Raw genomic sequence first — 72,089 nt, 5'->3', positions numbered from 1 at the left:
CTGTCCAAAAAAGATATAAAAACTTAATAGTTGTATCTCCACGTAGGGAGTCTGTTATCAGCTATATTGTGACTATGCCTTCTCTCTAACAGATAGAGAGAAATAGTCCAAAATTGTAATGTCTCTGCGCAGAGAGAGAAAACTATATACCGAAAACCAAAACTGTACGTCCAAAGTCATATATATGAACCACTAAAGTAGATACAAGAACCATAATTTATGCAATATGAGCAGAAAGTATTAGGGCTTATAGCCCATTTTGACCAAGTTCCACAAAAGGTCTGTGATAGTATTGATGGAAGGACCCATCAATTTCCTCCTAAATCAACCAGTCATTGCTCTGTGTATGCGCTGCCTCTTTTGAAAGATGATCTGCCCCCGTGTTTTGCTCCCTGTAAATGTGGTGACAGACAAAGGAGTCAAATGAGGATATCAATCTTTGAGCTTCTCCTAGTATATGCCGCAAAGAAAATGCATTACAATGGGATGCATTATTAAGCCAATTACAAACGATTTTGGAGTCACCAAACAACTATAGATGACTGTAGTGCTGTTCCAAAGCAAAATGAATGAGATGTTTAGCAATACTGAGTTCAGCATAATTATTAGTTCCCCTGCCTAGATTAATTTGGATCTTAAAACAGTGAGAATCATTTAGGTAAAGAATGGCTCCTCCACCAAATCCTGCCTCCTGTGCGGATCCATCAAAATATGCCCACGGTTTTGATTTGTCTATGGTTTTAGGAATGATGGTGTAGGGAGGGGTATTGGTATCCTCCTCGGGAAGAAGATCAAAATCAGTGATAGTATGGAGCAGTATAGTTGGCCAATGAGGGGCTATGTGGTTGATTATAGAATGGTTTCTAGCAATCCATATAGACCAGCAGGCTCAAAGGGGCATGTTCCTGGCTTTTCCAATATGGTTTTGACACCAAGTACTCCAGGCATCTAGAATGTTATGCCCTTGCCAGGCTTTTAGGAATGGATAGTGTGCAATGATGCAATTCCAATATTCCTTTGAGGATGGGCAATTTCGGAAGAGATGTTCAATACTCTCTTCATCATTGTGACACAGATGACACCAAAAAGGGCCATGAAAGGACCTTTTCATTAGATTAGACCCTATAGGGATCTTATCAAACAGTATGTTCCACAGCAGTAGATGAGTACGGGGGGCTGCCTTAAGCTTCTAGAGTAATATCCAAGTTGGGTTGATGTTTTGAGGCTTGTAAGGTTCCATAAGTCTGATGTAGCCCTCTTTCAGAGAGTATGTTCCGTGTTTTGCAAAAGCCCAAATAACCTCGTCCGGTTCCTTCAGTCAGACGGATATGTGCTTGTGTGAGCGCTTCGGTGTATTCCTGCCAATCAAGTTGCCATTGTTCGGGGATGTCCAAGTCATGAGCCGATTTCCATGCCTGCTGAAGAAAGGTGGAATTATTTCTGTCACCAATGTGTTTAATGTGGGTGATACCCCTGCTGTTTAGGTACCTAATCAAGTCTGCTGGCAGTTTGTGTGCATTGCCACAGCCAACCCATGGATCTGTGCCAATACGAACAGCATTTCCTTCATTTATTCTCCATGTGATACCTTCTCGAAGAAGTGGTAATGCATTCATAACCGCCTTCCAAATATTGGAGATGTTATTACTTGTTTCATGTAGCTGTCTGAACCAGTCCATCAGGTTCATGGGCCAGATGTATTTCACTTGTGCAACCCGGGACCAGAGACTGTTGGAAGTGATAAGTTGCCAACCAAGCTTTGCTGCCAAGGCTTTCGAAAATAGATCAAGCCTTTTGATGCCCCATCCTCCCCATCTCTTTGGTATTGCAATTCTATCCCATTTGACCCAAGCGAAGATTCTACCCGATAGGTTGCCCTTCCATAAGAATCTGCAACATATACTTTGGAGCCTGTTCAAAATACCTTTCGGTATCCATGCTAGGGTCATCCAGAAAACAGGTGTGGCCTCGATCACAGCTTTAATAAGGACTAATCTACTAGCACGGGATAGGTATTTATGGTACCAAATCTGTAGGCGCTTTTCCACTTTAACAATGAGCCACGTCTAGTCTGCAATCCTATATCCTAGGGGCTTGAGCCTGAAGCCCAGATATTTTAGACCATCTTCCAGATTCAGAGAGGTGAAGGGGAAGCACTGTGTGGTGAATATGGTCTCATGTAGTGAGCATCCAAAAGTAGTAATTGTGGATTTCCCGTCATTAACTATCATCCCGGTTGCTTGTTGAAAGAGTTTGAATATATTTTGGAGGACCATGGTGTATCCAATACTGCCATTTAAGAAAATGAGAATGTCATCAACAAACAATAGATGGGTCAGATAAAAATTCTCTGAAATCTTGATGCCAACCAATTGATTTCTATTGCGAGCAGCGATGATTGATCTACTTAATCCTTCCATGATAAGTAAAAATAGGAGGGGGGAGAGAGGACATCCCTGCCTGAGTCCTCTCTCCGAAAGGAAGAAAGATGTGGCTTCCCCATTTAATAAAACACTGTAAGATACATCCTTGATGCAGCTCATGATCCACTAGATATATACATAAGGAAAACCCAGGTGGGTCAATAATAATCTAATGTAGAGCCAATTTTCTCTATCGAAGGCCTTCGAGAGGTCCACCTTCAAAATCATGCCTTTCTGCTTCTTCGTCTGCATAGTGTGTAGGATTTCCTGAGCAGTGGCAATCACCTCATGTATCTGTCTGTGTTGTAGAAAAGGAAACTGCTCTGAGGATATATGTCTAGACAAGATTGGCTTTAGGCGATTTGCGATGATCTTTGCGATAATCTTGTACAGACAGTTGCAAAGGGAGATGGGCCTGAAGTCATTGAAAGAGGAAGGGAAGTCAGATTTCGGGATAAGGGCAACGAAGGTGGATTTGATGGCCGGGGATATTTTGCCACTTCTTCTACAATCCTCCACAATCTTGAGTAAATCATCCCCCAGGATATCAAAGAAAGCAATATAAAATTCGATGGTCCACCCGTCAGGTCTAGGGCTCTTGTCTTTCTTGAACCATTTTATAGTTGCTTCAAGTTCTTCCTTCGTCACTTCCATCATCAGATTCTCTGAGTCTTCCTGCTACACAAACTTGGGAAAATGTTCAACAACCCGCCTGATTTCCAAAATATTCACATCTCTAGGCACCTTGTAGATGCTTTTAAAGTGCTCAATGGCTAATCTAGCCAAATCCTGCTGTGTTGTTACCGATTGACCCTGCTCATTGTGAAGTTCCCAAATAGTATTTATAGCTTTTCTTCCATTGGAAAATTTATGAAAGAACTTAGTATTGTTATCTCCTTCAGTGAGCCAAATTGCCTTGCTTCTGAGTCTCCAGCTCTCCTCCCTTTCTTTCAGGATTTGGAAACGCTTCGAGACAAGGGAGGTATAAAGGTCTTTGTTTTCCTGTGATAAGAAGGTGCCATTAGATGTGTCCTCATATGAGGCAATGGCCCATTCTGCCTCCCTCAAAATGTTGTCATCATTTTTTCGTTTCTGGTGTGCCCAATTTCTAGAGATCCTCTTAAGTTCTTTCAACTTTCTGATGAAGCCAATAGTATGATCCTCGCATTCCATAATAGGGTTTGTTTGCCAATAATTGGAAACTAGTTGAATATAAGAGGGATCCTTAAGCCAAGAGGCATTGAAATTGAAGGGGCTTTTAATCCTCTGGTTTGTATCTGCCAACTCCAAAAATATTGGCCGATGATCGGAAATACCTTCGGTACCAACCCCTATCTAATACGAGGATGAGAACTTAAGAAAGCTTCTTTGATGAGAAATCTGTCTAGTCTCCTTGCAAGGCTGTGGTCACCACTGTGGTTGTTAGACCAAGTATACTGTATCTTGGCAGATGGAATGTCTACCCACTGATGCTCCTTGAGTAAGGTAGAGATAGTGTCGGTGAGGCCATCAACTTGGGCTGAGTGACCCAAAGATTCACTGTATCCCAACGAGAAATTCAAATCCCCTCCTAGAATGATATTGTCAGCCTACAAGAGTTCAGAGTCGAGGAGGGACCTCCAAAATATCGCCCTGTCCACACATGGACCATATACATTCATAATACGGACTTCAGATTCAAGTGTGTGGGCATATATGTCCATGCCTATGAAGCCTTTACCTCCCCATAAGTTCCTGAGATCCATCGACTTATTGCAGAAGCCTATAGCAGTACCTCTAGATCTCCCAGATGCATCCATGGCGTGGAAGGTCCAGTTCGGCAGCCAAGAATTAAGAGTAGAAATAAGAGAAACAGCCGAGCATAGGGTTTCTTGTAAGAATATAATGTCCAACTGGGTCGATGTAAGCAGTCTTCTGAGAGCTAGTTTTTTGCGAGGGCTAGTGAACCCTCTGCAGTTGAAGGATAAGAATTTCATGGAGGGTGAGGTTGAGGGCCATTCCTAGCTCTAAGGGCCCTGACAATGGTTTGCTGTCACCCGAGGGCAACTTCTTCACCTGCAATGTGTCTGGCTTTAGTTAGCTATGATGGGCATCCCCTCGATGATTTAAGGGAGGTTGGGGGAATCACAGGGTCCAGACCAATCGCATCAAAACCCCTATCCTTCGATTTGGAGCGGAGTGGGTACCGGGGGGATATGGGGGGGAGAGGGAGGGGAGAGTAGGAAGGGAGGATGATGTCAGAGATGGGATGCTGGGGGCAGTGATGGGAGGGGGAAGGGGAAGGGAGCAATAGAGGGAGGAGTGGGGGATAAAACCCTGGGATCTCAAGAAAGACGAAGAGACCGAGGATGGAAAAATAGGGGGGAAGTACCCATACATGAATGAGATGCAATATTTTTTGAAAAGCCAGATACAGGAGAAGTGAGAGGGGAAGATGAAAATAACATACCTGATGTCGAGATGATCTCCTTCACTGGACTGGAGCATGTTGGAGGAGGAGGCGAGGGAGGGATTGTATCAACAGGACGCTTGTCAGATGCCTCTTTATCAGGTGTTCCCTGGGGGTCCCCTGCATCTTTATCAATATTATCTGGTTCAGTGTCTGCAACCCACCGAGTAGGGTTTCCACAGGTCTGCTCAGTCTCCAATCTCTGATCAGTACCCCTGTTCTTATGCAAGAGAGGGCAATCCTTGTACAAGTTCCCTACTTTGTGGCATCTGCGGCAGCGATACGGGATGCCTTCGTAGTCAATGATCTGCTTGCAGGATGTGTCCCTCCACTGTATAGTGATGTACTCCTGTAAGCCTCCTCGAGTGTCGAGGTTTATTAGGATACGAGCATATGCCATCATACCCGTGAGTAGATAGGACTTATCGTATTCCATGTAGGTGCCAATAGCGTTGCCAATCCGCCTGAAGATGTCTTCAGACCAGTACTGTAATGGGAGACCCAGGAGCCGAATCCACACTGGTCCTATGCCAATTTGCTCAGTCTCTGGATCAAAAAGAGGTGTCCAATGTTTCAGAAGAACCGGGGCGTGTTCGAAATGCCAGTAGGAGGATAAGACCCAATTTGTGTGATCGACACGAGCGAATCTCAATGCGAACCATCCCCTCACAAAAGTCTGCATGAAGGGGATGTCCACCAGATGGTGACCCCAAACCTCTGCTGCCCAGGTCTTCAAACGAGCGGCCGTGTAGTTTCAGCCCCTGATGCGACCGACCAAGACCATGTCAGCGAAATCCATAGTCTCTCCCCACTGAATGTACTCTTCTAATCTCAGGAAGATGTTGTCCACCTTTGATTTGTAGCACTTGTACTTCTTCTTAGTCCCCTGAGGAGGAGGCAGATGCTGTACCTGACCCAGAAGAGGGTCCAAAGAAATAGGGGGAGGGTTAGGGTTCGACGAGGAGGGGGTGAGGCTGTCAACAGAGGTAGGTAAAGTACCGGCGAGAGGCGAGACAATGGTAAAACTGCCAGAAGGAGAAGTAAAAGAGGCCTGAGGGTTTAAACCGGCAATACCCACGGTCACCGGTGGAGGAGTAATCAGTCGGGCCTGTGCTCCTGATACAAGGGGGTCTAACCCAGGGTTAGGGTTTAGGCAGTCAGAGACGAAACCAAGGGTAGCTGGGGAAGCCGGGGGGGTAGAAAGCAATGGCCAGGTAGGTGGGTCATCCGGCAGGACCACAGGATGCATCCGTGATGGTTCCGCCAAAGAGTAACCAGAGCTATACAGCCCAACCGACACGAGAAATGAGGAACGCCAGATGGATACCCCATCTAGCGGGTCTTCAGAATAGTCCACGGCATCAATGTCATCCATGTCGACAGTTGCTCCTTGGAACAGAGGACACCTCAAAACTGCAGGAAAAAAAACAGAGAAATTCCAAGACCCAGACCGGATTGCTAGGAAACAGGAGCAGACCATAGATAAAGACAGCCGATAATGGAATAGCAGTAACCCCCCAAAATCTCGGCAGGTCAAAACCCCAGGTAATAGAAGCACAGCAGAGAGTTGGTGGTAAACGAAGACACGACAGTAAAAACGTCAAGCAGGTTACTGGTGGCCTTCCATGGTTAACTTCTGTAGCCTGTAGTGACCAGAAACCCTAACCGTAACCCTCACGAGCCATCTCTCCTCACATGTCTCAAAATGGCAAGGAAATATCCTGTAACAACTTTTTCAAGATTCATTCCAATTTATATTTCACTACTTATCATTTTATGATATCATGATGCCTCCTGCTTTTTCTCTTAATGGAGTCTATGTCAATTTTGGTGTTTGTGTTTTAGCTTATTTGGATGATTGTCTAGCGTGGTATCCTAGTCCTATTGTTGGTGGGTTTGGTACTTTCTCTTGTTTCTTTGCAGGGAGGGGAATTCATAGTAGTTTCTCGAGGTGTGCCCCTGGGGTGTTAGCCACGTTGTCGAGGAAGATAATGAGATGCAGATGCAGGCAAGGTGGCACCACTCCTCATGGTCATCGAGGAGCTAGACTCTTTGCTAATGACTTGGCTACCACCTATTTTAATGCGGTTCTACCGGGGACTAGGAAAGAGATCTGAAATTTGGAGACTCAAGTAGGGATTGAATGTCAATCTCATTCAAATTCAGAGATTATGGAGGATATGTTGACATGGGTTCCTAATCCTGGTCTTACTAGGGGCAGGAAGAAGCAATACTCAAACTTGGTGGTTTTGCATTGGCAGATGAAGACCCTCTTGGGTCTGGCGTTGAAGGACAAGCAAGTAGAAATTTATAATGTATTCTCTTCCTTGGAAGACATTAAGAGGATTCTCAGGAATCAAATATTTTTCCTAAATAAATTTGATTCTCGTCTGGTGCATATAGAAAGCCATATCACCTGCGATTTAGATGGTGGAGACTTAATGGATCCCCTAGGTTCTAGTGCAAGGGTCCCTACTACAATCCCCTCATCAGATAATGATCAATGAGCATACAGGATGGTTTTTCAATGGATAATTTATTGGTTCGTATTTCTAGGCATGATGGTAAGATCTTAGATGTTTTCTTCTGCCTCATTAGAGCCTGTTTATGGCTTGCAACTATGAATATTGTTGTCTTGTCAGGGTCATTCCTGACATATGTTTGTAGGTTTGTCTACTATGGTTATTTTTTGGTTTGATGTGGTGCTTTCACTGGCATGTTCTTGATGTGCTAGAAGGCATCTTTATAAGGGAGGCCAAGGGTTTATATTGCTATGTAGGCATTTGTATTTTTTGTAACTGTATGGTGTCGACCCTGCTATCATATGAGCAATATGTATGTATTGTTCGGCTAATATGCATTATAATATGGAAAACATCTTATTATTGGCTTGGGTTCATAACTTAGTTGAGTTTATTCTTTGTTGGCTTTTCATGTTGGCGCTAGAGTCTAGTTTTCAAACTGTACATGTTGGAGAAGAAAAAATGAACTCTTGTGAGCTTTCTAGAAAATCAATGTAACAATGTTTTGTTGAGTAATACCAAAGCTTCAATTTACAAAAAAAATATCAATAATTATTATATGATGACAGGGATTTAATTTCTATAGAATGTTTTGGAATATTCATAGTAGTATACACAAATCAAAGGCTAGATTTATTTCCAAAGTAGTTAAGCCTTTTTTTCCTTTTTAATTAAATTCATTGATTAAAAAAATGTCATATGAATAAGTGCCATATGAAATGAGTTATGGTTGTTTGGGCATGTGGTATTGACAAGTCATAGTATTTGCCCATGGTTGTAACAAAGCTCATTTACAAGTTATGAATCTCTATAATGTGGGGATGAATCTCCATAGTTAAGAATATTGTTACATGTTTTTTACAATGTATATATGCTTAACTTATATATTAATTTTTTTATTATTAATAGTCATAGTAATAATAATTTTAAAGAAATTTATAATAGTGTTTATTATTATTATTATTATTATTTAAATTTTATCATCTTGACATATATGGTGAAGTAAGTGTTTTGATGCTTATTATGGATTGATCCCTCTCGACATTTACCAACCATTTAATTTATATACTTGTGCTAGTACTAATATTTGTAAATATAATATATCTCCATCACATTTATTCATAAGATACTTTAAAAAGCACATTAAATTATTATTCATCCAACTCTAATAGTTGGTGGTATCTCATATCATTGTTTTTATTGATTATTTTTTTGTGGTCTTTACAACCTTTAATACTACCTCAAGGGGAGTGCCTTTTGGAACATTTGTTCCTATATACTTAGATTTATTTCTTGATATTGATAACTTTCCCAATTACCAGATCCAACTCTCCTTGGAAGGGAGTCTATTCAACCATTATGTTGTTTTAAGAAGACATCATTTTCTATTTTGTTTGCTTTACACCTTGATAATAAATCTTATTCTTCAACCTAATAAGATATAATCTAAATTTTGGAAATTCCATTTGACACTTAGGTTGCAAAAATTGAATATTGAGATAAATATTACTACATTAGCATATCTCACACTTTATCTTTAGTTTTCTTTATGGAGTTCCACGTGGGATGTCCCTTACAAATTATGGTTTATGTATCTTTACTATATATTTGACACATAACTTTTCATCTATATTTACTATATAGATTTGACACATAACTTAATGTTCCATCTAGCCACTTGTACATGTGTTGTTTGATTGCCCTTTTATGCACAAGGTTTAGTGTTATCGTATTTCTATGTCTATACTTTCAAGTTCAATTTGAACTTCATTTTGGAGAAAATCATAGTGCCTTATGCCATGCCTTTAATACATATTCAAAGATTTATTTGAGGTTGGAATCTCTCTTTTTCAGCCATGCATCCTACCTAGATGTATCAAATTTATTACTCTACTCCAAGTCTCTCCCTCAAATAACCTTTAGCTATCACCCATTTGGCACCTCACCTAATCATCCAAGTGAGGGCTTTCACAAGTGTCACTCATTTGATTTTCTAGACTCTAAGGTTTGTTGAAATCACATGTTGTGGATAAATTTATGTCCTCAAGCTAATTTTGAGTGTATAGATGATTACGGTTCCATGTATCACAACTTTGATGGATTTTCCAAAAGTTTTCTACATACAAATCTAGAAACATCTTTGGTTTCATTCACATTGGAAGAATTTCCCATGGAGGTAATGAATCTCACCCACAACCTTATATATTTGTATAAAAAGGGTATCCAATGATGGCCTCTATCTATTTCTTGCATTCCCTACTTTTTACATTGGATTAATTCCATGTAGAGCCTACTAAAGTCTTTTATGTTACCCCTTCAATGGTTTCTCTAAGTTATTTTTAGATTGTAGTTATATGACCTATAATTAATAGATTTTATTGGGAGTTCATCTATTCACATGTTTTCTTGTTTTTGTTTTATAGAAAGCTATGTTGATGAATAGTATGTGATAACCATTGGAGATGTCATCAATGAGGGGAGAAAACCCAATTGTAGGCCCCAATTAGACCCACTTTCATTTGGAGTGGTAATCTTCGACTGGTAAGTGGGCTCAGTTGCCAGTTCCGCATAAGGAATTCTTTTGTAAGCTATAAACTATGTCTACTGTTAATGAGATTTTCTATCCTTGCCTCTCTAACTATTTTGATTTACAGGGAATAATAATTATTTTAGGATCAAAGAGGTTAATTGCTATACTGAATGGAACTAAAGAATGATAAGAAAGGTTCTTTTCCTAAATAGAAGTAAAAAGTTTAATGATTGCAAGCTTTCCAAGATGTTTATTCATTATATAACCATTAAAAGTGAAATTCACGTTAAGACCGGTCAATTAATTATAATTGAATCTTGACATTCTGATAAGTTTATGTAGATACACAAGATTCTCGCACTGTAAACATTAAAAATTTGCATATAGGAAAGATACCTCTATATTCTGGACAAGTCAATTGCATTAACCAGAAAATAAAGACTTTGTTACAAATTATTGCAAAATGAATTTTAGCGGGAAATTTCAACCTTCATTTTTTTACTCCCCCTTCCTCCCATTTCTTCAAAATGGGGAGACTTCCTACTTATACTTTGAATTACAGTTACAAAAATTGCAATATGTCGATAACTCCTTTGGAATTGATATAGCTTTAGGACTTCATTGGACTTAATTGTTGTCGATACTTCTTCGAGGTTACATGGATATTTAAAATTTCAGAGACTCTGGGAATGTCCATATTCTATACTTGTTTCTCCCTTTTCAATGTTTGGTTCATCAACCTTTTAATATATTTTTTCATACTAGTAGTGTAACAATTGAGTTGAGTTTCTTCTTTGGTGGAAGTGGTGATAAATGTTTCTATTGACTCATCATTCACCTTTGGAATCTGTTCAATTTCGGTGACCACATTGGCCCTGGATCTAGTTATTTCTTTGATATTCAATGTGATGGGGGTTGAGATGGGTATATATTCCATGGTTTCAAGCTCCTATTCCTCTATAATATCCATGGAGGTTCCCCACATTTTCTTGGCCATCTTGGTAGCTTCATTCACTATTGCTTTAACGTCTTCACACTCTGATTTCCAGACATCAATCAATGATCGATATTTTTATTTTTTCCTTTTGTCAAGTTGGGGTAGTGAGTCTTGAGCATTCCAATGCTTCTTTTTCCAGCCAATGATTTGGTTGAGAGATTTGCTAGATTATTTTGGTCTTCCAATTGGGTGTTACTTTCGCTAGCTATTCACTCCACTTGTACGAAGTATTCTTAGACTTCCCCCAACATTTCCATGAAAGAATGTTAGGTGTTTTGCAAATCATTATTGATTTTAATGGCTTGTGCTTTAAGTACTTGAAGGTAAGCTTGGTACTTCAGAAGTTGTCCCACTTTAACATTGACATCTTTTATGTGACTCTTTTTCAATTCCTTTAGCTCATTAATATGAGCTTCCTTCGGCTGCACTATTTACTGCTCATATTAAGCCCTAAAGGATTTTGACAGTCCTATACACTTTTCTTTTAGTCTATCATGTTATTCAATATCCATCCACTACTTCTAGTCTTTAAACTATTCATCTAGAAACACTACCACTTGAGTCAGCTACTTCACATCCATTGATAAACTTTGGGTGTTAGTTTTGTTTTCTATGACAAGGGATCCTAAAACAAAGGTTGTGTCCACTATGGCCTTTGTGGTTGCTCCTATATGGACATTGTGGATGATTTAATTTCTAGATTTTCGATAATAATATTATCCTAATTCACTGAATTCATTGTTGAGATTCTTGGGATGATCGATAATAGGCATAATACTTGTTTTCTTAATGACTGTTGGAACAAATGAAATCAAATTTTGGGGAATGATAGAGCTTTTTATAGTGGTAGTTGTCATATTTATTGTCTCTGATACTTCCCTTTTTTAGGAATATTTTGAGGGAAACTCTAACTCCTTCCCCTTGTTGGTATCCGTTTTCGATGCATCTACCTCCCTTTTTGGTTCCTCTTCATCAATAGTAATTTTTTCAATAGTTGGGACTCTAACCTGGGCCAACCTTTCCTATTCCTTTCTAATTTTGGCTTCAATCCATTTCTTTTCCAATGCATCATATTTCATTCTTTCCTCTTCATATTTGGCCCTTTAGATTTCTTCTATCTCCAAACACCCTTGTTCCCTTTGTCTTTATCTTTTCACTTCTTCGGGATATTGGATGGGCGGTATGTCTACTTGTTCCCTCCCTTCCATTCTCCACTTTGCCTCTTCATATGTGAGTATGTATTAGAACACCAAGTCAGCGAGGAGGAAATCATGTTCATATGCAAGCAAAAGCCTCACAGACCTCTAGTTTTCTTTAAATGTCTTTTGAAAACACTGATGGATCTCAGTATTGCAGCAAGATTGATGAAACCCCAATAACCTCCTTTAATTATCAACTTGGGTTTAATAAAAACTTAAGAGTGGTAAACACTATATGTGAAACAAACATCTTCCTCTTCCTAGTCTAACTCCCTGTTATGCAGGTGAAAGAAGTCAATGAGACAACTTCAAATGGGCAATGATCCTAGTAATCTGCGAGTCCTAAGTTTCAGAAGGTAAGTAGAAAGAAGAAAACCTGTCCTAATTTTTTGGAAAGTAAATGAAAGAAAGGAAATCTATTCTACTTTCAATAATATAAAGAACACATCTTATATTAATTTTGTAGAATAGAAACACTCCTATAATCTACTTTTGCAGGAAATAAATCACACATTGCTTAAAGTAAATTGTAGGAAAGGGAATCTAATCTAGTTGCAGAAATCAACATTTAAGAAACAATCATTGTGGAAGCTAAATGGCATATCTACCAAGACTCAACTCAACCAAAGGGGTCTCAAAGAAAGGGATAATATCGAAAATACACTGCTACAGGAAGCTCCATTTTGCTACAAGAAACTACTAGCAATCCTATATGTCAAGTTAACTTGCCAAATAATTAAGCTAATCAAATGTAAATGCTGTGGTTTTAACTTTTTAATTAAGTTGAATTTTTTAAGGCTTCAATCCATGTGGAATAAACTCAAAATAACTTCATTAACACATGCTAAAATTCAGTAGAAATTTACTACTAAAACTAGAAATTTCAAAACAATGAACTAGTAAGCTAATCCAAGTAACTCAGTGACGAAAATAAATTTGTAGTGCTATTTTAAGGATGCATCACACTTATAACTATATAAATGACATGATAACAATATAAATTCAATAATTTAACTAATCTAACCTACAACAAATGAAACATGAAAGATAAGGGCAAAAATGATAAATGTAACTAAGCAAAGAAAAGTTGGAAATAAGAGAAATAAAATACACAACAGGTCTCTGAGGCTATTAGGATGGACAAGCCCAAGGATACTCAAAGTCATATTAAGTAAACCAAGCCTTAGAAGCTAAAAATAAAGCCAAGCTTCATTACCGGAATCAAGTCAAGAGCATCCCTGATGGAAATGAAAGTATAACCACTAAATAACAAGTTTTCTTCACAAAAACACAAAAATTTCCTCACCCTATAGGCTAATTCTAATGAGTACTTATAAAAATTTATGAGGAGGAAATATAATTGAAAGGAGGTCTAATTTCCCCTACAAAAACCCTCAAAAAGTGGATCTGGTACCTAATAACTAGAATCTTCATTAAATGTTGAGTTCTAGCTTCTCCTGTAGCAAGGAACACATCCTTAGATTTTCTCAATTGGTGGATCTTCAAAATATGTTCATTAATTTCATAATATAGTATTCATTTATTATCCTATCATGATCCATACTATAGAAAAGAAAAAATCCCTAAATTCTCTCAATTTGCATATCTTCAAAATCTGCCCAATATTCTCACAATATTCTGTAAAAGAAATAATATTAGGCACATAATACGGAAGGATAAATCCAATTCCTAAGGACCCATTAAGACTATGATTTAGCTATAATGTGCAAGTAATGGGGGTAAACAAATGTTTCAAGTGCCTAGTAGTGATCAAATGGGCCTTAAAATATATACATTTTTAGGGCCCATCATCTCCACATATTGAAACTGTTGCTCACCCTTGAGCAACTCAATCTTCTTCATTTTCCTTGTTTTTTTCATTGTATTCCTTTGCCTCTTCATCATGTCCCAGGAAGTCGTATAGGTGGTTTCTTAAACTACATAAAAACCTACATGGCACTCAATCTTTTCCCATCTTGAACCTCCATCCTCCTCACTCAAGTGCTCATTAAAGCCAAATCGGAGAGGAGGTTCATACTACAATCCAATTCAATTAACCCCCAACTTCTTCATGATACTTTTGTACAAAGGATTCCTTTACTTCTCTGGTTCCTCCATTTTCCTCTATTGTTGAGGTGTCATTGGATGCCATGTTTCCAATTCTGTAGGTCGGCCTATATCATGCTATATTTGTTGGTCTATGTGTTCCTGTTATTGATGATATTCTTACTACTCTTCTATCTTCATTCCTTCCCCTATATAATTTTTCCAAGGAAATCCTAATGTAGGTTCAAGCTACCTCTTCCTCTTAGGTGATACTTCAACTGTAATGGGTTTAGTTTGTGAGGGAAACACCTTACTTTTAGTTTGTCTTCTTGGTCTTCCTTTGACACTTCACCTTGCAAAAAGAAGGATTTATTGGGATTCATTGCCTCATGTCTAGATTCCTTACCCTAATGCAATACCCATAGGTAAAGTGGCAATCCTACTAATGTTATTCTTATTGAAGTGGACCTCCAATCCTCTTACCATTGATAAAAATTCTTGGCCACTTGGATCTTGTAAATTGACTTCAAATTAAACTAAAATTCTTTATCATACCCCCTTATCCTTTCGAAGAATCCCATCTACTTGCAATTTTGGAAAATGGTAAGAACTTCAGGATGATGATGGATTCTTTCTATGCTGGTGGGTTCTCTCCTATTAAATCCTCCTCCCATAATTATACATTGTGAATTATGTGTGCAAGACTAGGGTTTTTCTTGTATCACTTAGTTTTTAATTCACAAGAGTTTACGTGTCATTGATACCTCCAAGAACACACACTGAGGGTTCCCCAAATGTGTTCTCTTTCCATCCTTTGTAAAAATCCTCTCAGAGGAAAAACAAACAGTCTGGTTTCAAATAGGGGCTGATACAAGAACAAAGTTTCTTATGGAAGCTCTAAAAAGAACAAAATTTGACAATAGTGCACTTAGATTTCAATTGCAGGAGTACTCTCTAAACTTTTACCCATAACTCATTGAACTAACCACTAGATCTTTATGAAAAATATTGATAATTGTTTAGGGTTCTAGTACTCTGTTCACCTCATTCATATATGGGAAATATTTGACACAAAACTCTTTTCCTTTATTTTAGAGAGAGAAATGATTATGAAAAAAATAAGGAGCTGGTGATACAATCAACCCAATGACTAAAGACCTTCATTCCTTGGATAATTTTATCATTGTGTAGCTCTGATGACCCCTATGAAAAACCCTTTGCAACTCTTTTGTGTTTCTTTGTACCTTGTAGCAATTAATTAATCACTGTCCAACACCCCTGCAACATATATTTTATATAATATCTCTCTTGTAGCAATTTTTTTATATAACAACTCCCTTGCAACATGAAAACTTCTTTCACTATTTCTCCTGAAGTTGACGTCGCAGATGGCATACTTGAGTTGTTGGTATGTGGTGGTGGGTGGGCTCAACACACAGGGGAAAATGTCCCATCTATCACTTGTACTTTAAAATTAAAATCATGAAAGGTCATGCCACCCCACCACATAAGTTAACAAACACCTTTTTGATTGAGATATTTTATCTCTTTTTGTCCCCACATGTGGAAGTTGAGGTAGGTAAAGATTGAGTTTTGCTGAGAATTTAGTCTTTGGTTGGCTACTTATAGTGACCCCCAATGCTTAGAAACACACATGAGAAATTGCATAGTGTTTCATGGAATCCAAAGGGTTCTATTTGCATACCTTGATTACTCGTGGAGTTGTTTGATTGAACTTTGGAGCCAAATATTTTGTTGCGGGTGTTGCATGGAGGCTTGCTTCTTCATTTATGACTACATGGAGATTTTCTTCTCATTTTTTGCTGCATGGAGATCTACTTCCCATTTTTTATTGCATGGATATTTTCTTCTTTTATTGTTGCCCAACCTTATTCTTCTCCCTTTGGGGGTCCTTTCATGATCAATTTGGTGATTCCAAGGCCCTTTTAGTCTCTATTCTTTAATCTGTTCTAATGAATGGTGGCTCTGTTGGGCCCTTGAAAATTGCTACCAGAGACAATGTTTCCTAGCAGTCATAAGGGCTCCATAAAATCACAATTTCGTGGAGAGGTAACCAATGTGAATACTTCATGGGGATCATGTAAGAATGTTTTTCATGTATACATGGTAAAAAATGAAAAATAGAAAGGTCAAATCATGGTTGTGGTGAGGAGGTAGGGAATTAACCCATGTAAAATTGTCAATTTTTGAAAGTGCTTGGATTCCAATTCTATTTGATTGGATAGATGAGAATGATAATTAGAGACATGGTGGTGGATTCATTTTCCTCAAAAAGTGAAAAAAAGTCATATCTAATTTTTTTTGAAACATGCTAAAACGCAGGAAACTAGCCCATATAGATATGTCAATTTTTGAAAATGTTGGGATTCATTTTCTTCTTGATTGGATCAATTAAGATGATAATGCATGATGGTGGCCTCCTTTCCCTCAGAAAGTGAAAAAAAATAAGATCTGATTTTTTTTTGTGAAATCGGCTTGATGTGCTTTCTTAGGCCATTTTTGGAAGTGTTCAAAACTTGGTTTTGACTTGGGGGATTAATAAGGTATTAAATGAGAATCCTAATGACACATTACCCAAGCCAAATAGGTGAGAAAAATATGTTGTTGTATCTTTTTCCTAAAACAAGCATGTAAATAAGACCATAGTAAACTTGTAGAGGTAATGCAAAGTGATGGGACCCACTTTTTGACACTTAGAGGTGGTGTAGGATTTTTTTTTAAATATGGGTGCCTTCATTCCCTTGAAAAGTTGAAAAAATTATGGGATGTATCTTTTTACCGAGACAGCTAGTTTCATGTAGCATTTCAGGAGTTTCCTGTAACATTTTAGGGAAAGGCTCCAAACGAACTGAAAATGTGTGATTTTGAATGGGAGAAGTTGTGGAAGTGTATTAGGAGGATAAAAATAGATGGATTAAATTTATCTTGTCCTGTTGGAGCATCTTGATTAAGGAGGTGAAAAATGTAGGTTTGACTACCCTTGACTAGATGCCTTTTTTTTATCAACTTCTTGTTATGGTACTAACTTGTTTCTATTGCTTGTGTAGGTTGGAGAGCACCTATATACATCAAAGAGGTATCCCTGGAGCAAAGGATCATTTTTTTCTTTTCATTTTTCTCATTTTTCATTTTCTTCTCTTTTTTCTAGGCCTACTGGCTACCTCAATGAGGTTTTCAAGCAACAGGTCTGCCTAGACACCTCAAACAAGGTTTTCACGTAGGATCTTATTTCCTTTTTTTTTTCAACTCACGGGTTTCCTCATAGAGGTTTTTCAAGCATTGAGTCAATCTCAGGCACCTCAAAAGAGGTTTTCACTTGACATTTTTTTTTTTCCCTTTTATCCTATCTTAACCTACTTGAAAAAGAGAGTCTCTCTCTTGAGCACAGGAATACTTCCAATGTATCCATGTACATAGCAAGGTGACAAATAAACTCATATGTAGATTTGAAAGATATGCTTTGATATATACCATAATATGAGATATCATATGCTTTGATTAAGATGCTATAAAAAACTATTGAATAGGAGCATGATGTCCTAACTTAATGATTGTATGGAAGAAATGTTCAATATAGTTGTGATGCCCTTGGTTCACTTTCTCATCTGGATCACTCTCTCTTTTGCCATGGCATTCATATCTTCTACTTTTTGCTGATTCGTCTCTTGAACACATAAATGATTTAATCATAAGCATAGTAGAAATTATTCAATCTCGGGCTCTAGTTGTTGATCTCCATAAAATGCAGTCCATGATTCTTTAGTCTATTTTGGGTGTTGTTCTTCAACGACAACAAGAGAAACTCTCTTTTGCAATACTCTTCCTAATATAAGATGCATTAGGGGAATTTTGAGGTCTGAAATGGGCCTCCTAAGAAAAATGTACAACCAAAATAAACTTTATAAGAACCAATAGGATTCAAGATGATGATGTCAAACATGGGGGATGATTCACCATTTTTGGAGTAAAAAAGTAAAAATATTAAAAATTAATAAAATAACAAAACTACTTTTTCAACTCGTATTTTAAGCTTATATCCCTGAGGTTTTACTCAAATTTCGAGTGGGAGTAGTCGTTGGATGCAAAATTTAATTCCTCATCCAAGGAGTACCCATGTTGCATGCTTTCGATGGACCCTGCTACATGCAAAATGAGAAATACATGAAAAAACATGATTGCAATCACATTTTTCATGTATTTCTCATTTGTCGTGTAGCAGGGTCCATAGAAAGTATGCAACATGGGTACTCCTTGGATGAGGAATCAAATTCTACATCCAAAAAGTGTTGCTGCTTGAAATTTGAGTAAACCCATAAGGATATAAGTTGAAAAAATAGTTTTTTATTTTTTCCCTCTAAAATTTGATGATGTAATCTAATCTTATTTTATTATTTCCACTATTATTTTATAAGTTCCTTAGGAGGCCCATTTTAGACCTCAAAATTCCCCTAATGAATATCATTTCAATTAATTGTTGCCTGGAAATTTTGTACCTCAACATTGTAAGTGAGCTAAGTTAATTTATTGTTTGGGTTCGAAAATGGTTGTATAGGTAGCTGAGTGGAAGTGGGGCTTTGAGATGGTTGTGGTTGACATTGTGGTTTCGGTGGAGGTGGATGGTATTGATATTCAAATTGAGGATATTGAGGATGTTGAGGGAAATATGGATCACCCCATTGACGAGTTTGGTATTGTTATGGTTGAAAACGAGGAATGATAGGTTGGGGAGGATAAGTCCGTGCATATTGAGGGAAATATGGATCACCCCATTGGGAAGGATAAGACCATGGAGTGGGGATAGAGCAAGGTGAGGTGCTCGGTGGATACCAAGGTTGAAGTTGTGCATTATAACCTGTATTGAAAGGGGAGGGGTAGTTTAGACCTTTCAAATATGGGTTGATAAAGTAGAGTTGCTCCATGCCTCCTTCAAACTTCTCTACCACCTCTTCTTCTTATACCTGCAAAAGTGGATGGTGATGTGGTTTTTACTGCACCACATGATCAAGTTGGGGGTAGGTGAGATTTCTTTTTTTTTTTGGTATTTTTCTAAAAACTAGGAAGAAAGTACTAATGAAAATTTGTTTTCTTTCATTTTTATGAATTTTTTTTTAAGGAATTAGTAAAATCAAAGACAGTGATTTCTTTAAAACCCTCCCTGACAATGATGACAAAAAGGTGATGGCTCTCAGTATTGTAGTAAGATTGTGACAACCACAAGAGTTTCCTTTAATTATCAACCCAGGGTTTTTACACACTTAATAGGGGTCGACACTGTATGTGAAAAATAGTGGCAACAAAAACCTTCCTGTTCTTAGTCTAACTCCCTTTTATGTAGGTGAAAGAAGGAAATGAGACAAATTCAGATGAACAAAGATCTAGGTAAGCCACCAATCCTAAGTTGTAGAAGGTAAACAATAATAAGCAAAGCTATTCTACTTTGCTGAAAAGTAAATGACCAAAAGGAAATCTATTATACTTGCATTAATGTAAAGCATACATCTTATATTAGTTTTGTAGAAGGGAAACACTCCTATAATCTACTTTTGTAGGAAAGAAATCACACCTTGCTGAAAGTAAGTTGCAAAAAATGGAATCAAATCTAGCTGCATAAATCAACATTCAAGAAACAAGCATTATAGAAGATAAATGACGACTCTATCGAGCCTCATCTCAACCAAAGTGGTCTCATATAATTCATAGGTTATTCTAAGAAATAAATCTACCTTCACCATGGATTTGGAGTGAATATAGGCAAGGGAGAAGCTAAAAAACATACTGCTACAAGAAACTATGTTTTGCTATAAGAAACTACGAACAAGCATGTCTGTCGAGTTAGCCTGCCAAATGCCTAAGTTAATCAAGTAAAAATTCTATGGGGTAATTTTTAAATTAAGTTGCATGTTTTCAAACTTCAATCCAAGTGGAATCAACTCAAAAGAGATTCATTAACATGTGCTAAAATTTAGTAGAAATTTACTACTAAAACCGGAAATTTCATAATAGTGAACTAGTAAGCTAATCCAAGAAACTCATTGATGAAAAGGACTTTACAGTGCTATTATAAGGATTCATCACACTTGTAAATGTATAAATGAATTTAGAACAAGCTTGCTTCAATCATTTAAATAATCTAAACTACAACAAATGAAGCATGAATTATAAGTGCATAAAAGATAAATGTAACTAAGCAAAGAAATGTTGGAAAAAAGAGAAATAAAATACACAACAGGGCTTTGAGGTTCCTAGGATGGCCAAGACCAAGGATACTCAGAGTCCTATGAAGTAAACCAAGCCTTAAAAGCTAAAAATGAAACCAAATTTCATTACTGGAATCAAGTCAAGTACATCCTTTCTAGAAATGAAAGTAGAACTACTATACAATAATTTTTCTTCACAAAAACACCAAAATTTCTTCATCCTAAAGGCTAATTAAAATTATTACTTATACAAAATTATGGAGAAGAAACCTCCTTGAAAGGAGGGCTGATTTCCCCTCCAAAATCCCTCAAAATGTGTATTTGGTCCCCAACAACAGGAATCTTCATTAAATGTTGAGTTATGTCTTCTCTTGAAGTAGGGAACACATCCCTAGTTTTTCTCAATTAGTGGATCTTTAGAACCTATTCAATAATTTCATAATATCCTATTCGTTTATTATCCAATCCTGGTCCATCCTATACCAGGGAGAAAGTACCTAAATTCTGTCATTCTGTAGATCTTGAAATATGCTTAATATTCTCACAATATTCTACAAAAAAAAAAAATTATTAGGCACATAATAAGAAATGATAAATCAAATTCATAAGGACCCATTAATACTATTAATTAACTCTATAATGTGCAAGTAAGGGGGTAAATAAATGTTTTAAGTTCCTAGTAGTGATCAAATGGGCATTAAAATATATATATTTTTGGGGCCATAAAACATTTGTGAGGAGATTGAGCTCCTTAATACTGTCTTCTTCTTTCGTAGCTTGGGGAGATTTAGTCAATGTACAATGCTTGATTCTTATAGGAAAACTTGGCCACAACTTCTTATATTTTTTAGCTAAAACCAATGTTATTCCAACTCCAATGGTTTGATAGGAAATTTCTATTATCATTATTCGATCGGGAACAAACTAAGGCATCAAGTGAGGGGCTATTGAACAACCATATATTTGGATGTATGTGTAATGCTTTTCACATTACCACTTCACTAATGCTTTAAGAGCCTCTCTATATTCTTTGAATTATTGGGGGCTACAAAATCAAACAATATTTGGTGCATTTGGTACAAGAAATGGTCACAAATTTCATAGAAAAACTTAGGGTAATAGTATAGCCACAACCCTTGAAAGCAGATGTGGATGGGTGGGAACTTGGGTGTCCAATTCTAGTTCATACCGGGAAACTCATTGGCAACATAGAAATAATATACTAGGTGGGATGACATATGAAAAGAGATGCCCTGATTTGTTGGGGCTCGCTTTCTTTTCAAGAGGGATTTCAACAAGTTGGTTGAAAAAATGCTTGAAATAATTGAATATATGACCAATGGAAACTATTTCTATCACTAGAGGAAACCATTCAATTTTAAAGTGAGAGGCATTGAACTCACTGTATAACCTACTGATAATCACTGTGAAATGACATAATAGTGCTTGCAGGTGCTAAGTGGGGTACTTATTATTTGTGCACTCTTTGAATTAGTCACTATCCCGCCACCATCCCTTCATAATCTTAATGAATTTATGGTGAGTGGAAAAAAATTGTCAAGGAACTATTTGTTTAGCTTAATTTCAAGAGGCTTGTCATGATATATATGACAAAAGATTCAACCTTCAGGGAGGCCATGACTTTACTTGTGGTACTAACAATGGCTTCCTACTGTAATTCAACCTATGCCACAGACCATATGGTCATGTCATTATATGGAATTATGGATGGTCTCATGGATATGAGATATATCTTGGATTTCGAAAGTCCTTGATATCCACTCTTCTGTATTTTGGTGTCTAGTACTAATCACCTAGTGTGGAAATATTGGAGAGTTGTTTTCTTGTCTATTTCACTAGGATTTTTCAGTTGAGTGCTCTATGATCCTTGATTTCCTTAGGGCATTTTGGGTCATTTTTATTTTATGATTTCAAGGTGGCTAATAGATCAACTAGCCAATCAAGAAGGATTCACAAAATTTCTCCCAAGAGTGTGGATCCTTGACCTCAAAGGCATAGGTTGGGTGATACTTATTCACTAGAGATAATTAAGAGACAGAGGAAGTGAACCCTCCCCTTGAAGGATCACCAATAGAGAAGGAACTCAACACTTGGGGGTTTCTTTGGATCTTATAAATTGTGTCCATGTTGGAACTAAGTTTCAATCAGGCTCACAAGGTAGTTTAGATTATGTTGAGGTCAAATATATCCTAGATAATTCTCATCTTAAAATTAATCCCCTACCATGGGATGGTCCATTGGTTATATCCTTTGTAGGATATCTAGTTCATGATACTCCTTTGTCTTGTCCTCTTTTCATGATGCACAACATAAGTAGCACTAGCACTGCTATTAGAACTAGGGGTGTCCACAACCCATCTTCTGTCGTTGGTGGAGGAGGATTCGCATGACCTTTATCCATTTTCTCTATGTTTATTATATTTTTTATAATTGTTGGACCTTCCTCCACTCCAAACCTAAGTGGGGACACCCATCCTTCTGCTTCTTATGGTGGTGCATTCACTTTTGGGATGTCATTGGTTGGGGTTCCTACAATCTCATTCTAATATAGGTGAATATTCATGGCCACCCACCTATTCCACATCTACCTCTAGTAATTTCCATCAATTTCCTTGATTATAGCATAATTTACTATTTTTATCAGTTTTTCAAGTCCTAAACTTCCGAAGACGACATTTTTTTGAGGTTTGTAGTAGGCCCATCCCATCCTACCGAAAATTTTGTAATACTCGGAGAGACCTTTCTAACAAGGTATCATACACACCAAACAGATATCATATGATCAATTTATGACCCGTGGAAGTTGGCTACCCAACTAACCCTCACGAGGCCCACAAACTCTTAGTGTTCCATCTCCTAGGGTTAGTGTTTTTATTGTTTAGGGTTTCTCTTTATTGTTTAATAAAAAGGCCCTTTAGCCTCATTGTAACACAGTTCAGAGGGAGGTAGTTGCCACATCTCTTCTCATAGATAAGCTACCATCACCCAAGCTAGTTTATTTCCATTCTCTATGTAATCATATTTTAGTTCTTTGATATTAATGAAATGAAGATTTATTTCTAATGCATCTCTGTGTTTATGTTTATATATGTCTTTTGTTTTGTTCCTCCATAAGTTCAGATCAGTGGTATCAGAGTGGTCTTCTCTTTCTCTTTTTTTCTTTGGATGTCCCCAACGAGGTTGGGGTATAATGAGTTAGGGATTGAACTGGTTTAAGCTTTACAAGATTGATCTCACAAACCCTGATGACCTCCCATGGCAGAAGAAAAGAAAGACGAGGGAGTAAGAGATTTTTTCAAAATATTGCTTGAAGAAGCCCTTGAACGACAAAGGAATGCGACGATGGACAACTTTTCCCAGATCTTCATCTGGCAGCCACTCTAGAGGTGCCACTTCCTTCAAGGTACAAGTCAATTTTTACATTCCCATATTTGAAGTCCAGATAGATGCAGACGTCGTAGATAGATGGATAAATCTATTGGAAGGATATTTTTCGGTTCATTGTTTTTCGAATAGGGAAAATATTAATTTTGAACTCCTCAAAGACGCCCCCCATGTCAATGACCAGTGGGAAACCTACTATGAGCAAAGGGACGAGAGAGAATCCTCACTATTTTTAGCCACACCCACTTGGAATTCTTTCCAAGATGCCATTAAGGAATAATATTACCCCATGGGGAGCTATGAGGACAAGTAAATACAATGGATTATGTTGCGATAACAAGGGGATCAATATGTGCATGAGTTGATGAATATTTTCCATACCCTACACATAAAGTTAGGTATCAAATATTCTAAGAAACATCTAGTGCTCAAGTACCATAGTTTTTTGCACAAATATATTCAGGACAAAATGGAGAACTGGACATCTCACTTCGTGCAACATATCGATATGCTCCCAAGTTTGAGCATAAATTCAAGCAGAAGAAGTGAGACTTTGGATCTACGAACCAAGTAGAGAAAAGGCACCCCCAAGAAAAAGAGAAAAGGGAAGAGTCAGGCCGCGACCCCCTAGGACAACTCCTCAAAGCCAAAATCCAAGAATAATGGGAAGATGAAGAAAGACACTCACAAGTGGTGGGAGTTCCATAAAACTCCCACTCACAACATGGACGAATGTTGTGTGAAGCAAGCGCTAGTGGCTGAGCTAAAAGACTCAAAGACGGGTGCATGCTCTGATTCTGAGCCAGAGCCTGACAAGGGAAAGCATATCAATGACACTAAACCAACTGCAATGGTAGCCACCACCAAGCTCCAAAAGGTGGAACCTGAGGATCCAGAGGAGGGGAAGCACCTCTTCTACTCGCAAATGTGGGTAAAGTGTTCATCGGTGTAGTTCATCATTAACAGAGGCAGCCAAAAGAACTTGATCTCAACTGAGGTCGTTAATAGATTGAAGTTACTAATGATGATGCACCCACAACCGTATACCATCGGGTGGATCAACCAAAGGCGAGATCTCTGTGTCAACCAATAGTGTTGCCTACCTTATAGCATTAAGCCCTTTCCATATGAGGTATTGTGCGATGTTGCCCCTCTGGAAGTCCGTGATGTTTTATTAGGTCAGCCATACCTATGGAAGCGTAATGATGTATATGGATCTAAATCTTGTTTTGTTATTATTACGTTGGGTGATAAATTGTATAGTATACTAGAGTTAGCATTGCCTATCACCTTTTCTTTTATCTCTGCTAAACAATGTTGTAAGATCATTTCCTAGACCGAGAAATTTGTCTTCCTTATGATTTGCCCTCAAAGAAAGAGTAATATTGTGGCCACATCCACATGTTCTAGACATGACCCTTCCACACGATGTTAGGAAACTAGCTGACAAAAAGATAAAAAGATAGATCAACGCCTTAGAATTCAACCTCTTCGAGGGGGCAACCTCCTTTACATTACACAAATGAAAAATTCTTGGATGATTCAAATGAAAAAACCTCCTTTCTATATATAGGAGTCTAAGGGGACACAATATAACCAAGCCACCCTAACAATAATAATATAAAGGCACAAAAATAACAATAGTGGGATTCTATGGGGACAATAGGAGCACAACAATAACAATAAGGGATACAATGACAATAGTAATGGGGGAATCACTAGTATTATAGGGACCTAACATGCCCCTCTCCTTCAAAAAACTGTTGTCCTCAACACTTGAGTAGTTCTGAGTGCTTTTGTATAAAATTCTCATCCTCCCATGAGGAATCTTCAACGGGTAAGTTCTTCCACTTGATGAGATACTCTGAAATTGATCGATTTTGTAGTTGTCGAGTTCTTGTTTCTTTGACTGCTTCAGGTTCCAATATGATTTTTCCTTCCTCATCAAGTTCTAACAATATTGTTTGAACTAGAATTTTGTCACCTATAACCTTCTTTAAGCATGAAACATGGAAAACTAGGTGCACTCGGGAAGCTGCAAGAAGTTCCAATTTGTATGCCATAGTACCTATCTTTTGCAACACCTTGTATGGACCATAATACTTTGGTGATAATTTATTATCCTTCTTAGCTTGCTTGAGGGACATTTATTTATATGGTTGTAGCTGTAGGAATACCCAATCACCTACATCAAAACTTCTTTCGCTACGATGTTGATCTACCTGCTATTTCATTTTATTTTGCGCCAAGGTAAGGTTATCCTTTAAGAGTTGGAGAACTTGTTGTTGATGCTCGATGTGATCTTCCACTGCTTGAACCTTAGAATTGTCTCTTAAATATGATGTGATGGATGGTGGATGATATCCATAAAGTGCCATAAATGGGGTCATTTTTGTTGCAGTATAGAAGGAAGTGTTATACCACCATTCAGCTAGAGGCAACCATTTGACCCATTCTGTCTGTTTGTCATATACAAAGCAACGAAGATATCCTTCCAAACATTTGTTTACTATCTCATTTTTCCCATCAGATTGAGGATGATAAGATGAGCTACGAGCTAACTGAGTCCCAAGACAAGAAAATAATTCTGTCTAAAAATTTCCAGTGAAAATGGGATCTTTGTCACTTACAATAATCTTTGGGTTTCCATGTAGCTTTTGAATAGTTTCCATAAATGCAGTAGAAACTGTACTTGCTTTAAATGGATGCGATAATGCACAAAAGTGTGCATACTTGGTAAGTCTGTCAACTACCACCATGATAACACTCTTTCCTTCGGACTTGGGTAAATCTGTGATAAAATCCATTGAAACCTCCTCCCAATGTTGGTTTGGAATGGATAAGGGTTGTAATAGTCCTGGGGTCTTAATTGTTTCAACTTTATTTTGTTGGAAAACCAAACATTCTGCTACAAACTTTTGAATATCCGAATTAAGGCCATCCCAAAAAAAAATCCTTCTTAACCCTGTGGTAGACTTTTAGAAATCCTGAGTGCCCTCCTAAGGGAGAGGTGTGCAATTCCCTAAGAATATTTTGTTTGAGTTGGGAATTCTTACATAGGTATAACCGATCCTTGTACCATAACGAATCATTTTTCCAGCTAAATTTATCAGATGTACTGGGATCTTGTTGTATCTTTTGAATGAGTGCCCACACATCCTCATCATTCTTCCATTCATCCTTTACTTCATTTATCCAATCTGGCTAGATAATAGAAATGGCGCAAAGAAATTCTTCCACATCCTCATCCTTTCTTGAGAGTGCATCTGCCACAACATTTTGCTTCCCTTTCTTGTAGATGATTTCAAAGTCATAGCCCAACATCTTTGTGACCCATTTTTGCTGCTCTTCTGAAGATAATCTTTTTTCCAAAAAGTATTATTTCTATCATGATCTATTTTTACCTTGAAGTGTCTTCCCATTAGGTAGGGTCGCCATTTCTTAAGTGCATGTAGTATTGCCAGCATTTCCTTCTCATAAATAGCTTTGTGTAAATACTTTCCTTTGATTGGACGACTTTTGAAAGCAATGGGTCTTTGTTCTTGCATTAAAACAACACCAATTCCATTTCCTGAGGCATCACATTCCATAATAAAGGTTTTTGTGAAGTCTGGTGTAGCTAAGACTGGTGCTTGGCACATTACCTCTTTAAGATGTTCAAAGGCCTTCGTTGCTTCTGGAGTCCATGAGAATGCATCTTTCTTCAATAATGTTGTTAGAGGTGCTACTATTCTCCCATAATTCTTAACAAACTTGTGATAATACCCTGTCAACCCGAGAAATCCTTGTAGATGCTTTATGGATGTGGGGATTTTCCATTCCTTAATGGTTTTAATTTTGCTAGGGTCTACCTTAACACCTTCATGAGATACAATATGACCCAGATATTCCACCTCTTGTACTCTAAAGAAACATTTGGACATTTTTTCATATAATTGTTTCTCCTCCAATAGTTTGAGCACCACGTCAACATGTTGGACATGATCCTTCCAAGACTTGCTGTAGATTAGTATATCATCAAAAAATACTAACACAAATTTTCTAAGGAAGGGTTTGAAAATGGAATTCATCAAACCTTGGAATGTAGAAGGTGCATTAGTAAGGACAAAAGGCATGACCAAAAATTCATAATGACCCTCATGAGTTCTAAATGCTATTTTTGGAATGTCTTCATTCTTCATTCTGATTTGATGATATCCTGAATGAAGATCTAACTTGGTGAAGTAAATTGATCCATGAAATTCATCCAATAATTCATCAATGACAGGAATGGGAAATTTATCTTTAATAGTGAGCTTGTTGAGCTCCCTATAATCTGGACACATGCACCATGATCCATCCTTCTTGTGAACCAAAACTACTGGAGCAGAGAAAGAACTTTGACTAGGTTGAATTATACCAGCCTCTAGCATTTCTGCAACCATATGTTCAATTTCAATCTTTTGGACATAGGGATATATGTAAGGCCTGATGTTTGGAGGAACACTTCTTGGAATAAAATTGATAGCATGATCATGATCACGAATAGGTAGGAGGCCTTTGGGAGTCTCAAATACCTTGGAATGATTGTCCAAGACTTTTTGGAGATCTAGAGAAATGGATGGTTCTGATGTGGGAACCTCTAGTGCACATAATTGTGCAATTATGCCTCATTGTTCTTTCTTTAGAAGCTTTGTCATTCCATTAGAGTTGATTATCTTTCTAGGTTTCCCTGAGATACCCCTTAATTCAACTTCCTTTCCTTCTGAAGAGAATTTCATGAAACATTCTTGAAAATTAAAAGCTATTGTACCCAAGGATTGTAGCCATCGGACTCCTAGTACAACATCAGCACCACCAATTGGAATGGAAAGCATTATGCTATTCAATACATATTCTCCCATGGATAGCTTGATATTATGGCACTTTCCTGAGCAATTTATGGTTCCTCCACTTGCAACCATCACTTGACACTCTGGTGTTGGATATAGGAAGCAATTCAATTCTTTGGCTATCTTATAATGAATAAAATTATGGGTACTTCCCAAATCAATCAACACTATTACCTTTTTCTTCTTGATATGCCCTTCTATCTTGATAGTTTGAGGAGTGGTAATTCCAGCCAATGCATTACAAGATATGGTCGGATTCATTTCTTCTTTTTCTAGGGTTTGTTCCTGGTGTATATCCTCTTCCTTTTACATTTCTTATTCCTTTTCTTCCTCCTCTTCACAATCTATGTAAAATAATTTCTTCTCGATACACTTATGACCTTTAGTGTATTTTCTATCACAACTGTAACAAAACCCTTTTGCTCTTTTTTCTTCCAATTTTTGTGGTGTCAACCTTGTAGGTTGTGGATGGCTAGGGGCAACAACACTTCCATCTCTATGATTATGAGTGGTAGGCTTCCTTGTTGCCATAATTTTTATTTCCATTTTTCTTGCCAACCTGATTGCCTTCTCCAATGAATCTAGTTCCCAAAGGTGAACCTCATGTTGGATGTTATCTTTTAAAGTCCCTATGAACATATCAATCCTATGCTCCTCTGAAATATCTTTTACCCTTATCTTCAATTTTAGAAGTCCTCAATGTGCTCCATCATTGAACCCTTTTGTTTGAGATTTATCAATTGGCTAAAAAAAGTGTTTCTTTTTGTATCCTCATAATGTGCTATCATTTCATTCGTAAAAATAGCCCAAGTGACAATTTGTTTATGAGAGCAAAGCCATCGATACCATACAAACTGATTTGGTTCCAAATATAAAATTGCAATGCGTACCTTTTGTGTGTTTTGCACATTATGGAGATCGAAAAATTGCTCCATCTGTAGTATCCATGTTTCGGATCCTTGCCATCAAACTTCCTCATATCTATCTTTGGAGCATGGTGGTTCTTTGATCCAATGTTAGAGTCTATGAAATCATGATTAACGTTTATTTTGTTCTCATCATGAGTTTCCTTTACTACACTTTCGCTATTAGTAAGCATTTCTTGTAGAAACTTTGTCAAATCTATCTTCAAATCTTCCATGCCTATCTTCAAATTTGTCTTCAAATTGTCCATCTTAGTTTCCATGCCATCCATCTTAACTTCCACGCCGTCCATCTTAGCTTCCACTCCATTCATCTTCGCTTCTACGTCTTTCTTTAAACCATCCATCTTAGCTTCCACGCCATTCATCTTAGCTTCTACGCCTTTCTTTAAACCATCCACCTTAGCTTCCATGCCTTTCTTTAAACCATCCATCTTAGCTTCTATGTCTTTATTTAAATCATCCATCTTAGCTTTTGTTACTTTTTGTGCGAGTGACATTTGTTGTACTTGGTCTTGTAATTTTGATATATCATGTTGCATTTTTTCCTCTTCTTCATGAGTCATGCTAGAGCTTTCAGGTTGCTTACTAGGTGTTTCCATTTTCTTTCTTCGAGGCATAAATTACCAATAATAATGCTTCACTATGCCCTTTGAATTCCTTCAAACTAGTTTTTCAAACCAAGCTTATGCAAAAATTGAAACAAAAAAACTACACACCTTTTTTTTCACTTTGTAGGAGCCTGATATTGAATTTGATGTATTTATGTAATTTCAGCTCTTCCAGTTCTGAAATCGCGACTTGCCATAGCCCTTTATGTCCTATTTCCAATGCCTCCAGTCTAATCAAAATTAGATTCTCTAAGAAAGATTTATGCACAATCTCCCAAGATGTCCTCATTATATACCTTTTCAGAAGAGCGAACTTGTCTGAAGTTCCACGTGTCACTTTTTTGACCTTTGGATCTGAAAAATATATATAAGAAACTACAGTCCATCCTCTTTCTGTAAAGTCTTATGAAATTTCAATCTGATGCTCAAAGAGACAGTTATGACGATTTTCCCACGGTGACCTGTTTGGAATGTAATTCGGGGGTCTGCAAAAACCCTAACTTCCTCAGACTATATCTCCACCAATATAGTTAAACAAGATATGGAATTTGGAGCCAAGGTTCAGACCGATTTCTTCTCAAATGGGTTTTTGTTTTAGCTTATAAAACTTCGTAGTGAAAGAGTTATAGTGAAAATCCCATGATGGCCTGTTTCCTCAGATCATATCTCCGAAAATGTAGTGAGACAAGCTCTAAATTCGGACCCAAGGTTCATCGTGATTTCTTCTCAGATGGGTTTTTTTTTTCACTTCTGAAATGTCGCAGAAAAAAATTTATATAGAAAATTCCATGATGACTTATTTGGAGCAGCAAAACCCTAGAATCCAAAGCTCTCATACCAAATGTTAGGAAACCAACTCACAAAAAGATAAAAAGATAGATCAACGCCTTAGAATTCAGCCTCTTCAAGGGGCCAACCTCCTTTACATTACATAAATGAAAAATTCTTGGATGATTCAAATGACAAAATCACCTTTCTATATATAGGAGTGTAAGGGGACACAATATAACTAAGTCGCCCTAACAATAATAATATAAAGGCACAAAAATAACAATAATGGGATTCTATGGGGCACAATAATAACAATATGGGGACAATAGGGGCACAACAATAACAATAAGGGATACAATGACAATAGTAATGGGGGAATCACTAGTATTATAGGGACCTAACACACGAAAACAACAGAAGGACAAGGTTATGGTGGAGTACAGTGACATCTTCACCTCACCCACAGGAGTACCCATACACTATCAGGTCAAGCACTCCATCGATCTGACCCTAGGTGTGTCGCTACCCAATGGACCAATATATTGTCGCTCTGTTCTAGAGAACGATGAAATAAAGAGGCAGATTTAGGAAATGTTGTAAAAAGGGCACATTAGGCTAATTTCATCACCATGTGGGAGCCTGATCATGTTGGTACAGAAGAAGGACGAAACCTAGAGGCTTTATATTGACTACCGGGTGATAAATAAGATCATTGTTCAGAATAGGTATCCAATCCCACAGATTGATGACCTTCTAGACCAAGCCAATCGGGGAAATATTTCAGCAAGATTGACTTAAGGTCCGGTTATCACCAGGTACCAATCAACCCTCTGGTGTGTGAAAGACTACCTTCAAATCAAGGGAGGGGCTTTTCAAATGGTTGGTCATGACTTTTGAGTTGATGAATTCCCTCAGAACATTCATGCAGCTGATGGACAACATCTTGCAGCCCTTCACCAACTCATTCATGGTAGTATATCTGGATGACATCCTAAAATTTAGCCAGAGTTGGGAAGAGCACATACACCATATTTGTTAGGTCCTCCAAACCCTACGACAACATAAATTGTGTGCCAATTTGGAGAAATACACTTTTGGCATGACGCAGGTTCAATATCTGGGGTACATGATTCATGAGGGGGGTGTGCATGTGGACCCAACCAATATACAAGTTATTTGGGATTGGCCAAGCCTAACCACTCTAATAGAGCTCTGCAAATTTTTGGGTCTTGCTAATTTCTTTCGCAGGTTCGTCTTGGGATTCTCTCATATCACTTAGCCTTTGAGTTATGTCACCAAGAGAGGAGTGAAATAAAATTTCTTTTGTTCTGAATCCTAACATAAGGCATTTGTTGAGTTGAATAATTTCCTATTCTCTACACTAGTGTGATTACCATACATGTAGCAACCATTTGAAATTCAGACAGATGCCTCTGACTATGTTGTTGCAGTTCTTACCAAACAAGGGCATCCGATGGAATATCATAGTGAGACACTTTAAGATACAATATGAAAGTATCCCACCTATGATAAAGAGATGTATTCCATTATGCATGTCTTCTGAAAATGGAAGCATTACATTTTAGGGAAGGAATCAATCGTCCACACAGACCACCAACCCTTGCAGTTCATACAGACACAAGCAAAGTTGTAGAAAAATCACCATCGTAAATGATCAACATATCTGCAACATTTCCATTTGAACATTAATTATAGGAAGGGAAACACTAATAATGTTACATATTGCCTCAACCAATTGTTAGTTATGCCGCTAACCACTATGCTCGACTCTTGCTAACATGAGACTTCGGGATGGCAAAATCTTTACAAGAGTGATCTAGAATTCAGCACCACAGACTAGATGATCGTGGAAGGTAAGCAAGTTCTAGACTTTCACCTCCATGATGCAATGTTATGCCACCTGGGACACCTATGTGTTCCTTCAAGCGAGGGTGCCAAGATGATTTGGGAGGCACACTACATTCGAATCATTGGACATTTTGGTTTAGAAATAATAGTGGTTGTGTTGCAAAAGTATTTTTATTGGTCGAACCTTCAATAGGATGTTTGGAAGTACATCAGATCCTACACTTCTTGTGCCATTTCCAAACCTATAATCAATAATCAAGGCTTGTATACTCCTTTTCCTACTCCTAGTCGACCCTAGGATTCCATCTCCATTGATTACATGTCGAGCCTCCCTCCTACCTAGCATGGAAATGACTATGTTTTTGTGGTCGTCAATAGGTTCTCTAATATGGCCATTATGGTGGCCTGTAAGAAGAGGATCATAGCATAATCCACTGCCAAAATCTTCTTTGAATGAGTATGGGTACACTTTGGGATCCCACATTCCACTATCTTAGATCAGGACATCAGGTTCCTAAGTACATTTTGTTCAGGCCTTTGGTCATTGATAAATACCAAGCTCACTAAGTCCATGACCTTCCACCCCCAAACTGATGTCCAGAAAGAGGTCATCAACATGATGATCGTTCACATCTTGCACATATACATCTCGAAGAATCCACGCACATGGGATGAAATCCTTCCCTATGTATAACACCACTCTAATAAATCTCTCCATAGTGCAACTAGCCACAACCCCTTTCAGGTGGGATTGAGATTCTAGCCACTATGTCCCATTGATGTTCCCATACCATTTGAAGCTACTCAGGAAACTTTGTCTCATGTCTAGTCTGAAGCTAACATCGTTACAACTTCATTGAGTGCATTCATCATCCTCTAGCAGGTCCATGACATATTGGACCGAATAAATTCTAAGTGCAAAAAATGTCATGATCAACATCGAGCACCACACAAATTCTTGGTGGGTGAAAAAGTTTGGTTACATTTGCAGAAAGAGCACCTCATTGGTGCCCACCGCAAGATTTTCCTACTTTGATATGGGCCTTACACCATCACTAAGCCTATAGGGGACAATGATTTTGAGCCCATTCACTCCACCATTCCTTCGCTTTCACCCAATATTCAATGTGGACTGATTGTGGCTATACTTTCCCCTATTGCTAGACACATTCGATGTTTCTAAGAAGCTGACACCAATAGATCTCAATCCAAGATATATCGAACATGCCACAACTAATAAAATCATGGACACACAAATAAAGAACAATTTCCAGCAAAGGATCCAACTATATCAAGTTTTCATAGCAGGCCAACTCCTTCACCATGACAAGTGGCTTACTAGAGACGAGGTTCAACAAAAATTCCCTCACCTCATGGAGGCTCTGCACACAATGGGGGACATTTATTCCTAAGGGGGGAGGACTGATCCAAGTGGATATTGTTGTCCACCCACTTATTTCATCTAGACCTATAGTTAGTTTAATCATTTTCCTTGATTATATCACAATTTATTAGTTTTAGTAGTTTTTCGGGTCCTGAACTTTCAGAGCTATTTTGACCTCCTTAATGGATTTTTTTTAGGTCTATAGTAGGCCCATGGCCATAAGAAAGGCAGGGTCCTACCACATATCTTGTATTACTTGAATATACCTTTCTAACAAGGTATTATGTGCCGAACGAAGATCGCATGACCAAGTTATGATCCTAGGAAATTGGCTTCACAATTAACCCGAACAGGGCCCACAAACTCTTGACATTCCATATCCTAGGGTTACGGATTTGGTTGTTTAGGGTTTCCCTTTGTCTTTCAATAATAAAAGTTCCCTTGAGCCTCATTATATCATAGTTCAAAGTCAGGTAGCCGCCACATCTCTTCTCAGAGATAAGCTACCATCGCCCAAGCTAGTTTATTTCCATTATGTATGTAAGAATCTTTCAGTTCTTTGATATTAATGAGATGAATATTTATTTATGCTACATATCTATGTTTATGTTTATATGTGTATTATGTATCATTCCTGCATAAGTCTAGATCACATCCATATTTTCCATTATCTTCCCCTATTCCATGTCTAGCATGGTAAGCACCTAAAATCCTTTACAAGATTTCCTATTTAATGGAAAACATGTTCCTCCTTTACGTCCTTTGCTATGAAGTATAATTTTCCCATTTTTTGGTTTCACCATGGGTTCAAATCCTTTTTCCTTCATTCCTATGCTCAAAGTATCCCTACAAGTGAATACTAGGAGTCCTACCTTGTGGTGAAATTCCACTAAAGAGTGTAGGAGAATTGTTGAGGTGACAATGGAAATATCTCCTCATTGTTGTTACAAGGTATATCTCTCGCTTTGTGAACTTCATCACAAGGCCTACTATATTTTGTGGCAACACACCCTTAATCACAACTTCTTGAAATCCTAAGATATATTGAAGTTTAGAAAATTTCACTACTAGAAGAGATATTGTGAAAATGTCAGGAAGTTGATCATATTTTGGGTAAATTAGCACTTCAAGAATATGATCATGAATGATCTTTTGGTAAAATGAATTAGTAGTTCAATGTTTTTGATGCATTTATGTTTAAATATATCTTTGGATAGCTTAATGGAACTATGATTGTCACCCTAGAGTGTGATTGGATGTTGTTGGAATCCAAACTCTAAAAGGTTCAATTGAAGCCACAAGGCTTATTATCTTGCATTAACTACTACTTGATACTTTACTTCTATTCAAGCAAGAGGAATATCATGTGCTTCCTACAATCCCAAGTGACATTTCTTGAACCAAGAATGAAAACATAAAATGTAGTAGACTTCCAATCATTAGGGTCACTAGCCCAACAGAAATTAGTGAAACCAACCAATAAAGCAGTCCCCTCAGAACTATAATGTATCCCAAACTGAACTATAGCTTGGATATATTGAAGTATCCTTTTTTACTACTTTCTAATGACTTTCATGTGGTGTTTTCATATATCATGAAACAAGACTAACAACAAAGGAAATATTAGGATGTGTATGAGTCAAATGTAAAAGGCTACCAACTAATTGATGGCACGAAGTGGCATCTACTTAGGGTATGGTGCAGGGGGTAGAAAATATTGGGTATGGTGCAGGGGGTAGAAAATTTGACTCTATCATAGAAGGGATAATGGGTTGGTTTATAATATTACATTTGAAAGTAGTGAAGAAGGTCTCATGCATACTTAGATTGGGAAATATAAATTCCATTGTAATACTTGGAGGCCACAAAAATAATGCAAATATCCTATGTATGTGATTTCAAACTTTTTCTTAAGGCTAAATTTTGTTGGAATTCACAATTATTTGGAGAGGAGGAGTGAATCAATATAATGAAAATTTTACTTATTTAAATCCAAAAAAACATCAGAAAACATTAATACCATAAATTGAACAATTAACAGAAGATATATGTGGTAACCATTACAGTAGAAAACCACAAAATTATTTATATGAAAGATCTTGTGGCACTAGCCTACATAACACACTAATCCCCTATGTTGTTTTGTAGGAAACAACTTACAAAAGACACCGATCCCCCCTTCTAATTTGTATGCTCCAACATACAGGAGAAACCAAACATATAGGAGACACCAAACCCCTCAACCGCTTTATAACAACCAACCTATAGAAGACACCAATCTCCCCTGCTACGTTTTAGGCACCAACCTACAAGAGACGCTAATCCCCTCTTCTACTTTGTTGGCACCAAACTACAGGAGTCATTGATCCCCTCTGTTATTTTGTACGAACCAACCTACTTGAGACACCAAACCCCTTTGTTTTTTGTAGGCACCAACCTATAGGAGACACCAATCCCCTCTACTATTTTGAAGGCACTAACCTACAGGAGACACCAATCCATTTTGTTGTCTTGCAGGAATCAAATTACAGGAGATACCAATCCCCTCTACTATTTTGTAGGAACTAACCTATAGGAGGCATCAATCCCCTTTGTTTTTTTGTAGGAACCAAACTATCGGAGACAACATACCAATCCCATTTGCTTCTTCTTAGGCACCAACTTGCAAGAGACACCAATCCCATTTGCTGCAAATATTTGTAGGCACCAACCTACTCCACTGAGTCTACTTGCTTCTTCACAATGTTTATTATTTTCTTCTTCTTTCACCATGTCCATTCGTTGCTTCTACCTTCATCAATATTATTAATTGTTTATGCCGTCACTACTTGTTGCTTCTTCTCTTACCACATCTACTTCTCCCAAAACTTGTTTCTTTTGTTTTCTTCCTAAGAATGAACTTTCACAACATGCCACATATCCAATTATGTAAATCTAGTGTTAAAATTTTTACCACAAATACATGGAAAATTTTAAGGATGGTGTTATAGCACTATTTACCACCCTTGGTAGATTTGATGCTCTATGGTATGGCCTAGGGAAACCCTTTCCTACCAGACTTGGTCCATTTTCTAAAAAACAATGTTTTAAATCCCATACACGATTTTTCCCTATCTAAAGTACATGTACGCACGGGCCAATCTATACCCAACCCACGTATATGTGTTAAAACATTAAAAAAATATAATCTCCCTTAATTCAAGCAGGGTTTACAGTTTTGACCTGATACCCACCTACTATAGCTCATGGCCCAACTGTTTCCCAACTGAAAAAACTAATTTGGAGAAGTATAAATTCATCTCCATGGGAAGGCCTACAGGAGGAGAAAAGATTAGACATTGGTATTATAGTTGATTACATCCCTGATCAAGTCTGAAGATATCCATGTGCCTTTTGCACTCCCAAGTCATAGGAAACCCCTGTTTCCTTCTTGAGATGTTCATCATCCCTTCATGACATCCTTGTGTATACTTATGGAGGAGGATTGTTGAGGCCTGGGCAGGACAGATCTGGAGGACAGTTTCACTTGGATCTGGTGGATGACTCAGGTTGTAGTTCTTCCATATTTTCTTTAGCTTACATTAATAAAGAGGTGATGTCTTGTTCTTGATGATTATGGTCTTTATGCATTAATTTATGTCATGATTTGCTTATAAAATCTCACGTTAATGCTTATTTTCTTACATGCTTATATGATCTAACCTTGATATCATGAACATGCTTTCAGTTATTTTTGGTGTATATGCTTTGCCTTGAATGAATTGCAGGTCTTAAAGCACAAGGAAGAAGCAGAGGGTTTGAACCCTATGGGAACAACCTCAAACGTAGGACCTATGGTAAGACCTTCTGTACCAAGTTTAATTGTTTAAGTATTAGGACTGCTTGTTTGTGTGTCTCTTTATGTTGTATGCCCTCCGCTCTATTGGGGTTCCCAACCCAAGACCATAGGGTGATTCTACCCATAACAAATGGAAAATTCTCTTGAAGTTTAAAAACATTAGCCAATCTCACTAGTCCATAAGGTGCAAACTATAAAAAATTTATTGATGTATTTGTAAAATTATTCAAATTTATAATTATTTTATATATACTCTCTATAGAATGTTGACTATTTTTAAGGTAAAATAATTTTGTAATGTAAAATTTGGGTGAATCATTTTTGTAAAAATGGAAATTGGCGATTTTTTTTGGGAAATCATAGAAAATTAGCCCATGTCTGTGAATATTAGCCCCTAAAATTTTCCATGCATAAATATCTAGGGATATCTTCTCTTCCTCCTTTATATTTCACAGCCTAAAACATCTCAAAAAGAATGTTATAGAAAAATTCCCAAGCTAACATGTTCGAAGCATATTTCAAGAGCATTCAGGAACACTAAATCCCTCATATCATGTCTTTGAAATTATAGTGAAACAAGGTCTAAATTTTCTAACATATGTACATTGATATCTATTCTCTATATCCTCCATATTTCATAGTTTGAAACATCTCAAAAAGAAAGTTATATCAAAATTTCCAAGCTGACTTCTTTGAACCATGCTTCAGGAGCATTCATGAACAAAAATATCTTCAAGCCATAAATATGAAATTATAGTGAAATGAGGTCTGAAATTTCTATCAAAATTATCTTGATATATTTTATGGTTCCTTTATATTTAGAGTTGGAAACATAATATAAAGAAAGATACAATGAAAATACCAAGCTGAATTGTTTGAAGTAGATTTTAGGAGTATTCAAGAAGCACAACTTTCTCTCACCATATCTCTAAAATTATAGTGAACCTAGGTATAAAATTTTAATCACATGTACATGAAAATATCTATCTTTACCCTCCAAGTTTCACATTTTGAAACATCCCAAAAGAAAAATTATAGATAAAATACTAGGCTGGCCTGCTTGAAGAAGTTTTAAGGAGAATTCAAGAGGCATAACTTCCTTAGAGCATACTTCCAAAATTATAGCAATCCACATTTTGAAATTTTAACCACAAGTATATGACTATATTCTATTTGTATCCTCCAATTCTCACATTCTGAGACATCCCAAAACAAAATTTATAGTGATAATTCCAAGATGACTTGTTCATCCCATAAATCACATTTCTACTTCCACCTTTAGACTCCAAGAATCAACCCAAAAATTATTCTTTAGCTCCTCTTGAGACCTAAAATATATTTTTCCTTAGATTATATATAAATTAACTTATATTCCCTTTATTTATAATGTTTGTACATTCACTTATAGGGCTAACTTGTAAAGTTGATTGGGTTTCCTGCGTGTATTTTGGATGGGTCATCCTAATGAAATATTTTATATATCCTCATTTCTATGGAGTTAGAGTGATTGACATATACCATTGGAAAGGTATATGAATAAGATTTCTAACCATGTATGGAATGAGAGTAAAAATTCCTTCAAATATAGGGTATCGAATTTGGGCATTAAAAGTCCAAAAACAATATTTCCAACAACCTTCATTTTCCAATATTTATATTGTACATATGTAGTCTCCCCATGTTATGTACATCAATGAAAAAAATATTTCCAACAATTCCCCCCATTGTCATTGATGGAAACCCTTAGTCAATTATATAATAATATTGAAGAACCTCCCTTGTCTTCAATGTTCCTTGTGCTTGCAACTTCCTCCCCTTTGGCATCAATGGAAAAGGGATACTCTCCCTAAACCTATGCTTATCCTTATTTGTAACTCTTCTTCTATCTACAACTTTTCTTAGTGTTTGCAACTCTTCCTCTATTTTTAACTTCTCTTAGTGACTATAACTCTTCCTCTATCCACAACTTCTCTTAGTAACTGCAACTACTCCCCTTGCCTTTTCTCTCTCCTTATGTCTGCATATTCTCCCCCTATGAGATCAATTCCAATGGGTTATTTTTACTTATGGCTACAATTTCTCCCCCTAATATCTTAACACAAAACAATTACTTTTTATGATTGCTTACTTCTCCTTTCTTTGCAACTAGGATCCCCTATCAATACAATGTCTATCTATCCCTGCATGCCACATTTCCTCTTATGTATCTCTACTCTTGATATTTCTCCCCCAGTGATTGAACTTTCTTTTAATTATTCTTTTTGGGACTACTCCCCTTAGGGTTATGCTTCCTTTTGTATACAACTTAACTCTTTTAACATCAAAGCGCTTCTCCCCTTGAACTGATGCTTCTCCTTATTTCATTCTCTCCCCATTTTTCTTTTCTTTCCAATTGAATTTCACCATTCATTTCACTTTCAACTACTAATTCATATCCTACAAACTTTCCATTTCATCATTCTTCTCTTGTGGCTCAATCTAAAAAGTTCGAATCTTCTTCATCTGACTTAAGGTGTTGTAGTCTCTCACTTATCTTATTTTTTTTATTTTAATGATGAGTTGTTAGGGGCATTACTTTTTCTTTCTTTTAATTTCATTGGAGACATATACATTGTTTGGAAACCAGATTACATTTTCTACCAATCTCCATGAACCTACTTTTATTATTTCACATCCTTTAGAATGGAAGGTGATATTAGACCCTTGATCAACCATTTGAATTACACTCATTATATTGTGCTTTAGGAATTCAACCAACCAAATATTCTAAGTTTTTGTACTTCCATCATCAAGACTTATGCCTTTTCCAGTTAATCATTATTTCCAAGGGTGATGCTACCTCCTTTGGCCCTTTTTAGAGAGAGAAATTTACTTTTCTCTCTAATCACATGCCTTGAACATCCACTCACTATATACCACTTGCTATCTTTGTTTTGAACACATATATCTAGAGCACATAATCTTCCTTCTTCTCTTGCTTCCTTATCCATACCTTTATCCTTTTATTTCCATTTCTGACGACATCTTCTTCTCTACTTTGATTTAGATGCCTCAATATATTGCATCTATAATCATTTTATTTGTGCCAAAAAATTGTGCATTTGAAACATTCAACATAACCTAATAAAGGGGGAAATGAATTGTAATTTCGTACATCATTCTCATTAAAGCTTATAAGATTGTTTCTCACATGACCATTCCTTCAGATCTTATACGATACCCTACTCGTATTATTCATAAATTAATTCCTTACATATTCTTTGAAATATATTTCCTTATGACCAAAATTATTACATGAGAAGAAATAGCCATATAAAAGAAATTTTGATACTGGAAGTAATTGGCCTTATTAGGGAAATTGTTCTTCTGAATCAATTCTTAGGTCTTGGCTGGTCTTCATTTCCTTGCTTGGTGTTTCTTTATTCCATTTATGGATTTGATCTCTGTTGGTCCTCTCCTTCTTTCCTACTGATGTTTTCAATAATAGATCTTTTGAGAAAATTATCACATCTTTCAGGTTCCTTTTTGCTCTACTCTTCTGATGAATTTGAGCTTGATTCTCCATTCACACTTTCATGATATCCAAGACTTGTTGTAATAAGATGATATTTATGGAAATGTTAGCTAATAATTCAGTCCCTTTTACAAAACTTAATTTTATATTCAACTGAGCATTTTCCTTCTATTGATCCTTTCTCAAGGATACAAATTATGCATCTAGATTTTCACAATTTTTTTCGTTTTCTTTCAGTTTAATTATTAGTGTATCCTCTATTTCCTTAGCCTATTTTATTTATATATTTATGATGTTACTTGATGCTTCATGAGAATGATCATATTTCTTTCATAATTCTGTAATAGATCCTTAATGTTTTTATTCTTTCTTCTGAGTCTTTTTGTTTCTTTTAAGGCACTAATAAGTTCTCCCTCAAAATCTACCTTCCCATCAACGTTTTCTTCATCTGAATGCAATTTTTATTACTCAATGTATTAAGCCTCCATGGTCATGAGTAGGAATTCCTTTTTTTATTATCAGATTCATATCTATTACTTTCTTTAGTATGGGCCACATATTTTCTTTTCACACATAATATTTTCTCTTATCTTCATGCTCTTATTTATCACTAATATTTTCCAAAATTACATGTGGACATGTAAAAGAAATATCAGCTATTCTTACAAAATTATGTTGGAATAGTAGCTTACCTATATATTTCACTTTTTTTGCGTCTTCTCACATTAAAATTCTTCGCCTGAGTATGAATCTTCATTTTAATGATCTACAACTTGAACATTCATGGCTAGGAGATATTTTTCATTATCACAATATTCCAATTTTGTATATGGACATTTAGAAGCATAATAACATATTCTACCATACTTAAGACGTTTTTATAATAACATATCTTTGAATTTTCTAGATCCTCTTGAGATATATTGCACTTCTCATGCATCTAATGCATCGCTGGAACAATCACAAGATTTGATTTTTTTTTTTCTTTCTTTGAATATTTTAGAGACTCTTCCTTCTAAGTTGATTTCTCTGCTCTTATTTCATATGTAGTATCCAACTTCAGATTCTTCTCATCTTTCATTTCTTCAATGTCACCTTCGTTATAGGTTTTTTGTAACTCATCCAAAATTTACTTTGTTATTTCACAATGAATCACTTTATCAAACTTTGATTTTGATAAGACAATCAAGATGGCACTCATGAATTATGCATTATGTTTATAGTGTTTCCTTCCATCTATTACAGAATTCCAAGCTTCAACAACAAGAGACATTAGATATTCCCTCATTTTTTCTTCCAGAAAGCATAGTTTGATCCACAAACATAGGAGATTTAAGAAAACATTCATGTAGCCATGGTCCCATTGAGATATTCCTTCCAATGGTTAGATTGCTTTTGAATGAACCTGCTCAGATCCCAATTGTTGGAATTCATAATTATGTTGAGAGGGGGGGGTATGAATTATTATAATGACAATTTCACTTATTTAAAGCTAATAAAACATCATAGAGCATCAATCTCATAAATTAAACAAGCAACAAAATATATACATGGAAACCCTTATAGGAGAAAACCACAAAAATTATTTATATGAAATATCTTGTAGGCACCAACCTATTATTACATCAATTAGACATCAGCGTACAAGAGAAATCGGTCCACTTTTCTTTTGTATGCGCCAAACTACAAGAGACACAAATCCTCATTATTGCTTTGTAGGAGCCAACCTACAGGAGACACCAATCCCCTCTACTGCTTTGTAAGCACCAACCTATATGAGACACTAATCACCTTTGTTACTTTGTACGCACCAACCTACACGGGACACCAATCCCCTCTATTGTTTTGTAGGCACCGACCTATAGGTGACACCAATGCCCTTTTTTGTTTTGTAGGCACCAACCTACAAGAGACACCAATCCCCTTTGTTTTTTTGTAGGAACCAACACACAGGAGACACCTATCACCTTTGTTGCTTTTTAGGCACCAACCTACAGGAGACACAAATCCCCTTCACTGTAAATATTTGTAGGCATCAACCTACTTCACTAAGTCTACTTGCTTCTTCACATTGTCTATTAGCTACTTTTCTTTCACCAAGTTTACTTGCTTCTTATTCCTTCGCTAGGTTTATTAATTTCTTATGCCTTCAACAAGTCTACTTGCTATTTCTTCCTTCACCATGTCTACTTGTTATTTCTTCCTTCACCAATTCTACTTCTCCTAAAGATTATTTCTTTTGGATTCTTCCCAATAACGAACTTTCACAACATGTCACATATCCAATTATGAAAATCTAGTCCTGAAACTTCTACAATGAATACTTAGATATATCTTCTCCATCTCTTCTAGATTTCATAGTCTAAAACATCTTATAAATAATGTTATAGAAAAATTTCCAAGCTAACCTATTGAAGCATGTTTCAAGAGAATTCAAGAACATTAAATATCTCAGATCATATCTCCAAAATTATAGTGAAACAAGGTATTGAAATCTCTCATTTGTCTCCTCTATATTTCGAAGTATGAAACCATATAAAAAATCCAAGATGACCCGTTTGATGGCATGTTTTTAGGAGCCGGGAACACACACCTCCTTAGATCATATCTTCGAAATTATAGTGAAATAAATTATGAAATTTATATCAAAATTTCCTTGATATATCTTCTTTGTCTTCACCATATTTCAAAGTCCAAGATATAATAGAAAGGGAGATATAACAAAAATAGGAGCATTCAAGAATCATAACTTCCTCTGACCATATCTCTAAAATTATAGTGAACAAAGGTATGAAATTTTATCTAGAGGTACATTAAGAGATTCTATCTATTTCCTCCAACTTTCACATTCATAAACATCCTAGAATAGTGAAAATGCCAAGCTAACTTGTTTGAAGAAGATTTTAGGAGCATCAGGAGGCCTAACTTCTTTATAGCATATTTATGAAATTATATCAAACCAAGGTATCAAATTTTAACAATAGGTACATGAATATCTTTTATACATCTTCCAAGATTCAGATTCCAAATAATCAATTACATTTTTTCTTCCACCTTTACACTCTAAGAATCACCCCTGTTAGGTTCCTATACCAATAGGAAACAATGTAAACTTTGAAACGGGAACCCATATTGTTACCCATTTTGTAGAGATAGCAAAAAAGTGACCCGATTTCGAAAAGGGGTTATGCAGAACACACGTGTTTTTTAAAGCTTAGTTTTGGGCACTATAATTTTATAATGTACATTGCGTTTTATAATGGTAGTGTTTTTTATGCTGATTTAAAAATGTGGTAATTCTACACGAGACCCTTTTTTTAAAAGGTTTTTTTTATAACTTTTTTAATTTTCTAATGTATGAAATGTAAATAATTATCTTGTAAACTTAATAATTTTTGAAGTGGTCTTTTTCTTCATATTTTCTTGTTTTTATTTTAATTTTTTTTTTTTTTGTAGTGAGGTTTTTATTGTTTCGCATATTTAAAGAAGAAGGTTGATATTTTGAATTTTCGATATTCTACATATTTATACAATTAATTTTTCAATCCACAAGAAATAATTGTTTCTAAAAAACAATATTTTCTAACAATTGACATAAAAATAGCCATTTTTAACATAAATATAATTAAAAAACTACACGTTTTGATAATTTTTTGCTACAATTGACATGCGAAAATCACAATTTTTATACGAAAATTTTAACTAAAAATAGTTAAATAATAGTTTTTTTAATGAATTTCATGTCAAAAAAATAATAATAATCACTTTTTTTTTCAAAAAATAATGGTTAACTTAAAAATTAATGTGAAAATCACATATTACAAATATTGAACACATAACAACTTTAATTGAGTGTATATTCTTCTCATAAAATGTCAAAGTCAAAACATTGCAAGTATAACTACTTAATAGTTACAAAAAATGAGCTTGATTTCCAAGCATAACTTAAATTTAATCAACAATGTCACGTAATCCAAACTCTTCGTCCTCTAGAGTTTTATCATTGTTTTCTTCCTCAATATTTTCTGCTTCCTTTTGCTCATTTTCTTCTTCTAATGGATCTTTCATGTCTACCAATCTCCCAATGTATGTCTTTCCAAACATTCCATGTAATAGTGGTTGAGGTTCCTTTGCCTTTTTTGCCACATGTGATTCACTAAAGTCCCCTTTCTTCAACCCAATTTCTTGCATTGCATCTGGAAGAAATTGAAGAGCATTAATTCTTTGCTGAATGAAATTGCATTATAATGGATCTTTTTCAATTGCAATGCAATTTCTTCCTTTTTGAAGGCAACATGCTAGTGTTGTACCTAATTATCAATCACAAAAGAAATAATGAAGTAAATTAGTACAATGACATATTAATTAAAAAAATAACATATTAAAATTCAATTCTATATAATAAAACTTACCTGAGCTAGAAAGTAAATCCAGAACCCAATCTCCTTCATTTGAACATATGTCTATAAGATAGTTAATCAATAATTGTGGTTTTTGATAAATGTTAAGTATCTCTACTTTTGCTTCTTTGTCTTCATATGTTAGTTCTCTCACAATAGCCTCATAACTCAGTATTTGGCTATGACTCTTTCCGTCCACCCGATTAAAAATCATAGACATATAGCTATCATCTTTTGCCCAACTATCAATATGAATGAACTCACAATCATTTATAAATACTTGATCGTCATGGTTAAGAAGATTTGACTTTTGCCTGTAACATGAAATAGTAAAAGTTCAATCAACTTGTACATAAATGAATTTTTCAACATTAATCAAATATACATTTTAAACGTCTTACCATGTAAGCTGCATCCTTGAATTTGTTTTCCCTTTGAAGCTTGACAATATCATTGCCAATTGTGTGTCTGAATGAAATGTCACAAATCTCCATAATGGTGATGACGTGACTTCTACAAATCCCGCAACCAATTTACTAAAAGCTTGATAAGTATAAGGGTCACTATCATAGTCAATATTTGGAATATTGAAACCATGGGGAATATCTGCAATAACTAGGGCATACTCCCTTTTAGGTATGAGTTTAGCAATGTCTTCACAGTCGCCTTGTATTACTTGATATTGAACAGTGTCTAGCCCATTCCAAATGAAATGAGTAAGAGTTGGATCAAGTTAACCATTCTTAACACGTTGCTTCCTCAGTCTTTCGGTCTTTATTTTTTCAATAAAGGTTCTGAAGCTAGTTGGCACTCCATTATCATCCTTCTTCATCTTTTATAAAATAAACAAATATATATGTAAGTTTTAAATTAAAAATAGTACACAGATGAATAAAAACGAATGTGTAAATCAAGATACCTTTTTAAATGCAAGATAAAAAGATTTTAATGTTGATGTAGAACTTGAATCTTGATAGTTGTGTACGACATCATCCCAACTATCTTCATTCAACAATCTAACCATTTTTTCTTGAATTTTCATGTAAACTTTGTGACTACATAGATAAAGTAACAAAAAGTCAATATAATGATATGTATAACAAATACTACCAAGAACAACATATTTTATTTAAAAGAAAATTATAATCTAGCAATAAATAAAAATAATTCAACAAACTTACTTTTGAAATTCCTCAGACATTTTCTCCAATGATAATTCCCCTGACTTCACACGAGATAATATTATTTTGACAATTTTTTCATCTTTCACTCTTTGCATTGCTCTCCAAGATGTGATAGTCATATCTTCTGGAAGATGCTTCAAGTTAGGACCTAATTTACTGCTGCCACATATCAATGGCTTAGACTTTTTAACCTTCTGGTTTTTAATGCCAATGTTTTCCCACATGCTAAAAATCTCATCAATCAAGTTCCAAACATCTCTAGTTCTAAATACCAATTGGAAAATGCTATCAACACCTCTAAATATATCACTAGGAAGGTTGTGTTTTCCACCTTTTGAATTGGGTTTCTCTTCAATTTGATAGCCTATTTCCATACAACATTCCCTTCAGAAATCTGCAGTCACATTTATCCTATCCCCACCACATTTTTCTTGAAATTCGCTATGAATAAATCTAACCCTTTGGATGAAAGTCATAGACATCCTATATTCATTATCTGAATTATGATCCCATGCCACTAACTTTGCTTCTATATCCGATAAACCAGCATAAATGATACATTTCATTGTTTCAAAACGTGGGTTATTGGGATATTCCTCCATCAATTGTCTTTGAGCTTCTACAGAATGGTTCCCCCCAAGCACATAATAATTGTATTCAAAACATTTTGACTTATCAAATGCTTCTTTGTTGGGAACTTGAACTGGATCAACAAGAAGCACATAATTAGCCACATGAGCATATGGATTATACCTCATCAATGTCTTCAAGTTGTGAACATGCAGATGGTGTGGCTTTCTGACTTGATATTGACATTGTCCTTCACTTGCCTTATAGGTTTGTCTGACATTAAGCTGAAATGTATGACCACCATCAATTAAGTTTTTCTTTGTCAAATTCTATTGAATGGCATTTTGTTTTGTTTTGATAATGCCATCCTCTAAATTAGCTCCTGGTGTAATGATTTCTCTACTTTCTTTTGAAGTTTCACTAGGTTCTTGACTACTGGTAATGACTACTTCAAAATCTTCAACTTTACTTTTCTTCGTCATAACATTCTCAACAGATTTATTTTTGGTTGTTGTTACTTTTGGTCTTTTACGGCTCTTCTCAGTTCCAATGTCATCTTCAATAGCGGCAACATATGCTTCACTGTCAGTTTCAACTTCATTGCCCTCAAAAGTAACTTGTTTACCCTTGCTAGATTTATCCACTAGAGGCCTTTTTTTCTGATCCTTTGGATGTAGTTTTGTAGCATCATCAATTACTACATTTTGCTTGTTTTCCATATCTTCTTCTGACACTAAGTAAAAACTGCTAACGACTTTCATGATATCATGTTCTATGAAATGAATGCCTCCCAACCTAATTGAACAACTTTCAACAAAATTCTACCAAACAAAATATCATATGTCAATAAAAACAAAATTAAAAAAATATAGCGAGACACTTTCAAGAAAACAAAATACAAATATAAATAACAATACTTACGATGTTTTGTTTCATCTCATTTACGATTTGTTTACACAACTTTGTAGATACCTCTCTCGTGTCATACAATGAATATGTTAGTTGATATTTAATCCTTTCATGTGAGTTGAGAGCTTTTGTAAGTATGTAAACAACTTCAGTGTCCGGTACCGAACACATATCTATGACTCTTCCCATCAGCTCAAAAATTCCATTTTCATTCGGTATATCAATATATAGATATATGTTCACATTTTGGCTTTCTCTTTCTTTCACATACCAGATTCTTGATGGGAATTTCACCTTTTTTGAATTCTTCCAATCTGAAATCATCTTCTTATCATTTGAGGCACTTGAAAGATTTGTAGCCATGAGCTCAGGTGGAGTTCGTTCACCAATGTTTTTTGAAGATGCACCTTTAAGTGTCTTTGGTCCAGACATATTCACAGAAATCTTCTTTGACGCCATTTTCATAAAAAATAGAAACACATAAATTAGTAAACAACGAAAACATATTAACTTAAATCTACAACGAAAATATATCCTAAATTTTTAATTTGTATAATCAGATAATTGAAATTAAAAAAATATTAACACTAAGAAATGGCAGAAGCCCACTGACACCACCCCGTCCATCCACAGAGTGGCGGGTGATTTCCCCACCCCTTACCTCGCATGCCCCCCTACCCCTCTTCCCCCTCAACCGACCCACGCCACCCCACCCCGCAATCGGACGACCATCCAACCGCACCCTTACCCCCCTTCCACACCTCCCTCCTACCCCCAACCACTTCCCCTCCACCCCCTAGCCCCCCTACCGGCCCACAACCCCCACGCCACTTCCCTTCCCCCTCTCCCCAACCCCCAACAGCCTACCCCCTCCCCCACCCCCCCAATTGAGCCACCCCACCCTGCAATCAGACGGCCACCCCAGCCCACCCTTACCCACCTTCCACCTATTCCCCCTACCCCCCTCGCCCCCAACTAAACCACCCCTCCCCGCAATCGGACGGCCACCCCAGCCCACCCTTACCCCCCTTCCCTCTACCCCTTAACCCCCCCTCTCCCCTACCCCCTACCTCATCCCCCTCGGATCCACCCCTCATCCACCCCCCCACCGCCCCTCTCACCTCACCACTCATCACCCCCCCTCTTCCTATCCCTCCTCCTCACTCCCCTTTCCCCCCCTCTACCCAGCCCCCCCTCACCCCTCGTTCCCCCTCACTCTACCCCCCCCCCCCCACCCCTCATCCCTCCCCCCCTCACCTCACCCCTCATCCCCCTCACTCCCCTACCCCCCCCCCCCCCCCTCACCCCTCGTTCCCCCTCACTCTACCCCCCCGACCCCTCATCCCCCTCACTCCCTCCCCCAACCCCCCGCCCGCACCCCTCATCCCCCCCTCTTCCTACCCCTCCCCCTCACTCCCCTTCCCCCCCTCTCCCCGGCCTCCCCTCTCACCCCTCGTCCCCCCTCACACTACCCCCAGCCCCACCCCTCATCCCCCCCCTCACCTCACCCCTCATCCCTCCCCCGTCACTCCCCTTTCCCCCCCTCTACCCAGCCCACCCCCCTCACCCCTCGTTCCCCCTCACTCTACCCCCTCCTCACCCCTCATCCCTCCCCCTCACTCCCCTTTCCCCCTCTCTACCTGGCCCCCCCACTCACCCCTCGTTCCCCCTCACTCCTCCCCCCTCACTCCCCTTTCCCCCCCTCTACCCACCCCTCATTCCCCCTCACTCTACCCCCCCCCACCCCTCATCTCCCCCCCTCACCTCACCCATCATCCCCCTCACGCCCCTTCCCCCTCCCCCCCACGTCACCCCTCATCCCCCCCTCTTCCTACCCTCCCCCTCACTCCCCTTCCCCCCCTCTACCTGGCCTCCCCTCTCACCCCTCATTCCCCTCACTCTACCCCCACCGCCACCCCTCATCCCCCCCCCCTCACTCCCCTTTCCCCCCCTCTACCCAACCCCCCCCCTCCTCCACCCCTCATCCCCCTCACTCCCCTTTCCCCCACTCTACTCGCTTCCCCCCTCCCCCTCACCCCTTGTTCCCCCTCACTTTACCCCCCCCCCCCTCACCCCTTGTTCCCCCTCACTTTACCCCCCCCCCCCACTTCACCCCTCATCCCCCTCGTTCCCCCCCCTCCCCCACCCCTCGTTCCCCCCCCCCCCTCACCCCTCATCCCCCCTACCCCCTCGTATCCCACCCTACCCGTGCCCCCCTCCGCCCCTCACCTCACCCCTCATCCGCCCCCTCACCTCATCGTTCCCTCAACCCCTCCCCCCCCTCACCTCACCCCTCATACCCCCCCTCTCCCTACCCCTCCCCCTCACTCCCCTTCCCCCCCTCTACCCGACCCCACCCCTGACCCCTCGTTCCCCCTCACTCCACACCCCCCCCCCCCCCCCGCGTCATCCCTCATCCCCCCCCCTCATATCCCACCCTACACTCCCTCCCCCTCTCCCTCCCCCCTCGTCTCCCTCCCCCCTCGTCTCCCCCCTCCCTCCCCTTCCCTTCCCCACCCGTCCCTACCCCCTCCCCCCCCTCCTCCCTCCCCCACCGCTCGGCCTCCCCCTCCCCCTCCCCTGCCCCTCAACCTCCCCCACCTCCCACTCCCTCCCCCTCCCCCGCCTCCCACCTCCCGACCTCTGCACCCTCGGACGGCCACCCAAGCGCACCGGCAGGGGGCTGGGGTGGCACGAGGTGGGTGGTCGAGGCCCACCCCATGCCACCCTGGTGGCCATCCGATTCCGGGAATCAGACGGCCACCCTGGGCGGGCCGCCAGAGTGGCGCGGGGTGGCCGAGCCGGTGGACCGCCGGGGTGGCGTGGGGTGGGGAGCGGCCACCCACCCTGCACCACCCCGGTGGCCTGCCGGCGCGCCCGGGTGGGCGTCCGAGGGGGTGGAGGTCGGGAGGCGAGAGGCGGGGGAGGGAGGGAGTGGGAGGTGGAGGGGGAGGTGGAGGGGCCGGGGAGGGAGGGGCGGGGGAGGAAGGCAGAGGGGCAGGGAAGGGAGGGAGCGGGAGGCAGGGGAGGGGGAGGGGCAGTGGAGGGAGGGAGCGGGAGGTGAAGGGGGTGGGGGAGGGGAGGTGGAGGGGGAGGGCGGGGGGCCGAGGGGTGAAGATGGGGGGAGAAGGGGGGGACGGGGGAGGGTAGGGTGAGGGGTGAGGGGGGGGGGGGGGGTGTGCAGGGGAGGGTAGGGTGAGGGGTGAGGGGGAGTGAGGGGGGCGAGGGGTGAGGTGGGGGCGGACGAGGGAGGGTAGGCTGAGGGGTGAGGGGGGGGGGGCAACGAGGGAGGGGACAAAGGAGGGTAAGGTGAGGGGTGAGGAGGGGGGTGGCGAGGGAGGGTAGGGTGAGGGGGAGTGGGCGAGGGGGGGGGGTAGGGTGAGGGGTGAGGGAGGGGGAAAGGGCACGGGGGGTGAGGGAGGTGGAAAGGGGGGGTGGGACGAGGGAGGGTAGGGTGAGGGGGAGTGAGGGTGGGAGGGAAGGGTGAGGGGGAGTGACGGGGCCCGAGGGGTGAGGGGGGGGGGGGGGGGAAGGGGAGGGACGAGGGGTGAGGTGAGGGGAAGGAGTAAGGGTAGGGTGGGGGCAAAGGGGGGGGGACGAGGGGTGAGGGGGAGAGGTAAGGGTAGGGAGGGGGTGGAAACGAGGGGTGAGGAGGAGGGAAACGAGGGGTGAGGTGAGGGACGGGGGCAGGTGGGTGAGTCCGGGGGAGTGAGGTAGTGGGGCCAGGTAGGGGTGAGGGGTTGTGTGGGGTAGGGAGGTGCGGCGGAAGGTGGGTTGAGGGGTGAGGGGGAAAGGGGTTGCTGAGTTTGGGGAGGGGCCCGGAAGGGTGTGCGGAGGGAGTGGGTGGCCGGCCGATTGCAGGATGGGGTTGCCGTGGGCCCATCATGCTCACAGTGGAAATATTTGTTAATTTGGTTGACAAAAAATTTTAAGTTTAGAAAAAAAATCTGGTGGCCGGTCGATTGCAGGATGGGGTTGCCCTGGGCCCACCATGCTCATGGCAGAAATATTTCTTAATTTGGTTGACAAAAAATTTTAAGTTTAGAGAAAAAAAATCTACTTCATTAAACTAATTTAATATGAGAAATTTCAAGGAAAAAAATTTAGCTGACCTTTCAATTGTGGGAATTCTTCGTTGAATATGTTGTTGATCCCAATGTAGCTTCTCCACAAATTCGCTCCAAGTCTTTTAACAAACCTCAGAAAACCTTGATGTAACGTGAGTAATAGTGATAATGGAATATATAGGTGAAACTACAGAGATGTTTTACCGTACGGTGAATGCGGGATTAATTAGTTTTAATAAATTTTAACATGTTAATTTTTTTATGGCGATGAATGAAAATATGATAAAGTGAACAATATGGAATTGTTTTACAGTGGGGTGAATGTGGGATTAACTTGTTTCAGAATGTATTATAAAAATTAAAAAAAAACATTCAATTGTTTAGTAAATATTATATACTTTGACTATTAAAATAATTTAGGTAGAAGTTGTAGTTTACAATTTTAACTTTAATGATTTATTTCATAAAAAAATTAAGTTTACATTTTTCATTAAATTGCATAATAAAATAATGAAGTGAAATAAATCTCACAAACTTTTAGGAGGGAAATATTTTCGTGAAATTTTTTGGGTGGAAAATTTTTGGAGGGAAATATTTTCGCGAAATTTTTTGGGAGGGAAATTTTTGGAGGGAAAATTTCATTCTCTAAGCTATATAATATCTTTAGGAGACTCTCCATTTGTATCATTCAACATCTTCTATTTGAAAGGGATGGATTGTCCTGATAGTGAAGTTTCAATTTATACAGCATCAACATCTTCATCGCGTAACAACTCTATTCATATGGATGAATATAGCGGGAATTCTTCCACTATGAATAGAAAGTCAATTCTTCCACTTAGTCCTGATCCTAAGGATTATGAGAGCAGCACTGATGAAAGAGGGGATGGAGAATTTCAAATAAATAAAGAGTCAAAGATTCCACTTAGTCCGAATTCGAAGGACTATGAAAGCAATAGTGATGATGAGCTTGATGACAAATTTCAAAAGAATGGAGTCTCACAATGTCCACTTAGTCCTAATTCTATGGACTATGAAAGCAGCAATGATGAAAAGAAAGATGGTGAAGTTAAAAAGAATGGAGTGTCATGGTGTCCACTCAGTCCTAATTCTAAGGACTATGAGAGCAACAGTGTTGAAGAGCATGATGATGAATTTCAAAAGAATGGATTGTCACGGTGTCCACTGAGTCCTAATTCTGAGGACAATGACAGCAGCAGTGATGAAAAGCGTGATAATGAATTTGAAAATAATGGAGTTTCAAGGTATCCACTTAGTCCTAATTCTAAGGACTATGAGAGCAGCAACGATGAAGTGCATGATGATGAATTTCAAAAGTATGGAGTGTCACGGTGTCCAGTTGGTCCTAATTCTAAGGACTATGAGAGCAGCTTTGATGAAGAGCGGGATGATGAATTTCAAAAGTATGGAGTGCCATGGTGTCCGGTTAGTCCTAATTCTAAGGACTATGACAGTAGCAGTGATGAAGAGCAGGATGATGAATTTCAAAAGAATGGAGTGTCACGGTGTCCACTTAGTCCTAATTCTAAGGACTATGAGAGCAACAGTGATGAAAGGCGCAATGATGAATTTCAAAAGAATGGAGTGTCACAATGTCCTCTTAGTCTTGATTCTAAGGACTATGAGAGCAGCAGTGATGAAGGACAGGATGATGCACTTAGTCCTAATTCTAATGAGTATAAAGGTAGCAATGATGAAGGACAAGATGATACACTTAGTCCTAATTCTATGGACTATGAGAGCAGCACTGACAATGCACATGAGGAAGAATATCCAATAAACATCGAGTCAAAATTTCCATTGAGTCCAAATTCTATGGACTATGACAGTAGCACTGAAGAAGGGGAAGATGAAGAATATCCTCCAAGTCAGTATTTGAAAAGCACAATTGATCATAGTGTGGATAACATTCCTCTTAATGATGATGAAAATCCTTATACAAATGATGATCTAATGATGGAGATGTTGCCAAGAAATATTGTATCGAGGAGTAGGAGCAGACCTTTTCGTATCAATGCAAGATGTTCTAGTTATACAAGGGGTAGAGTAGAATATCTGACGAGAAGAAGTTCTATCAGCACACTCATTTCAAGTGAATGTTGCCAAAAAGATTGCTTGAAACATATGGATTTCAAATTTGCATTAGAGAGCAGGAAGAGATATTTGTCAATGAATAAAAGCATGCAAAATTCATATTTAGTTGGGTGCATGCAATCTACATTGTCAAGTTATGATTATCATATTAAGACTTTATTTATCTATAGAAAATCTTTCAAAATGTTTCATTCGATTGGGAATTTTCGTCTCTCGAGAATTCAAGAAAATTTGGAAAAAGATCCCACATTTTATTCTGAAGTACGCCATAAAAGAAAGTTTGGGCTATTATCAAACACTACAATGTCGTGGATGAAAGATTTCTTTTCAAAGCATGGAGAGTGTATGCCAAATAGAGAGACAATACATATTCCAGATAATTTTTCGAGATGCGAAATCCACAACTTATACAAAGAATATGTAGAAGGTGTTGAGGAACATGGCCGGTTTATTACATATCAATATTTTGTGAAGATATGGAAGAAAGAATTCAACAATGTCTGTATTCCTAAGAAGACAAGGATGGGGATTTGTAGTACATGTGCTTCTCTTAAATAAAAAAGGGACAAATGTGAAGGGTCAAAAAGAGGTAGGCATTCATAACTTTAACTTTTAAAATTGTATATTCATCAAGTATGAAAACATATTTCTTAATGGCTTTCTTTTATGTTGTGTAGATTCAATTGTCAAAAAACTTCAGGAGCATTGCAAACAAAAAACTAATGAACGAAAAAAGTTGTACAAGCATCGAAAGAAGTGTTATGATAATCCGAATAAATATTTGGGTTTGATAATTGATGGTATGGACTAGAAGAAAACACTTTTACCACATTTTGTTCGCACACCCAAAAATTTACAGGAGGAAAATTTTATTCAGTATCACTTGGTTGGTTGTATGGTCTTCAATGGGAAAATGTTGCCAAAGGTGTACTTCACAACTCCAAATATTCATAATGATGCAAATATGACCATAACCATAATTCATGATGTGCTTTCTCATTGGTCTGGTAATCTTCCTAAAGTTTTGTATCTACAATTGGACAACACTTGCCGTGAAAACAAAAATCAGGTTGTTTTTGGATATCTAAACATGCTTGTTGAATTGAGAATTCTTCAGAAGGTAAAGGTTGGTTTCCTTCTTGTTGGGCACACTCATGACCATATTGATCAGATGTTCAGTCGTTTTTCAGTCACATTGAGGAGGAAGGAAGCTAGGAGCTTGCCATCATTAATGGAATGTTTTAAGAAATCATACATGCCAGAGCCTACTTTTGATGTGTTGGAAGAAACTGTTGACATGCGAAGGTTTATTATGGGATCATATGGTGAGGGGAAATGCATTGAACAACTTAATGACATTATCTTCAAACATCAATTTCATATCAAAAAAATTGATGGGAAAACACTAATATGGGGCAAGCAGTATTCAACTACTACAGAATGGGCACCATCATCAGGTTCGCAATTTTTGAAGTTCATTCCAGATCATCTAATATTTGCATCGAAAATATTGTTATTACAATCAGTTGGTGATGTTCATAACGCACGCAAACAAAACAGAGATATAAATTATTCTGATTGCCTAGAAGAAATTAAAAAATCTATTAGATATACATATGAGTACTTTGACATTGCTGATTCAGTTTGGTGGGAGTCATTTTTCAATAATCAAAGTGATATCATTTCAACAAGAACCAATGAAGATATACCTTTGAAAAATCCATTTATTTGGCCACAAAATGTGTCGAATGCACATGAGAAAATAAACATTGTTGAACAACAAAAATCTCAAGGTATCATTAATTCTTCACAAGGAGAGGAAAGAGAGATGTATATTGGTTCCAGAAGATCTCATGCATGACGTGAAGCCATGGAAGACCTTTACAAGGGTTCAGTACAGGATATTAAGGAGGATTGCATGATTGCAGTGCTAGCAGATGGAGATCTCAATGGCTATCCATTCTGGGTTGCTAAAGTTATAAAGGTCTTTACAGAAAATGAGGATGTTACAAGTGTTGAAGTACATTGGTATGCCACAAATACACACCCATTCAATGGTGTGTATAAGCCAGAGATGGTAGTTGACAAAAAAAATGGCGGAAAGAGAAAAAGAAAGGGTACGAATATAAATCGTCGCCGCACAGACATATTGAAATTGGAGGATGTTGACATACTTGTTTATGACTTCAATTTAACAAAGAGGGGAACTCTTCGCTTCAAGACGATAGAGATTCTGAAAAGGTTGTTACCAGAAGGAATAGTATTGAGATGGGAGTCTATTGAAACCAGTCGTAGATCTAGAAGAATTTTGAAACCTGAAATGATGGGCATGGATGTGGACTCAGATGGCGCACTAGTTGATGAAAGAGAAGAATATGGAACATCTTCATCAACATCTAGTCACTCATCTGAAGATGTGAATTCTGATGGTGTGCAAGAAAATATGAGTGATTTTGAATAATTGTTTAAGACAGTTTATCTAACTGATGTATGCATCATATCTTGAAATAATTTTTTTGATTTCCATATGGTATTAAATGAAAAGTTATGAGTCATTTTTATGTTGTTAGATCATTTTACTAGCATTTTTTTTAAATTTTGAAGATTGACCCTAAAAAAAAAATCATCGTTCCAGTATAATCACTTTTTTGTTTTCAAGCTATATTTTGCACAAAAATTTTGTTTTCACTGCCATTTTTAAAACATGTTCAAAATTGTCCCTAAAAAAAAACCATCGTTCCAGTATACACACTTTTCGTTTTTAGCATTGTTTTTTATGTTTTTTTGGCATTTTTTGGCCATAGTTCTCGTTTTGAGTTTATAGTTCCCGTTTCAAAGTTTACATTGTTAGGAGTCATAATTTTTGAATGGTTGAGATTAAACCTATAATATGTACATACCTTTGCTTTCTACAAATGTTTTCCATATTCAAAAAATTAAAAAATGTAAAGAGGGTATGATCTAAAAGAAAAATTAAAGGACAAAAAGAATAAAAAATGTCAAAAAAAATGAAAAATATGAACCCCAAGAAAGAAAAGACCATGAAAGTGTGCAAGTCAAAATGCCACTACTATTTACTTTTTGTACAAAATAAATAATTGTGTGCAATTTGTAACCTATGCCACAATCCATGATAGTCAAAATGTTTAAACTTGGCTATTTCATGGTCTCAATTTCATGCTTATAGATAGAGAATAAAATCTGACCAAACAGTGTAATCTTGGCAAATAAGTAGATAGGTAGAGTCAATAAAGGAGCTCAACTATTTAATCTAAGCCCTTGGATGTAATAAGGTTAGATTTAATTAGATTACCATTGTAAAAGAAAGAAAAATGTTTGATAAGGGTTTGCTAGCTCAAATGCACCCTATTAAAGAGAAGCAAAAAATGGTAGGATGAGTAGGTGGGTAAGTAGAAGAAAGGTTGCAGAATTGTGATGATTGTTAGACAAAATCATATTTATCACCCTCATCATGAAAGTTCTAAGAATGGATGAGAAATTGGATAGGCATAAAGTTCACAAAGTCAAATTGATTAATTTCCCCTCTCTCATTTCACCTTTTACTTAACTAATTTCCCAAAATAAGTTTCAAGTACCCAAAATCTTAAAGTCAAAGGGGCTCAGAGAATTTCTCTAACTTTTGGAGGGATCGGACACTAGGCCCAATGAATTATAGATCTTAAGTACTAAAACCCCTCATAAACATTCACCCCCTTAAATTCATTCATTTTCCCTAATAAATCCCTTTTCCTAAGGTTAAAACACCATTTTCCTAAGGAAAAGCAAGCACCCCCATGGATACCCCTTTTTTATGAAAAAACCCACAAAATGCACTTAGCCTAAGTTGTAATGTCTCTATGTAAAAAGCGAATGAAATCACAAAAATACATTATGCTTAGCACCACTTCATTTATCCCCTGCAAATTTCATATTAACCATTAACATTATTTATATGGTAATTCCTGAAAAAACCCCTTTCCCATATGTTTTATTAAACCCCCTTAATATTAATATCCTACCCCAAAGTTTGAAACATAAGCTTTATATTATATTCGAACCCCGACAAAGGACATAATTAATCAATCCGTGATTAATTAAAGTCAAACCAATCAAATCATGCCCGATGCATTAATCCCCGTCTTAACCCCTCTTTAAACTAAAACCACCGTGATTAATCGCCCGTCGGGCCCCTCCATTACCCTCTGTGCAACTCCCACACCCGATCACTGCACGATCTCCCCCCTCCCCATCCAACGATCCACATTGATTTCGGAAGGGCTCGAAATCCGAACAATAGCCACCCAAAATGGGTTGTTTTCCACTGGGCTCCCAAGGCGATGTGGCGCTCGATGAGTGGAATCGGGTGGCCTCCCCTTGTCGCACGGAAAGTGTCGATCTTGCGGACAAGATAGACCTTCCTAGAATCTAAAGAAGACCTAACGACAAGCAAACCAACCAGACACTATCTTTCTCTAAATATGCTTTAATAAACAATAGCAAACAAGTGTTTTTAGGGCCTACCTTTGGTCCAACGCAAGCTTGTGGATGCCCTTGCTCCTTTGATCCAAATGAGCTCCTTTTCGCGAATCTGCAAACATAAACAAGGCAAACAAATTAAATAGCACCTGAAAAGCCAATTGCATAAAACATATTTAACATGAAAGTCAAGGAGTCCATGAAACAAATAACATAAGATACTTGTTAAGAAAAATGAGTTTGATTGTATTAATTCAAAAGAAGAAGAACCTTACAACCTTTGCCTTGACGCTGTACAAGCTCCTCCCAAGGTCCAACAAGATGTCTTCTCTAATTTGACAAGTTTCACTCACTCTCCAATGGAGCCAAGAGGTATGTGATCTCTCCTCTCAAGCTCAACCAAAGAGTCTCAATTTCACCAGCATTTACCCTCAAAATGTTCAGCTTCTAACCTCCCTAGTCCTCACCCCAATGCCTGTATTTATAGTGCAATGGAGGGAAGTTACTAGGTCCTCCTTCAAAGGGATAGCTCCTTTAGTCAAGGGATTAGCTCCTTCTCTTTTGGGATGCATGAACCACCTCAGAGCGAACAATCCACGTCAAAATTCCTTCTAGAAAACTCTAGAATTAACCCAAAGTGAGTTTTTTAAGATAAAACTTGCGCCTTTTGACTTTCACAGGGGTCCGCACCTACACCGTTAGGAACAGAGCGGGTAGGTACGCAGCTTTTGTACACAGAAGGTGCGGGACCGCAGGTGACCATGAGAGAAAGTGCGGAACCAGAGTTACATTGATATTTAATGTCTTTCTCCCACTTTTAAAGCTTGATTTGAAGAGGTGAGGTCTTAGACTTGCTTAGGAGGACAGTACAAGTGATGATAGACCCATACTGACTGCAAATAATCATGGTGACGATATTTTTGTGTAACAGATTGCCCCCTAAAGTGCGAATTCTGTAGTAGATGAGGATTTCAATTATCATATAGGAAGAGTGAAGTACTTTATCATTTCGAGGATCATCTTGTGGAGAACCCGGTCGGAACCTGTAAAAACATTCAATGCAAGATATATATATGAGATCATATCATCGCTGAGGTAGGCATTCCCATACTCAGATCAAAACTAACTAGAAAACTATCTACTGCTCTGATATAGGAATGATCTTGTAACATCATAAGTATAGACTCGTGTGAACACAGTATGGATGCAGCCATCTGTTTATGAATAGTCCACAACATAATGAATACAAAATTCCTCGCAGCCTGGATGGTGGAAACTAGATCCAGGGTCTTCATTTCTACTTCCCAAAATAGTACGATTCTATCCATGCGAATAAATGTTTTGAAGTCGAACATGGTAGAAACCACTTGATTACCAGTCAATGATGTAAACTATTAACAAGTGTGAGAGAAACCACCAGTGATGTCAATGGCTCTCAAAGTACCCAGTACAATCCATGAGATGTGAATAGATGTGTTGATGTCGAACATATCACGGAATCCTTTGATCGAAAGTCAATGATGCAAACTGTCATCAAAGGCGAGAAACCTGCCATTGAGGCATGCAGATCCCAAGGTACTGACGATCTCTAGATCATCTCTCTAGATCATGAGTTGAAGTCGATAGAAAGCGATCCGTTGCAGGCAAGCCCACAACACGAAATCATAGATCAAGTTGAAGAAATTTAGTTGCAAGGACTGACTCAGGGACGGTCAAGATGGATGACAGATATTTTGCAGATGAATGGCTTATTGGCAGTGACCTCTTGAACACATAACGATACGACAGACGGTTTGGCGACAATTGACCCAAAGTTGATACCCAGAAACCAGTTGAAGACTTTCAATGTGGTTTGATCAATTGTTAGGCAAAGGATTTCCCAACCCAGGTGAATGGAAGTGGCGTGTTCAAGAGTGGTTATAAGGTATGACAAACAGACTCATTTTCCTCTCTTTTCCCCCACCATTTCTGGCAAGTACCTCTTTATTTTTGACAAGCTTGAGGAGGATAACATTTGCTTGATTATAAGCTCATCCTTCAGATGAGTCCAACTTAGTTTAGATTCAAACCCTAAGAAGGAGTGGTTCGTTCCTGTTTGTAATTGAACAGGTCCTTTACTGTGAAATTTTAACGAGTCCAGTATAGGAGAAACTCGGCGTTTTTCAATTTTAGAGAGTCTGAAAAAACTTAAGAAGACTCCAGGGTTGACCTTTTTCATAAATTTGGGTCTCCCAAGCCCGAAAAAGTATAAAATAATACTTGAGAGAACCACTTGATCTTTTACGACCAAGGAGTACTTTTCGTTATTAGTGTCATTGATCCGAAAAAGTAAAAAAGCGATCAATGACACGTCGTTTTATAACCAATATCGAATTTGAAACGACAAAAATCAGGCAATCTTTTCGTGTTTTTACGGTCGGAAAAGAGCTGTAAGTAGACCGTATTTTTAGTTCCATTTTAACGAGTTTAAAAAGAAAAAACTTGGCGATCTTTTCATGTTTTAAGAGTCTGAAAAGGGCTTAAAAGAAAACTCCAAGGTTTCACTTTTTCGTAAGTTTTAACGAGTTCGAAAAAATGATAAAAATGTACTCATGGTTTTCACTTTTTCGTAAGTTTTAATGAGTTCGAAAAAATGATAAAAATGTACTCATATGGCCGACTTTCAATTTAATTTACGAGCAGGAAAAGACGGAAAGAACTCGGCATTTTCATTTGTTTTACGAGAATGAAAGATAGCAAAATAATCTCGGGATTTTCATGAGTTTAACGAGTCTTGAAAATAACTGAAATTGACTCGAGATAGGTTTCATTTTTACAAAAGCTTGAAACAGAGAAAAACTATGCTTCAAAATAGTTTCATTTTTACACAAGCTTGAAACAGAGAGAAAACTATGCTTGATGCCCCCTAAGCGTAACTGCTAGAGCGCATGCCCCCCAGCTTCATTTCAGTCAACCAGTTGGATGAAATGAAGGTTGAGTTACGAGATCATTTGAAAGACTCGACCTAAAACTGTAAGAAAATTATGCAAAAAACTGAAATAACTAACCTAAATATACAACTTAATATTTACGAGATCTAGTCAAACTCTCGACTCAATTAGAGGAGGATTTGTTTCATTTTTTAACGAGCTTGACACAGGAAAAGAACTATGCTCGGATTCGGTTTCATGTTTACGCAAGCTTGAAACAAAAAACTATGCTTGTTATAAGTTCACATGCCCCCAACATAATGACGCAAATCAAGGTACATGCCCCCCAAGCTTCATTGCATTCAACTAGGTGGATGAAATGAAGGTTTACTTTCAAGATCTTGGAAAGACTTGAGGGAGTTGTTTCATTTTTTAGTGAGGTTGACACAGGAAAAGAAGTATCCTCAAAACCCTTGTTTCATTTTTTAAATGAGCTTGACACAAGATAAGGAACTATGCTCATAACTACTCTCTACAATCTACCTAACAAGGAACTATACTCTAAAAAACCTTGATTCATTTTTTAACGAGCTTGACACAAGACAAGGAACTATGCTCTAAAAATCCTTGATTCATTTTTAAACAAGCTTGACACAAGACAAAGAACTATGCTCTTGACTACTCTCTACAATCTACCTATATAACCTATCCTTGTTTCATTTTTTAACGAGGTTGACACAAGACAAGGAACTGTCCTCGAGACTCCTTGTTTCATTTTTAAACGAGCTTGACACAAGACAAGGAACTATGCTCAAGAATCCTTGTTTCATTTTTTTTTAACGAGCTTGACACAAGACAAGGAACTATGCTCCAGAAGTTTGCATGCCCCCAGCATAATGATGCAAAGCGAGGTACATGCCCCCCAAGCTTCATTGCATTCAACCAGGTGGATGGAATGAAGGTTTATTTTCAAGACTCAACTCGAAAAAGGGAGTTGTTTCATTTTTTAATGAGGTTGACACAAGAAAAGAACTATCCTCATACTCACTGATTCATTTTTTAACGAGGTCGACACAGTAAAAGGAACTTTCCTCGAACCAACTGATTCATTTTTTAACGAGGTTGACACAGGAAAAGAACTGTCCTCATACTCACTGATTCATTTTTTAACGAGGTCGACACAGTAAAAGGAACTTTCCTCGAACCAACTGATTCATTTTTTAACGAGGTTGACACAGGAAAAGAACTGTCCTCATGACAGCCTATTTCATTTTTTAACGAGGTTGATACAGGAAAAAACTATCCTCGCAACATCCAGTTTCATTTTTTAACGAGGTTGAGACGGGAACAAACTATCCTCGCTCTCACTGATCATGGCTTCCAACTGGAAGAAAGACATGTCAATGGACACACCTTGATCATGGCTTCCAAGAGGTCTTCATCAGAAGGAAGAATAGTTCTCTGGAAGGAACACATGTCAAGGGACTCAAAAGGGATAAGAACATCGCGTTCAAGTAATCCCATAGAGTTTTCCATGTCAATTACCGGATCTAAATCAAAGGAAGATGAGCAAACAGTGAGAGGCTCACTTTCATCGGTAACTGAAAACATGGGACCAGTTGCCACATAATTAACCCGTGGCGGGGTAGATACCACTTTAGAATCAGGAACATTTAGGGGTGTCATATTATTGGTAGTTGAAACAAGACTAGGGAACGAAAGCTGGTCTACAGTCACAATATTTCCATTGTGAGGGAAAGACATCACGCGAAAGAGTGTCGATACGATAGCTTTCATTGCATAAACATAGTCTCGCCCAAGGAGTAAATTGAAATCCAAGGGACCTTGAACTACCATAAGATCACTGCAGACAATTTTACCTTCCAAGGTAATAGAAAACTTAGGAAGGATCCCTAAAGGTTCACTAACGGTTCTGTTAAAAGCTTTCAAATTCTGCGTAATAGGCACAAGCTGAGGGGAACCCAAAGCTTTCCAAGCAGTTGAGGATAAAATACTAACAGAAGCACCTTCATCTACCTATGTGCGGCGTATGTCCCTACCACCAACCTTGACAATGATTTGGAAAGGGATGGAGGAAGGAAGACGAGGTTCTGTCAGTCTATTCCAATCAAAGGAAAAGACCTCAGTACTTGGAGGGGGTTCTGTAGAAACAGGTGAAATGCCCCCTGGCATAGAAGAATCTGATGTAACAAGAAGAACCTGAGCAGTATGAAGTTCACTCTCTAAAGGGAAAGTGGGATCGACCGATTGTGAAAATGAATCGACCACTTGATCAACTAATGGATCATCAACCTGAGTGACATGAGTTTCACTCTCCAATGGAAGAGTGTGATCGATTGTCCTTGAAAATAGATCAATCACTCCGTCAGTTGACGATAGGTTGGGAGAAAGTTTACGGTAACTAGTTGGAAATTCTTGCTGTGGAACAGTAAGGTTTTCCAACAATTTTGAGGCTTCATCCATGTGAGGGCAAATGTGAGTTTTATGACTCCCTTTGCATAACTTACAAGGAAACCTAACTTTACCCTTTTTCCCAGGAACCTGACTATCACTGGTTGATGGATCAATGCAAAGTTGATGTGATTTTTCTGACCATACTTCCAAGACCTTTGGAATACCAGGACAATTGACAAGGAAGTGGTCACCCTTACAAAGCCTGCAAGGGTATTTGGGTTTACGATGCATGTTGGAGGTTTCCTCAACACAACTAACACTTACAGCCATGGTTGGTTGGTTGACTTCTTTCTTATCTTGCTTCTTCTTCTTCTTTTTCTTCTTCCCTTTCTTCTTCTTCTTAGACACCTGGTTACTAGTGTTAAGGCTTTTACCAAGCGAAGAGGAAGAAATGGAGGAAGAAAAATTAGGTGAAGAAGGTAAAGGGTCAACAGAAGGTTGGTGATGTTGAGATGGTGAACTCTATTGAGGTGAAGCATTCGGTTGAGGTGGAACAATTGGAGTATTTGGGGCCAACGAAGTTGAAAATAACCATATCGGTAAACCTATTGTAAATCCAGGTAATGACAAAGTAGCCATGTAAAGAGGACCAACATTTCCAAAGAAAGGAAAAGTACTAGGATCCTCGTTAAGAGGGGTTCCTTGGTTGGGAAATTCCGGAACATTTGCCATTATATTCAACTTCAGTGAATTTTATTAATAGTTTATAACTAAAATTACCAATTCACAATTAACAATTAAATTTCACAATTCACACCTATGGTCTCTAAAAGTAAAAACAAACAAATTAACACACGCTATCAAATCTAGGAGTCAAACCACACACAAACAGTAACTTTCCGTACTGAAAACACTAGTTGGTGATGAAATCCAACGTCGCAGAATTCAATACAGAAATGGCGGTTGGAACAGTTACCCCGGCAACCTGCTTAATGAATAGACTGGCACAAGTTCCTCCACCAAACCGTCTGTCATGTCGTTAGGTCTTCTTTAGATTCTAGGAAGGTCTATCTTGTCCGCAAGATCGACACTTTGTGTGCGAGTCAAACCACACACAAACAGTAACTTTCCGTACTGAAAACACTAGTTGGTGATGAAATCCAACGTCGCAGAATTCAATACAGAAATGGCGGTTGGAACAGTTACCCCGGAAACCTGCTTAATGAATAGACTGGCACAAGTTCCTCCACTAAACCGTCTCGAGTGAAGAGAACCCCCCAGAAAATCCAAGTGAGTCTAGCCGACGTCTGCTCCAGGTACAGTGGGATCTTCCCACCATTGTCACCTTAGGAAGAATCCTAAAGAATATGGTCACTAAGGTTACCAACCGAAACAAATATACCTGGGGGAACAGTCTACGATCTGATACGCACGCAAGGGCAGAGTAGCAAGCTCAATCCCCTTGAAGGCTCCTTGACATAATCCAAGGTTTACCAACAAGTGACCCCAGGCTCCTCGACAATGGTTAATTCGAGGTTTACCGTTTTTAATACGTGAATATCTGGCGTCGTTCCCAATGAGGAAGAATTGATTCCCACACTGGTTCGGACACGATCTCGTGCTTCTCCTTTAAGAGGAGCTTTCCCAGAGCATAAATGCAACAATTGGATTTCTTCCTACCACAAGATACAGCTACTTGTTTGTTTTTACTCTCTTGGAGAGTTAATTACTCTCCTACTCCAAAACACTAGCCTAAGCTAAGTTGGTGGAAAGAGCCCTAAAAATGTAAAAACTACTAGATAAATTTTAATTAAGTGTTGTGTTATTTAGGCTGTTATTACTCAAAGGGGTAAATGGATACGAAACCAATGGTATTATGACCCGACTCAAAACTGAATGCAATCGAATATGATAATGTAATCTTTTCAATTCGATGAATCCTAACTAAAGTAAGGAGAGAGTTTCCATTCACTTCCAACAATGCAAGAAATTGATCACTAAGAGAAAATATAACAAATTCTCTAATGCACTAATTTCATCAAGAAAAACTAATGCAAATCAATTCCAAAAAGTTTTTTTTTTATTTTTGTGTAAATTCAAATCAAAGAAAACTGATCTAAATCTACGATTGATTTTTCAGAATGTAAACTATGCAATTGTAATCGATGCACAATTCACTTGAAAAGTATGCAAATGTAATCTATGCACATTTTTCATTCATATTCTGAAAATGAGAATTCTAATTATGCAAATGTGATCTATGCAAGAGAATTCTCAAACACAAGATGATTCTAATGTAATCTAAGAACCAATCAAGTGCAAGTCAAGAAAATTGGGTGAGAGTTCCAAAGATCAAACAATAAAAACACTCAAAGGCGATTAACACCAAAAAGATGCAAAATTGTGAAAAGACTAAGAGAAACCTCCAAGTAATGACCAAAGGAAATCAAATTAAGAATTTCTCAAAAAGAGACTCAAAACACCCAATTGATAAAATCTTAAAACAGGAATGCCAGTGGAATTAACCTAAGAAAAGCCTCTGACAAGTTACATGCAGGTCTGGGCAGGGGATAAAACCTATAAACAATTTCTAAACTGATAAAAAAGAGAAAATTTTAAAATTTCTCAAAATTTTGACAGGGTACGCAGGCAGCCTATTTACACAGGTGCGTTCACGCTCTGTGCACAAAGAAAAAGTGCGTACAGGTACGCACTGTGCTTAACTCAGAGGGTGCGTACTTCTCCCAAAATTATGAAAAATAAACACTAACTCAAAACTAAGTAAATTTACCCAATCCCACAATCATCAAGTCAAAAACAGAAACAAAAAATACAGTTTCTCAGGTCAAAGTATAAACAAGGAAAACAATCAAGTCCCCAGTATGGTCGCCATTTTGTCGCACGGAAAGTGTCGATCTTGCGGACAAGATAGACCTTCCTAGAATCTAAAGAAGACCTAACGACAAGCAAACCAACCAGACACTATCTTTCTCTAAATATGCTTTAATAAACAATAGCAAACAAGTGTTTTTAGGGCCTACCTTTGGTCCAATGCAAGCTTGTGGATGCCCTCGCTCCTTTGATCCAAATGAGCTCATTTTCGCGAATCTGAAAACACAAACAAGGCAAACAAATTAAATAGCACCTGAAAAGACAATTGCATAAAACATATTTAACATGAAAGTCAAGGAGTCCATGAAACAAATAACATAATATACTTGTTGAGAAAAATGAGTTTGATTGTATTAATTCAAAAGAAGAAGAACCTTACAACCTTTGCCTTGACGCTGTACAAGCTCCTCCCAGGGTCCAACAAGATGTCTTCTCTACTTTGACAAGTTTCACTCACTCTCCAATGGAGCCAAGAGGTATGTGATCTCTCCTCTCAAGCTCAACCAAAGAGTCTCAATTTCACCTGCATTTACCCTCAAAATGTTCAGCTTCTAACCTCCCTAGTCCTCACCCCAATGCCTATATTTATAGTGCAATGGAGGGAAGTTACTAGGTCCTCCTTCAAAGGGATAAATCCCTCCTTCAAAGGGATAGCTCCTTTAGTCAAGGGATTAGCTCCTTCTCTTTTGGGATGCATGAACCACCTCAGAGCGAACAATCCACGTCAAAATTCCTTCTAGAAAACTCTAGAATTAACCCAAAGTGAGTTTTTTAAGATAAAACTTGCGCCTTTTGACTTTCACAGGGGTCCGCACCTACACCGTTAGGAACAGAGTGGGTAGGTACGCAGCTTTTGTACACAGAAGGTGCGGGACCACAGGTGACCATGAGAGAAAGTGCGGAACCAGAGTTACATTGATATTGAATGTCTTTCTCCCACTTTTAAAGATTGATTTGAAGAGGTGAGGTCTTAGACTTGCTTAGGAGGACAGTACAAGTGATGATAGACCCATACTGACTGCAAATAATCATGGTGACAATATTTTTGTGTAACACCCCTCAATATTGCCAAGCACCCAAAGGCTGTGCGAAATAAACCGCTTACTGCCAGCCCGCTACCCGCCAAAACTGTCACTATTCACCCTGCTACGCGACAAACCGCTATTGTTCACCCATACCCGCCAAATTGAATTTTTCACATAAATCCAAAAAAAAAGCCACAAATCATTGTTTTATCATTTTTTAACTGCAAACTTCCATGCACGCACCTGTGAACGTTGAAAGCCATCAACCAACATGCACTTGCACTTTGAAGATGCCAAAAGCTCCCAGACTGCCTTCCAGCCTAATTGAAGCCCTTTCCGCCATTCAGAATCACCAGTGAACCCATTCAGACCTAGTTTTCGTCAACTCTAGGTATTTAAGACAGAATCCATTGAAAGCCCTATCAATTTCCAAACCAGTCACTAAGTTTTCTTAATTGAAATTAAAAGGGAACTTTAGTAACTTAAAACCCACCTGGAATTGAACCACTAGTACCCTCAAAAACTAAAAATTTACTTTCTCCCATTCTTAAATCCACAAGAACTAAGAATGTCAGCCCCTATCACCATGGATGTTAGGCCAATTACTACTCCTCACTTGGACCTGGACCACATTCCCCTTGCTGATAAATATTTCCAAATCAAGGACACCTCTATCTTTGAATCCCCTGTCAAACTATACTGATGATCCAGGGACCAATACCTAAACCAAGATGATAAAATTGGTATGTGGGAATCTAATTTTCCCAAGTATCAATTCCCTGAGGTGCACATTTTCCCTAAAATCATTCATTATTACCATGCAAACTACATTCCTAGTCAAAGAGCAGTGATGTTCCTTGACCAAACCGTACTTTTCACCATCACTGCCGAGTCAATCAATGAAATGCTGCAATTACAACCAGGGAAGAACTTAATCCCTATATCAATTGGAGACCTACTAGACAAATTTCCCAAGCTTACCACTGCCAAGATTACTAAAATGCTTCAAACCTTCATCAGGGAGGGAAAGAATGTCCCAACAGAACCTCCTCCATATGTGGCTACCATATTTTCCCCATTTGGTCAAGATATAGTAGAAATGATCTCTTGTGTTTTAGGCTATACCACCAGTGAATATAGATGAAATCATTTTAGCCTTCATGTCCATTTTTACTCCAAGACATCCCCCTACTATCATGTATGATTATGCAAAGTACATAGCTGATAGGATGCATGAACAATTTTTGAGAATGAGTAATTAAAGAGTGTTTAAATATTCTTCAGTTTTGTACCACCTTTCCTTATACTATCAAGTTGACAAGTTCCCATTCACTCTCCAAAAGCTTGACACTAAAGGTCATCCTAGGTCAGTAATTTTTTGGACTCCTTTGATACATAAGCATGATTCCCCATATCCATACATAGACTTCATAGATCTATTTGTACATCTAGTAGTGACCATGCTGCTAGGAAGTCCTCCTCCAAGAATCAGTTCAGACATCAGGAGGATCCTGTAGTTGTCAAAACAACACAAAGTGGGAGATTGGTACTTGTACCAAAATCACACAGAAATTAGGATCTATGGCTGTGAGTTGGCCCCATATAAACTGCCCAGATACCTCCCAATGAGGTTATTTGCTCTGGAGTACTACAAGAAGATAATCAACTCAGATGAGGTACATTTTTTTAAAGCCAAAAAGAAGGCCCAACTCAGAATCAAAGATCAACTAGGCCCCTTTGTATGCAATAGCAGAGAAGCTGGAAGAGAAGCAGAATAAATCCTTCAAAGACTCAAACTAAAACAAAGCTTCATGTGGAGATATGATCCTTGTGACTTCATCTGCAATAGAAGACAGAAAAAATAAGATGACTCCCTACATTCACCACCAAATCCCTGAAATAGAGAAATATGCAAATCAGTTGGAATGGGTGAAGAATACTCTAGTCGACAGAGATAGCACTGAAGCTGCTGTTGAAAATGCACTAATTGATCTATAGAAAAGACTTGGTGAAGGTGCTTTCCTGCATGCATAAGGAGAATCTCAAGCACAAGGAGAATCACAGGCACACAGTGAACAACACACAGAAGAAGAATCCCAGGTACAAGAAGAATCAGAGCAGCCAGACCTATTAGAGGAATTAGGTCAAACAAGTACACAACAGCCCAATATGAGTACTCCCCCTAACTTGCAAACTCCTCTAAATGAGGAAAGAAGCCTCAAAAGGAACAGGGAAGAGGCAACTACATCAGGCAAAGCAACCATACAGACATATGCAGAAACCAGCCTGGTCAAAAGGCAAAGGTTAAATCCTGTCTCTGAGTAGGAATTCATAGAAGAGACAGTAGGGGCCACCAGCACAGAGAAAGAAAGAATTACGCTTGCTACTCCTTCTGGGGGCACACCAGAACCTTCCACATCTCATACTCAGATGTTTGAGAGGCAACAGAGTGTTGAAGTTTCCTCATTTAGGATGCCAGCAGACAGAGATCAAGATATCAGAGAAAGGTACAAGGACATCAAAGCCACGAATGAGAGGCTAAATGACCAAACTTATGCACAGTACCTCAAGATGGCACCTACCAACCAGACAAGGCTGATGTCGGCCTATGATGTGAAAGAAGGCAAAATGGAAATGACATTCATGAAACCCACTACTCAACAACCAAGATCAGCAGCTGACTTCCAGAAGATAGATTTTCAAGTGCTGGAAAAGGACATACATGATATTGACCAGATTGAGTTTCACAAATAGACAAGGGAGATGATTTACTCCACCCTGACAGGAAAAGCCATTGCAGCTCACCAATTGCATAACTCCCTGAATAATATATTAGCTCAGTTCCATTTGGAGAAGGACTCTTCATAGGAAAAAGACACCAGAATCAAGTCCCTAGAGGACTTAATCATTGAGTTGGGACACAATCCCAAAGATGTAAAGGCCACTGAAAAGTTGATAAAGAAGAAGAACAATGACATAGTTGCTTTGAAGAAGAAACTCAAAATTCCACCATTGCATCATCCACAAACAACAGAAGTCCTGGAAACACAAAAAGGACAAGAAGAGTTTATGGACTTGGTCCTCAAGCTAAATGACAAGTTGAAAGAAACAAAGAAAGGATTGGACACATTGATTCTGTCCAAACAGAGTGAATTGGCCACTACCTCCACGGCTGCCATTCCCATAGTAACAATTGTAGTCCCTTCAACATTGGAAGCCTCTTTAGCACCAACAGCTCCACCTGCTACAGCACTGTCAGTCACAACTGAGTCTACAACAGCAGGTACCTCAACAGAAAAGACAACAGAGTTAGTGAAAGCCATGGAGGAAATGACCATCCAGGCAACAGAGCTTAAGAGGCTTAAGGAGAAAGTGTCAAGCTTAGAAACTGATTGTAAGCTTGCACAAATACAACAGAAAGAAGAAGGACAGAAATCCCTACGGATGGGTGAGAAGATAAAGGTCCTTGAAAAAGATTTAACTTTGCAAAAGCCACTAGGACAAACTAAGGAGATGCTCTGGGCCAATATCATTGACTCTGTCAATGATATTTGGCC

This window comes from Pinus tabuliformis, chromosome Q (assembly GCF_031772625.1).
Source record: "Pinus tabuliformis cultivar Carrire ecotype Pingquan chromosome Q, CPIR1, whole genome shotgun sequence".
NCBI lineage: Eukaryota > Viridiplantae > Streptophyta > Pinopsida > Pinales > Pinaceae > Pinus > Pinus tabuliformis.
Note: the sequence above shows the minus strand (reverse complement) of the source record.